Source organism: Sceloporus undulatus, chromosome 1 (assembly GCF_019175285.1).
Source record: "Sceloporus undulatus isolate JIND9_A2432 ecotype Alabama chromosome 1, SceUnd_v1.1, whole genome shotgun sequence".
Classification (NCBI taxonomy): domain Eukaryota; kingdom Metazoa; phylum Chordata; class Lepidosauria; order Squamata; family Phrynosomatidae; genus Sceloporus; species Sceloporus undulatus.
This window is the reverse complement of record NC_056522.1, coordinates 254916981-254978184: the sequence shown is the minus strand read 5'-3', so window position 1 is coordinate 254978184 and position 61204 is coordinate 254916981. Positions and strand designations below refer to the sequence as shown.

General features: G+C 42.4%; 2 protein-coding genes across 4 annotated transcripts; both read left to right on the top strand.

Annotated features, from left to right (window-relative positions):
• Positions 1-818: 818 nt before the first annotated feature.
• On the top strand, positions 819-34717 carry TNKS1BP1 (tankyrase 1 binding protein 1). 3 transcript variants are annotated; one of them, XM_042447801.1, is made up of 12 exons: positions 819-987; positions 10010-10151; positions 11602-12373; positions 12985-13054; positions 14376-15824; positions 18314-20055; positions 28172-28598; positions 29059-29200; positions 29803-29936; positions 30175-30326; positions 32654-32727; positions 34234-34717. In XM_042447801.1, the coding sequence occupies exons 2-11, from the start codon at positions 10022-10024 to the stop codon at positions 32709-32711; spliced, it is 5076 nt and encodes a 1691-aa protein (XP_042303735.1). In that variant the 5' UTR covers positions 819-987; positions 10010-10021; the 3' UTR covers positions 32712-32727; positions 34234-34717. The 3 variants fall into 3 exon arrangements, with proteins under 3 accessions (XP_042303735.1, XP_042303719.1, XP_042303725.1); XM_042447785.1 differs by having other exon boundaries at positions 12982-13054; XM_042447791.1 differs by lacking the exon at positions 819-987 and adding an exon at positions 9005-9418 and having other exon boundaries at positions 12982-13054.
• A 15662-nt stretch (positions 34718-50379) lies between these two features.
• On the top strand, positions 50380-54559 carry APLNR (apelin receptor). Its single transcript, XM_042446857.1, has one exon. It carries the CDS (start codon positions 50631-50633, stop codon positions 51750-51752), a length of 1122 nt encoding a protein of 373 aa, XP_042302791.1. The 5' UTR covers positions 50380-50630; the 3' UTR covers positions 51753-54559.
• Positions 54560-61204: the final 6645 nt, after the last annotated feature.

Here is a 61204-nt window from a genome sequence, read left to right as displayed (position 1 = left end):
TTCCATATTCATGGGGTTCCTGTACCCCTAACCCCAGCGAATGTTGAGGGACAGGTGTATATCCAAGAAAAATGGAGGACATGGCCAAATAACAGTCAAAATAATCATTCAAAGGTAAGGGTGCTTCTTAGCCGTGCTCAAAATGAAAGATACATTGAAATGTAGGACATGTCCTGGAAGAGGAACGCCTCAGGGAGACCATGGGCCCGCTGTATTTAAAACATATAGAGGGGGGAAAAAGAAGATAAGGCCACTCTTTCTTTCCAGAGGGGAGAAATAAGGGCTAAAACGGAGAAAGGCCTCCCTGAGGTTCACGCCCTCCTGAGAGAAAGAGATAAACCACATTATCACACTAGTACACTCTTACAGTGCTGCTGTTCCACTTTAACCATTCCAGCTGCCCTCCTGTTGCATTCTGAGGCTTGTAGTTCAGTGAGGCCGAGGATAATTCTAAACGCCTCCTTAAACTACAATTCCCAGAATGCAACAGGAAGGAGGCAGCCAGAGCGTTTAAAGTGGATCAGCAGCACTGTAAAAAGGTAGTGCAGTTAATCTTACGGCAGTGTAGTTAATCTTAATCAACGTTTGGTTCTCCCTTTGTTTTGGACCTCACATCCCAGAAGCCTCAGCCAACATGACCAAAAGCCAGGAATTTTGGGAGTTGAAGTCCATAATACCTGGAGGACCAAAGATGTAGCGGGAAAGGGGAGGAGCCGGTTGGCCCCGCCGCTTCCTGCGCCGCCGCTTGCCCACGTGACAGAGGGGGAGGGGCGGGGATCCTCCCTTCGGGCGCCTCCGGGGCGCTGCTGAATATGCAAATCGGTGGGCGTGGCGAGCCGGGCCCCGTAATCGAACGTATTGAATATTCTTAGCTTGGGAAGCGCCTGGGCCGCGTCTCCCTCTGGGGCCCGAGCTGCTTCTCTTCCGGAGCGTGGAGCCTCCTCCTCCTCCTCCCCCCTCTTCCCGAATGCTGGAGCCGCCGCCGCGGTGAGAGAGCGAGGGCAAGGAAGGCTGGAGTCCCCGGGCCCAGCGCGGGCCCACTTCGGGGGGGGAGAGGGGGAGGGGAAGGTGGCTTGCATGGCCTTGGGTCCCCCATTCCAGCCTCCTGCCCAGGAGGAGGGATTCCGGAATGGCCCTCCATTTTGAGCATGGCTCAGATTGACTCCCCCCCCCCTTCTAGCAGGGTGTTGTCGAGCTTTTGTTTGGTCCTGTCCTCCTCCCATCATTATGTAGGACGTTATTATATAAGTGGCGGTATATAAGTCAGGGGTGACCGGGCGTCCTCCTTTTCCAGGACGTGGCCTCCATTTCTTTCAGCCTTTTCTGTCCAGCAGGGATTCCCATTTGGAGCCTGACAAAGAAGCGTGGGTCTACATTCCTAGGAGTGTTTTCAGGCTTTCCATATACATATATATCTATATATTTCAGATGGAAGGCCCTGCATTTTTCAGGGCCTGGTCCTCCTTTGGGGGACTGTGAAGACGCATCTGGTCCCTCTGGTTGTAAGAGGGCCTGGGCTGGAGGGCCTTGGGCCCCGTGTGGAGGGTGCAAGGGGTGGCAACTGGACTCCAGTTAGTGCCATATGGCAGGGACGAGGGTGTGTGGGTGTGTGTGTGTGTCGCATGTGCTCAGGGATGTGGGCTGCTCTGATTTGTTTCCCTGAAAGGTGGGACTGCTGAGGAGGATGTTCACAAGGCCTCCCTGCTTTCTCCTCTGTGTCTCCTCTGTCACCTCTCCTCAGGGTGACCAGACGTCCTCCTTTTCCAGGCATATCCTCCATTTCAACCTTCTGTCCAGGAGGAATTAAAAATGGCCCTGTTTTGAGCATGACTAAGAATCATAAAGTTGGAAGAGACCTCAAAGGCCATCCAGTCCAACCCCATTCTGCCATGCAGGAACTCATAATAAAAGCAGCCCCATTGACAGATGGCCATCCAGCCTCTGTTTAAAGGCCTCCAAAGAGGGAGACTCCACTACTCACCAAGGGAGTGTGTTCCACTGTCAAACAGCTCTTACTGTGAGGAGGTTCCTCCCAATGTTGAGGTGAAATCTCAGCATGGATTTACATTTGTTTTGAGCTTTTCTTTGGTCATGTCCTATGTTTTTCTTGAATGTCCTACATTTTGGGGTGCCTTGCCCTCCTTTGCGGTGAGGACACCTGGTCAATCTGCCTGTCCCCTTGCTGCCTTGTGGATCACCCTTCACCCCCTTCTTACTCTTTACAACATTGCCTCCTAGTACCGCTCCATCTTTCTGGCTTGTAATGTCATATACATGCCGCTTAATGAGAATGGCCTCCCTTACTAAGGCTTACTTGGTGGTTGTTGTGTGCCTTCAAGTCATTTTTGACTTATGGAGACCCTAAGGTGACCCTATCATGTGGTTTTCTGGGCAAGATTTGTTCATAGGAGGTGTGCCATTGACTTGCTCTGAGGCTGAGAGTAAGTGATTCATCCAAGGCCACCCAGTGGGTTTCATGGCTGAGCAGGAATCAAAACCTGATCTCCCGAGTCATAGTCCAGCACACAAACTACACCCCTTACTAAATGCCAGGAAACAAATCCAGGGGTAGCCGTATTGGTTGTGTGCCTTCAAGGCATTTCCAATTTATAGCAACTCTAAAGCAAACCTATCATGGAGTTTTCTAGGCAAGCTTCTTCAGAGAGGGTTTGCCATTGCCACCTTCTAAGGGTGTGTGAGAGAGTATGATGTGCCCAGTGGGTTTTCATGGCCCAACAGGGATTCAAGCCATTGTCTCAAGAGTCACAATGAAATGCTTAAACCACTACACCATCCTCCTGGCCATGTAGCAAAGTACAGTAACATCCAAAATGCATACCTTTATTGGGACAACTAAAATGCACAAAATACATTGGAGCTTTGAAAGCTTACAACATGTATTTTGTGCATTTTCGTTGTTCCAGTAAAGGTATCACTGTTCTGTGGATTTTGGATGTTATTGTACTTTACTAAATCCCAATTAGTCTGTAGGATGGTCTCTGTCCCTACAAAATACCTTCTCAGACTTATGCTTGTGTCCACCTTCTTCTGTACAAAAGAGCCTATCTTTTCTAATGGCCACCCACCTCATTTCACAATCTACAATACTTACGAGCATTGACCTATGTTGGACTACTAGATGGCTTAATCTTTTCATCTGCTGTTTGTAAAGGGTCGCTGGTTGTTCTTTACTCATGACTGTTCTCTGCTCAGAAAAAAAGTGACTTTTTTGCTTTCTGGGGTTATATGCTAGCATTTTCTTGTGTATCTTCTTCATTTTCATCTGTGAAGTTCTCCACCTGATAAAAATGTCTTTTTTAAAACTTCTGAAAGCCTTTGACTGTCACCCTTTCAGATTTCTGTGATGATCCTTCCTTTTCTTTCTTATACCTCTTCTTGGAAATTTGTTTGAAACAGAAGCAGGGGTAGGCAACAGTCTTTAGGAATTTATACCTCTTTTGGAACTTCTACTTTATATAAGCTAGTGTTATTTCACTTGGGCAGTGACCCCACTGTTGCAAGCTTTTCTGTGTATGGCAGCCCTAAAGCGACCCTATGGCCTGTTACAGACTGCCAAAATAAAGCTGCTTTGGGTCTCTTTGGAGGTATGCTATTTAAATGATGCATGGTTCCTAAGAGTCTGGAGGTTGCACCAAAGCCACACTCCATTCCTAAGCACTGGAGTGCAGCTTTGGTGCGGCTTCCGGATTCTTAGGATGCATGCATCATTTAAATAGCATACCTCCAAAGAGGCCCGAAGCAGCTTTATTTTGGCAGTCTGTAACAGGCCTATAAATCCTTTCCAAGATTTATTCAGAGAGGCTTTGCCTTTGAGGATGAGACAGTGTGACTTGCCCAGGGTCACCCAGTGTGGGGATTCAAACTCTGGTTTCCAGAGTTGTAGACTAACACTCAAACCACTACACCATGCTCTCTCTCTCTCTTTTTTTCTCTGAGGATGCCCATCCTTTTTCTCATTCCATGAGTGGTTTTAAATCTGTTTTATCACAACAGTGTGTATGGTTGTGGATGACTCAGGTCCAGGCTTTTTGATGGATTATCTTCCTTTATGAGACTACTTGAATTCTTAAGATTTTTGCAGGAGCCATTTCTCTCAATCCTACTGTATTCAAAGGCATGTTTGATGGGAAAACCTTCTCTGTGGCTATTCTGAGACTGAAATTTCCTTTCCAGAGAGACCTTTGAGAATATTTTTTATGGTTTTAATTTTGCAGAAAGCTTAATCATGTTTTTAGCTATGTGTGTTTTTATAGTTTTTTCTGGTTTTTCGGGCTATGAGGCCATGTTCTTCAGAGAATACTGGCATGGAAGAGAGTGGGGTATATATACTGTTGTTTGAGAGGAGGTGCTTTGCATGTTAATCTGTGTATTGTTCTCTTGTTGAATGGCAAGGCCTCCAGAGTGTCCATTTACTTAATGATCCATTGTCTGCTAGGAATCCCCTTCACTCTGGGTGGTTTTTATTTGCATTTGCTGAGTCTTGATTTTGCTGGTTTTCAGGGTTAATAGCCAAACTTTGTTTACTTTAAGAGTTTCTTCTTTCCTGTTGAAATTGTCCAGGTGTTTATGGATTTCAGTGCTTTTGTTGTTGTGTGCCTTCAAGTCATTTCCAGTTTATGGCAACCTTAAGGCGAACCTGTCTTGGGGTTTTCTTGGCAAGATTTATTCAGAGGAGGTTTGCCATTGCCTTCCCCTGAAACTGAGAGCATGTGACTTACCCAAGGTCACCCAGTGGGTTTTATGGTCAAGTGGGGAATAGAACCCTGATCTCTAGAGTAACAGTCCAACACTCAAACCACTAAGACTCTACTTGTATTTCATTTTATTCTGCAAGTCACCTTGAGTCCCATTTTTGGAGAAAAGGCTCCCTGTGTGTGTGTACGTACATAGACACACACACACACACACACACACACACCACACTGTAAAGTGGTGGACAGTTTGTGCTAAGGTTAAGATCCTTTTTATGCATGGTGGATAATTTTGGAGGGCTCAGGGGGTTGTTGACTCCCCAGAGGAGCCCTCTGGGGGCTGCACAGGTTGTCAAAAATGTAGAAACAAAAGTGTCAGTGACCCAAATTCCACTTACGGTTTTGAAGAATGAGAGTCTGTTTTTTAAAACACATGTTAGTTCAAGGAATTGCTGCAGCCTTTTAAAAACTGGATTCGAAACAAAAATTGCTACTCTTCAAGGCTTCCAGGAGTAGCAGTTTAACCCCTCCCCACTTTTTTTGGCTAGAGAAACAATCAGAGGGAGTTAGGGAGTGAGGTGCGGCTGCAAAAACAGTCTTGGGGACTGCATGCGACTCCAGGTCCTTTACAGATATATAGGAAGAGATGATAACTGTTGCACTAGTAGAAGGGAAGCAGGAAACAGCCCAAAGATAGCAAGGTGTTTGCCTTGATTTATGTAGCACCTCAGACAGTCTCACAGTTGTGTTCCTTGAATTGCATTCTTGTACCGTGTTCCTGATGTCTTTCTAAGTTCCTTGATCTTTATTTAGCTCACTTCCCACTGGACTTGCTGACATATCCCTTTAACTTTAGATGTTAAAAGGCCACAGATCCTGATTCAGTACTGATTGCACAATACAGTATGTAGTCCCCACATAATAGAGCAGCTTCTTTGGAAGAGATACTTGTGCTTTGGGAAACTTCACCCACCCTCCCCTCTTGACTAGCATGCCTGCCTCTGTTGCTCAGAGGATTCTCACCCTTCCAGCCATTTCCCTGTCATATCTTCTATGCTACAATGGTTGTTGATGTTCTCTCTTGGTAGAGAAATGAAGTTCACCTAACTTTAAGGGATTTACCAGATTTTCCTTTAAATGCTAGTATTTTTTGAAATAGCAGATCATTGGGGGAAGCTTTGTTAATTTGCCCATTGCATGCTTTGGGGTGGTGGTGGTTATGGATAAAAAATTTTGGAGGAAAAAAAATGCTGGAAAGCTTTAGCCCCATCATGTCTGCATGTCCTGCTATGGTTTCAGGGCAAATGTGTCAATTCTGATAAGGTGCTGGTTCATTTCACCTGGTTCACTCATCTCCTCATGACTGCTATCTCTGCTAGTTGCAAGCATAGCATAGGAACTAAATTGAGTGAAGCGGGGCCTTCAGTGGAAATGGTCAGATATACATTATATGCTACATTTCCAGCCTGCGTGAGGCTGTAGTGTTACCTCAGTCCAAACTTGAGAAGACTGAGATAAAATAGCCACAGTTTTAGGAAATGCTCCAAACTTGCACATTTTGTAAACCAAAAAACAACCTGGTATGACTCTTAAGTGGTGGTGATGGTGAGGAGACTGAGAAGGTAGTACTTCAAGACAACTCTCAAAGAGCTGGGTAGAAACACCTTGTCGTGTTGTGTTGGTAGCCTCTTCAGTGTGCATATCGCAAGAACAGGAAATCTTGTCTATCCAGATGATGTTGGACTGTAATTCTTGTTCATCCAAAACATCTGGAGGCTAAGATTTAGCAGCTGTATCCTAATTTGGTTTTGAATTTGTAGGTGGTATGTTGAATACAGGTTGACAGTGTGCAAGATGGACAGTGGGGGGGGGGGGGAAACTGGCAAGAGAATATTTTCTCACTTGAAATATGTTAGAGGAGAGTTCTGCAGATACTTTGAATAGCCCAAAATACACAAAAATGGGTCCTAGAGCAAATCAAGCCTGAACTGTCCTCAGAGGCCAAGATGACTAAGCTGAGACTGTCATACTTTGGACATACCACAAGAAGACATCTCACTAGAAAAGACAATAATGCTTGGTAAAGCAGAAGGCAGTAGTAGGGCAGGAGAAAGACTGCTATTTTTAAGTTTGAAAACAGAGTCTCTTTTCAGGTTGTGGGGGCAAAAAGATGAACACTTCTATAGAAAGTTCTGCTTTAGATGCTGTTCTACTTTGCATGCCCCTTTCTGTCCTTCATGGTTTGAACCTGCATATTCTCTCTAGTCTCCATTGCTTTGTTCTGTATATTTCAGATGTGCTTTTCTGCATACCTCTGTTTCATCACATTAGCCCAAGGCTTACATAAGGGAGATATTAAGAACTTCACCATACTTTACTTTCACTAATTCTGTTCTGAGGTTACTTATTTCCATGCAACTATCATTGATCTTCAGTACATTATTGTTCAGCTTTATATAGAATATATGCTGTTTCCTGTTGGGGCAGCAAAACATTATAGAAAACACTGATTACATTTAACAGGAATGTAACTTGTGTGAAGAATGCAATCATAAAGGGAATGCAGGTTGACTGTATGAGCCTTGTAAATTAAAGTTTTGATGAAGATGTGAAAGAATGCTCCCTTCAGGTATCTTTCACAATGTGAGGGAAATCTTTACCAAGATTGAAGTTATGCTGTACCACAGAGTTTCTTTTCAATTTAAAATAATTTCTAGCTGTGGGACAATTTTTTGCCATCATATGGTCCAATCTTTGTTCCTCCTTATGTTGTACAGAAATGAAGTATGGTGTATGGTTCCCTCTCCAATCTTAAGTATTTAGTTTCCCATGTGTTTTTCTCTAGGCATAGCCTTTGGGGAAGAAATATATTTCATACTTGACAAAAATGTTTGCATGGGTATTTTTTTTTAGTGCAGGAAGAAGGATGTAGCATCCAATGTAATGAATGAATTTACAGATGGCAAACTGAACATATAGTTTTTGCATTTTCTCCTCAGGAAAGAATTATCTCTATAGGGTGGCAAATTGTGTATAGCACCACTTGATGAAGTAGGAGGGTTTGATGTACTGGAACCAAGAGGGCATATCTGCCCCCAAATCTACTCTGCCTGGTGTGTTCATATATTTTGGACAAGAGTTCCGACTATCCCTGGCTATTAGCTGTACTGATGGGAATGATAGAACTTGTGGTCTCAAAAAATCTGAGATGTGTCAGATTGTGGGAGGCTGGTATATTTTATGTCTCTCAAATTCTGCCTCTCACACATTGCTGCTGTTTCTAAATGTGGAGAATGCTTCCTTTGGTATTTTTCATCAGTGGTTTAATAAATCTGAGCAGTGTTCTCCTTCATTTCTTCTCAAGTGCTTCTCAAGGCTGCTGCCACACTGCACAAATAAAGCAGTTTGACACCACTTTAACAGCTGCTGTTCTTGACAAACATTCCTCTTTCATTCTTCCTCTCCTCTACAATGTGAAATGCCTTTCTTGCTACTATAGTAGGGCCTCCAAATTCTGTGTTCTTTTGTGGCAGTTCGCTCAGGGGATTATCTGGGAAATTTATCATACTTTTGCCTATGAAAGCCTTAGTATGGTGAGACATGCAGTTAATACATGTTGTATAAACAGGGTGGTGCCTCAGAGACTATGGGTGTGAAAAGTGTGCTAAGGACAACAAAAGAGCATATGAAGGTGATCGGAAAGGAGAAATCAAATGAGCAATTTGATAGTCTCCTCCCCCCAAAAAACCCCAGTGTATTGGTATATGTACTGGTATTGAGAGTTGGCGTGGTGGTTTGTTTATTGGATTGTGACTCTGCAGACCAGGGGTCGATTCCCATCTTGGCCATGAAATCCATTGGGGAGCCTTGAGTAAGTCACATGCTCTCAGCCTCAGGAGAGAGCAATGGCAAACAACCTCTGAGCAAATCCTGCAAGAAAAGGACTTAGGGTCACTATAAGTTGGAAATGACTTGAAGACACAGAACAATAAATATGTAGTAGAAGCATGGGTAATAGCTTTGGAGAAGTACCAAATACCAAATAGAAGTAAGCTATTCTGTTTCGCTTGTAGAAATAAACCAGAAAAATAAAGCACAGAAGCGTCAGCTCTGACTTTTTTTTTGTTTTTCCTTCAGAGACATTCCGACTGCTTTTAAATTTCCCTTGTATGGACTCAAAAGGCGAGGCTGCTTGATTCCCGCTACTTCAGCCTGGTGTTCAGATGCAGGCTGTGGATCAGGACTGTTTACAGACTTTGGCCTGTGTTTTAATCTTGGGTCTTTTTGTCACACCGAAGGAGAGTTCTCCTCCTTATTTTAGGGGTTCTGTGCTTGTATAGTAGCAGGGTGACAGCCAGTTGGAACTATTCCTGGCACACACCGCTGCTGCCGCCATCACCCTGATGCTGGCCTGTTTCTCCTCTTAGCCAGGGTTTGGCCCTCTCTAGAAATCTAGTGGGAGGCCGTTGCCATAGTGATGGGAGCAGGCCCCAGCTTTACCTCACTGAATTCCAGGGACTGTGCCAAGCAATTGAGAAATCGGGAGGAGGGGGAAGTACTCCAGATGTTTACTCCCTGCTCTGCATATCCGGGTTGGGAGCCTACTACACAGCTGAGGGACGGAGACTGAGCAGAAACTCTTCCTGTTGCTCGAAGGGGTGGGGAAGCCAGAACTTGGAAAGAGAAGGGAGATTCTGACACAAAAGGTAGCCAAATGGGAGTGTGGTGGCAAAGCGACAAAGGAAAAAGAGGCTGCCTAAGAGTTCAAGACACAAATCTGGCATGAGAAGGAAAGAGAGCGAGAGCAAGAGTGTATGTTGACAGGGTGTGACAGAGGTGGAGCAGGAGCAGGAGCAGCCCTATGTAGAGCAAGAGTGCAGGCTAGGAAACTAAAGCTTTATAAGTCTTGGGATTCTCATCCTTCGACATGAGTCACAGCCTGGGTGCTTGTAGTTGCCTCGTTCCCTTCATCCTCGTTCCAGCTTGCCCTGGGAGTGGCGTGAGACTGGCTGTGTGTCTGTGTAAGAGAGGGTACAGGGTCTGTATGGTTAAGTTAGGAAGGATTTTTAAAAATTTATATGCCTCCTTTCTCTCAGAATTGGGACCCAATGGGTGGGGATAAGGAGGGAAAGAAATAAAGAGGCTCTTGTGGGAAAGGAAAAGAAGCCAAATGGAAATGTTATTGCAAAGAGACCAGATGAAAACTTGGATTTTGTGGTCTATCAATGAATAGGAAATCTTGTTTATCTGCTTAAATGATTTTGCAAATTTAAACTCTTTTTTCCCCTGTGTCCTAGGGACTGACGTTTATGTGGACTTGTGAATCCCAGCCTGGTGATGTGATGGATTCTACGCTCCAGTCGTTGTCCTCCCCAGTTCCCTGTACTGCTGCCAATGGGCGTAGGGGACCCAAGCAACCATTGGGTAGCCCTGAGAAAGGTATGTCCTGAGAGGTTAGCCTTTAGCTCGAGGTGCAGTTCATTGTTGTCATTACATGTTGGGTCATTTTGCCATGTTTGTAATGGCTCTGGATTTTTCCTTTAAGAGGTTATGGGTCATCTGAGAACTGAGAACTAATTTTTTTAAAAGAAAAGAAAAAAAGAAAGCTGGATTGTATGATGTAGCTCTTGCTTAATTGGAGTGCTACAGAATGTTAATTTTATATGCACGAGGAGGATGTATTCTTTTCTGTTCTATTTTTTACATGGGAGATGATTTAAACATATATTCATAACTTTTTTGAAGTGGTGCTGGCTTCCAAGAGCTGTGTCATATGATTTTCTTTACCTTAAGGATATAACAACTTATTTGCAATTCCAAGGGACTTCAAAAGCTATGTTAGTAGTAATTTTTGTCATGTGTAATTTAGAGGATCATCCAGTCTAACTTGTGTTCACCATTGCATGTAACCTTTAATGCTTTTACTTTGGTCAACATATTACATTTTGTTACGGTATGGGCTGACAGCTCTCGTGAGGTTTTAGAATGGGTTACATATGAGCAGTGCTACACTAAATGTTTCTGAGATCCACTGCTTTTACACACAGAGAATCATAGAGTTGGAAGAGACCACAATGGCCATCCAATTCACACAAGTGAACTGTCAAGGACTGCTGTTAGTTTCACCACCCATGGGCCCAGATCTACAAAATTTTTGCCCCCGTGTTGCTCCAGTTATACATAACTAACTGGATGCAAAGGGATCTTGTTGTACTTTTGAGACTAACAAAGGTTCTGCAAGATCACTTTGTATACTGATCCAGACTAACATGGCTAGTCTTTGACTGAGTAACTGGAGCGATCATGGATGGTGACATGCATGTAGATGGGCATTTGAATGTGTAAAGGATTTGGATGAATTGAGAAAGGAATGTTGACAACCTTATCTTAGCAATGAGCATCTGTAGCACTGCACCTTTTCCTGTATTAACTGAGAAGCTTAGTAAAAAGAACGAGTTTTATATTGCCCTGGAAAAGAGATGGTAACAAAATAGACCCATCTCTAACCTTCCCCTTCCTCATTTCAGTCCAGTAATGGTTATAACCATCTAATGGAGAGAAGCAACAGATGCTTTTATACTTAGTGGTGCCTAATACAGGCTGGTCTAACCTGAGAACATGCTAAGGCTGTAAAAAGGAATGGCATTGGAGGATTTGGGGAAGAAGATGCAGGGCTTGATCACCTTTCCAGGAATGAGTTACAATCTGTCCCTTGAAACAAGGTTGGAAATTTTGAGCACAGATTACTGTTAATACACAACTGATTTCAGGTGTTTGATGTATGTGTGCATACTAAGGCAGTGATTTCCCATCTTGTATTTTAGTCACTGTGTGTGTGATGGTTGAACTGTACATTAAAAACTTCTTCTCTTCCTCTCTCCAATTTTAGGAGATACCCGCCCGAAGCCACCCGTGAAACCCAAGCCCTCTGTGCTGCCAAAGCCAGCCATGCCAACAAAACCTGCCCTTGGACCGCGGCAGGCTCTTTCTGAGGTGCCCTCAGCTGAAAAGATCAATTTGCTGGCTGGGCCCAAGCCATATAGCAGTGGGGCTGGCAATGCTGTTAAACGTCTTTCTTTTAGTCTCAACAAGTGCCCTTCAAAAGAAACAAGCAATGGGAAAGAGTCTACGTTGCCATTTTCCACTCCAGTCAAACCATCTGGAGATGGAGAAGAAACTGGACCTGCAAAGAAATCCAGTGCAGCAGCTGGAACTTCTGGGGAAGAATGTAAAGTGTCCTCCAGTATATGCAAGGGTAATGTCCCCTTCAAAGTGAAACCAGTGCCAGTAGCAGCCAAACCAGAGCGTTTTCCTGGGACCACAGTAGAGGAGATTTTGGCTAAGATAGAGAAACCTAACAAGGATGGGCTAAACAGTCCTGACAGACCTCGGCTGGTGCGCTCCTACTTCAGCCAGGATGGTGGCACAGCTGTTCACCTGGGACCTAAAGGTTATGCTGCTTTCCGGAGATATTCCAGTGGAGGAGAAGGGAGAGGAACTGAGCCAGAGGATTCTACATGCAGAGTCTCTGGTGAATCTGAAGAGAGCTGCTTGTCAAAAAGCAAGGAGGAAAACACAAGTTCAAATGGCCAGCATGTGCCTGAATCTGAGCAAGCAGCAGGAGCAGTAGAGAGAAACACAGATTTCCTCTCTAGGGACAGGTGAGATATTACATGATCTGTATAATTTGATACTTTCCGGAGGTTATTCTGGATTGTTGGCTTTGCAGTGTATTACCAAGTGAAAAACCTCAGGTGGGATGTGGAGCAGCAGCTGTTCCAGGTCCTTGACTGTTTGGAAAAGTTATAATAATGTGGTAGACGTATCTTCAGGGTGATCTGTTGGATTTTTTTCATGATTCTTTTACACTTGCCTCTAGGAGAGCTAAGTTATCCATGTAAGAATGAGGTTGTCACAGTTTAAAGCTGCAATCCTGAATATGCATACATAGACAAAAATCTCATTCAAATCATTGTGGCTTTTCTGTGTATTATAGTGTGGGTGGAATTTGGTTCGTTTCTCACAACTGTAGTCTTTGCAGAAGTCCAGAAGCAGCTCACTGGGGTTTCAGAGTTCTGGGTCTGGTGGTGTTGATTGTGTACTTAAGAGAAAAAATGATACATTTTAAGTGGTTTTGTCTTGGGAAGCATCTTCTCCTCAGTGTTGTAGATTATACATTAGTCTTCTATGATAGACAGTTCATTTGGGGTATAATTGTTTTCAGTAATAATCAGTCTTGTTTTCTGATGGTGGTGTATTTTTCTTGCAGCAGCTCCAGTCAACCTAGCATGAGCTGTGATGGAGGCCAAGCTGGACATAGCAGTCCACCATCTCCCCCTGGTGTGAGTTATCTGCAGCATGGCAATTCCTCCGCTGGGCTCTCTCCTTCCTGGCTGTCCTCTGTCTCAGGGGTATCTGCCACCTCTCTCCTTCTGGGCTCCCTCTCTGTAGGGTGCGTGTCTCCTTTCTCTACTAATGCTTCTCTTCAGGAAGAGATTGATAACCCAGGCAAAATTTAGCATCATTATGCACTACTCCTAGGTTTCTCAGGGCAATCTTGTGTCCCCATTTCAGTCACAGAGTATATCAGTGAAAATATCCTGTGCACTGCTTTACCCAGTGCCTGATGATTTGGGATTTGAAATATTCAGCCATATTCCTACACATTTTAGTTAGCACCTGACACTAATTGTTAGGCAGGGTAAATACTTGTAGCTTGCATGGCTCAGGGTTGAAGAATTCAAAAGCATGCTGCTTGCCAACTGCTATAGCATATAGGTTCCCCTGACTATCAGAATACTTACTTACTTTCTCACCTGTCCCCATCGCAGTAAGAAAGTGAGAGAAATAGGTTCTTGTCCTTTCAGGCTTTTAAAAAACAAAACCTGACCTAGGGTGTCTGAACCTAGTTTGTGTGAACCTAGGCTTGACTATATTTGAAAGATTAATGCAGAGTCCTGGACCCTTAGCTGAAGGGAAGAAGGCAGCCATGACTCAGTGCATACAGTTCAGTGACTTGTCAGGTATGTATGAAGTTGTTCCCAACTGCTTGGCCTGTGACCAGACCCACCAGCATGTAAGGCATAGCATCTGCTGGCTGCTTGTTTGGGGTGGGTGATAGTAATGATTAACTCTTTGTCTCTCCCAAGAAAGGAGGGGCGAAGAAAGCTTGCAGCTCCATAGGGTGTGGTCTACCTAGCTTGGCTCTTTTTCCTTTTTTGTAGGTCTAGGTGGAGAGGGACAAGGCTTGGGGTGGGGCACACAACCTTGGTGTTACTGCAGCATGTTGACTGGTCTCTTCAGCTCTCTTTTTCCCTTCCTCTTGCACTCTTTGCATTTCATTTCCTTCTGGCTTTAATGATTATGGGTTTGGGGAGGATTTTTACAGGATAAGATCAGGGAATTTATAAGCTGGAAGCAGATCTTCCAGTATATATGTGTGTGTGAGAGAGTTTCTGCAGTACAGAAATGGAGAAATTTTCTTCACAGGTTCATTCATGGGAAGGCGACAGAACTGGATATGAGACCCTTTTATTTTAAATAATAGCTTTGGGACTAGAGGGATGAGAGTGGAAGTCAAGGATTTAACTGGGATGCTTCAGATGGTTTCACAGACTAATGATTTGGTTTTTAACCTACCCTTTCCATCTTTCTCTCCCCCAGGCCTCTCAACCCCTTGCTGTGCTTTCTGCTGGAGTTACACCTGGATCCCCTGATGGCCCTCCTGAAGCTGCCCCAGGTTCCCCATATTTGCCATCAGATGTTCCCAGCATCCAAACCCAGCTTCCACCAGGTTCTCCTGATGTAGCTGAATCCCTCACATTTCCTGTTCAGGTCTCCATTGGCCCTGCCCAGGCTCCAGGTTCCCCCATGGCTCCTCCAGAGCTTTGGTCCCCTGGGTCTCCCAGTATTATAATTAAAACTTATTCAGGATGCTCCTCATCATTGGGTCTCTCAGATCTTTCTGCAGGGCCCCCAGATGTGTCTCCTCTCCCTGGGCAACCTGCCAGTTTGACCTGTACTCCTGTAGATCACAGCAAAGAAACTTCCCATTTTCTCTTGGGAGTCTCTGAGTCCCCTGGTTCTCCAAGCACTGCTCAGTACCATGTTGGCTCTGATCAACCTCCTGGCTCTCCCTCTCGTACGCAGGACTCCTCTTGCCAACTTTTCCAGGACCAAGGGTCCCTTAAGAATCGAGAGCAGAAACTCACTCTTGAGGATGAGGGCATACAGCTTTCTCAGTTGAGTCTACGCCGTGCCTCAGAGGGAGTGCTGCAGCCAAGGGGGAAACAACTGGTCAAGGAGGAGCTGGGAGGGTCCTTGGCTGTTCTGCCAAGTAAAGGCGGCCCTCCCATGGAGCGGGCTGCAGGAGGAGAGTCCAGTTGGAGCCTGTCCCAATCCTTTGAATGGTCATTCCCTAGCCGGCCTCCAGAGTTTGGTGGGAAGAGACCAGGGTCCCCTCCTCAGTCTCCCATTCAGGAGGCTGATGACACTAGCCTCTTGGAGGTAGAATTGGGAGGAAAGAGCCCTAGCCTGGAAGAGACACATGATGAATCATACTCAGAAGGACAGAGCAGGAGAGGGAAGGATACTGAGGCTTATAGGAACTCATCCTGCCTCAGTGATGCTAAAGATTCCCTAAAGAAGTCTGAAAGAGAACTGAAGTCCCCTTCAACTCTTGGATTGTCAGCTCCTGGAGGTCCTTGTGCTCGGGAAGAACTTAGCTGCAAATTGATTAACCCTATACTAGCAGCAGAGAGTTGTTTTCAAGAAGAGCAGGAGGGCTTCCTGCCTCTTGACCCTAGTCATGAGGAAGGGGCTTTACAAGCAATGGAGTCACTGCCAAGTGTTGAACAAGCTGCTCCACCTGCAGAGCCTTGCATCTTTTTCTCAGACGATTCCCAGGTGCAAATGGCTGCTTCTTGCCAGGAGGACAGTGGTGCTCTGGCACTGGCACAAGAAGGCAAGGCAGTGGATGCTGACATATTGAGGGTGACTGATCCTGACCCTGGATCTCATTGGCTGGATGAACTTCTGGCATCTCCTCCACCCAGCACTGATGACACAAAGAGAAGAGGCATGTCCAAGTCTGAAGACCCCACAGGACCAGAGGTAAAGGGACTTTGCTTTGTATGGGTCTGGAAAGTGAGGCAATGAGTGAAGAGTATTGTTAGTGTTTTTCTTCCAGGTCTTTAGAAGCTGGCATCTAACTGTCAATGTGCCTTCAAATTGCTGCTGACCTATGGCAACCCCATGAATTTCATAGTGTTTTCTTAGGTAAGGAGTTCTCAGAGGTGGTTTACCATTGCCTTCCTTTGAAATTTAGCCTGTAATACCTGGTATTTCTTGGCAGCCCCCAATCCAAGTGGATCTGATACCTTCAGGGTATTCAGGCCCTAGTAGAACCTGGAGTGCAAGGTGTTAAATGGGACCAAATGTGGCTTGGTGGGCATACATTTCTGCCTAGTAGGATAACTGATACAGGGCTTGTCTTTCTTTGTGAAGGGCAGGTCTTGGTTTTTGAGTAAGCTGCAAAGTGGTTGAACAGGTTAGGTAGCTGCAGACAGTGCAAGAACAGAAAGAGAGCCAAAATGTGCTGCCACATGTGATAATCCTTCAATCGTCCTGGGAGGAGTAGCTCCTTTTCCTCTCCAAATCCCACCTTCTTTATGTGTCAGAGTTGTTGTCAGCTGGATGGTTTTACATCCTTGCCAGCAAGTAGTTGTTGCTTGAGCACCATTACATTCTACCAAAAATTGTTAGTTATTGAACTACCCTGTATGTAGTACTGAAGTGTGTAATTAGGAAGTCATGGTTTCTCTAGACCCTGTAAAGTAACCATTCATGAAGATATTGTAATAGGTAGTGTTTTAAAAGTTCAAAACAAACAACAAACAAAAACCCCAAATGGGCCATTTAGAGTTTCAGGCGCCTGGTTTTGGGATTCCTATGCTGTACACAAATAATTCCCGTTTCCAGTGACTCTTATTTCCTTTCCCTGTTGGGGCACATAAATAACATTTTTACAACTTTTGCATCTTCCTTGCTAAAATTTCCTTGCCAGAATTTCTATATCATTCCTGTGAGCTGGTATTTTTTGCAGACACATCTCACAAAATCATCTTATGCATTTGGGGAAAAAATGACAGAATAGAACAACCCCATATCTGTTAATTCAGTATCTGCAGTTTCACTTACCCATGTCTGAAAAAATATGTTCTCTTTAGGCTTTCGAGGCTCTCCAGTGTGATTCTGTGATCAACTTCCAGCCCAAGCATACCATATAATTGCACTGAAGGACCTAAAAATTCTTAGAGAAGTGTTCCCTCTAGGCATTTCTAGGTCCTCTAGTGTGATTCTATGGTATGCTTGGGCTAGAAGTCATTTGTCTCATTGAAACTAACAGGATTCCCTGTTATCCATGGTTTCAGATGCCCACTGGGGAGTTTGGAACATAACCCTTGTGGATGGGGTTGGGTGGGTCATACAGTATAGAAATACTATAGGTGGCATAAACATATGATTGGCTACAGCTTTCAAAGATGTAGGGTCATTATGCAAGGTAGTCTATAAGTGGGGTTGACATACAATTTTTATACCTGGAAATCTTTGTTTTGGAAAATGACATGTAAGAGGTAGAAGCTATGTTACTCTGGTCCATCAGATTCAGTACTGTTTACACCAGTAGCATGCAGTCTTTCCAGAACCGTGTCACACTTTTAGTTCAAATATGTATTGGGGCTCTTAATTTTTAAATTATACATTTGTATAGGTATAGTGTTAGAACCAGTGACTGTGACTCTTGGAGACCAGGGGTTGATTTTTCAGCTTGTTCATGAAACTAATTGGGTGACCTTGAGCAAACTACATGCTCTCAGCCTTAGGGGAAGACAATGGAAAACCTCCTCTGAATAAATCTTGCTAAGAAAACCCCATGTTAGGGTCACCATAAATCAAAAACTACTTGAAGGAACACAGCAACAACAAAAGTTGTTAGGTCAGGATGACCAAGTGAGAGAATCCTGAACCATTCTATGAAGACCAGTGGAATATATTCAGTCTGTGAATCTGGTACCCTCCAGCTGTCTTGAATGACACAAACTACAGTTTGCACAGTCAGTGGTCAGAGATTATGGAAACTATACTCCAAAATATCTGGACAGAAGCAGGTTACTCTGTGCTGACCAGAAGCAGCTCCCTAGGCTTTCAGAGTTGTGGGTCTGGTGGTGTTGGTGATTAAGCCTGGGGCATCTCAATGCAGTTACTAGTCTCAAATAAAGTAGACCTATTGAGTCAATTGCTAAATGGCAAGTCAACACTTTTGCAAATGCCATTGATTCGTTGTCTTCTCTAATTCTCTAGTTGGATTTAGGATAGGATCTTTTGCATGCAAAACAACTAGTAACGCCAGAATTAAAAGTTAAGTGAATACAAGCATAGTGATGGGATGAATTTGGTAAATCATATTTCAGCTTGTCTCTTTAATGTCTTTTCTCATATTGGGTATTACTAGAAGGAGCATCTTTATTCAGTCCAGTCCCTTCTAAATGTTTGTGCGTTTCCCAATGTGTTTTCCTCTTTGTCTTGTTTTTCTTGATCAGGATCTCCTTGGATGGTCACGGAAGGACCTTTGTAGTGAGTTTGGCATTGTAGGAACAAATCGGTCTACCACCTTTGGTATGGGATGGGCTACTGGTGTCAGCAAGGTGGATTGGCCTAGTGAGACAGAACAGGATCGAGAGTTTGGCACTGGTGTACAGGACTGGCCGAGCTCATATAGTATTGGTGATACCAAAAGGCAGGATATGGAATTTGGTGCCATTCAGCAAGACTGGACCACAGGAACACCATTGCTGGGCAGTTCCAACCCAAGGCAAGAGGACTGGCTTACTGCTTATAGCAACAGTTGTACTGAGCAGCAGATTAAAGAGTCTGATTGGAGCAGCTCGTATAGCATCAGCACTGCTGAGTGTCAGGACAGAGAACCATATGTGAGGAAGCCAGGCTGGCCCAAACTCTGCAGTACTGAGGATGACCAGGGGGAGAGTGAGTTTGCAGCCAAGAAGACAGACTGGAGCAGCCAGTATCATTCTGGTGCTTCAGGAGAGATCACTTGGCCAAAGAAATGCAGTGTAGAAACTACCAGCTGTCCAGAACTGGAGATCAACATTAAATCATCTGCTGACAGCCATCAGGCGACTGAACTGAGGACTGATGATCACGGAGCTGTGGCTGCTATCTCTCACAGTGCCACATTCAGTGCCACCGAATTATTCTGGCCTGGTGAATCCAGTGCTAGTAGTGTTGACCAAATGCAAAAAGAGTTCAGTGCCCACCAGTTAAAACCACCCAATGAATATGATGCCAGGCAACTGGATTCTCAGATTAGCATCCAGCAGCACTCACAACCTAATACATATGGCTTTGATGGTAGCAGAGAACAGGATTCAGAATTGAATGCAAAAGTCAATTCTGACTGGTCCAACAGATGTGATGTGGGGGTTTCCCAAAGTCATGGTGGTGACTTCAGTGCTGAGAAGGCAGGTGGAGCTAGTGAATATGGTGACTGCCAAACAGCTTGGGAAAAAGAAGTAGATAATGGAAATAGAGACAATACCACTAAATCTGTAACTGGCAATCTGGAATTCTGTGTCCAGAACCCAGTCTGGGCTGATGATTACAAGCTGAAAGAAACTGATGCACAAGATAGTGATTTTTCTCCAAGCACAAGAGACTGTGACAAAGATGCTGATCTTTCAGGAACTGAACAGAAAAACCAGTTTGGTGCCATAGAGAAGGACCAAGCTTGCAGCTTTGGACAGTTAGATTTACCAGGTGAAAGGGTGATGATGGATGTGGAGGAGATGCGGGATAGTGTGATAGATGGGGGTGAAAACTTGAGAACTATGGCCAGGGTTGAGTTCAGAGGAATTGGAGAGGGACAGCATAAGCAGACTCAAGATCTTGGCCTCACAGATATGGATCTGTCCAGTGACTTGAAAACTGAAAACCCAGATGTCTCTAAAAAACCTACAGAGAAGGAGCCACATTGGTTCCCAGCCCTGGGCTTGGAAACCTTGTCTGTCTCATCAGAGGCAGTGGATACCAGAGAGCCAGGTGTGGGACACACAGATTTTCCCTACAGATCTGGTGCTGAAAAAACAGAGGCATCTGATACGAGGCCAAAGACTTTAGATGGGGCTGAGGAAGTGGGTCTAATACAGATGGATTGGACGGGTGCACCTAAGGAGGAACGTAAAGACTCCGGTTATCACTTTGGAGCCATTGGTTTAGAGCGCGATGTGATGCAGCACCACGGAGGAACTGGGGATTCTGCAGAGAGGTAAAGGTTTGCAATTAATATTTACTAAAGTTGGGGTGGGAGAAGACAGGTTGAATAAATGCAAGTTGATAAAGGAAATGAAATACTAATTGATTTTGTTCTTGTATTCATTTGTAAATCAACATTTTAAATAATTAGTGTATTAATTTGCTTCCTAATCAATTCCTTTCCACCCTCTCTTTCATCTTTGGTAGTTACTTCTTGTTGCCATAGGGAGCACCATATGGTATTCTTTCTGTTGTGCAGAACTGATGAATTCTTGCAGCTTCCTCTTAGGCTGCATCCACACTGCAGAAATAATATGACACCGCTTTAACTGCCACGGCTCTGGACTATGGTAATCTGGGAATGGTAGCCATTTCCATTGGTAGCCATTCCCAGAATGCCATAGCCCAGAGTCGTGGCAGGTAAAGCAGTGTCAAATTGGATTATTTCTGCAGTGTGGATGCAGCCTCAAAATTAGAAAACATTGAAGATGTGTAAATAAGCAGCAGTTGTGATGTAATAGTTGCTCTTCTTGCTTTAAAGCCATGAAGCCTCAAGATACTGTATAGAGATTTTTTTCCTTTGTTACGAAGCAAGAGACTGAAGATATGGATGCTGTAGTCCTAGTAAGCCATTGGTTTTCCCTAGTGGAGACATCCTGTGGTGTTTCCTGGCTGCCTTCCATCTGATCAGAAGAAAGCGTACAAACCTAGTAGCCACTGTGTTCACTACCATGTTTTACTGGCTTGGGAAGCACAGATTGACTACTGTGGCTGCTCTAGAATAAACTTGCATGCAGTTGCCATCACCTAAAGGCATATTTTGGTTCACCCTAGGTGAATAGACAAGGTCCTAATGACAGTTATTCTTTGTTCTGCCAGAATTACCCTCTTTGCTCTTGTGTGGTCAGTTACCCATCCATTCCAGTGTTTTGTCTTGGATGACTGCCATGTTCAGTACGATGGAAGACAAGGAGTCCAATTCTTTCTGAATTGCATTTAGTGTTTGGCTTTCAATTAGCTGTCTTGATTTGCAACATTCTGTACCAGTAGACCCCATGTCCTTTATATATAGCGTCAGAAACTCATTCAGTATGCTGTGAAGCTGCTGCCTCCTGTCATGCTCTTTTCCCATTTTTGTGGTGAATGCCAGATGAATGGTAGTATCTGTCATTCTTTTTATCATATTCTGTAAGGTTTTCTTCTTCACTCCTCCCCAAACACCTGTTATTGAATATGTTTAGGTGTTCTCATTTTAATCTTCCCTTTGCTGACTAATATTGCTTTTTGTCTTACTTTACATTTGAGAAAAAAGGTCAGCAATGACTGTTGGTGTCTTTCCCATTTCCTTACTTATTTCACTGGCAAGTACTTAAAGCCTTCCCCAGTACAGTTGGCCCTTCGTATCCCTGGGGGTTCCATTCTGCCCCCCCCCCCCCGGTGGATGCAAAATACCATGGGAGTTCAGGTCCTATTATAGTTGATTAAATGTGATGGGCACACAATTGTGTGCATACACTACCATTGTTGAGAACAGCTCAGGGCCATCCGTAGATGCTCCAGTCTGTGGATGGCAAACCCGCTGATACGGAAGACCCACTGTATTTATGATGCCAACTAGAATATTTAGGTCCTCAATTGAGCAGCATGTTAAGAGACGGACAACTGGCAGGGACTGGAGGTCATGTTGCCCCCCATGGCTTCACAACCACCCGTATTCTCCCCTTTGATGCCATCCACCTCCTCATGGGGCAGTTACAGTGGATCCTTGTTATACGCTGGGGTTTGGTTCCAAGATCCCTCGTGTATAACAAAATCCATGTATGCTCAAGTCCCATTAAGTATAATGACATAGCAAAATGGTGTCCCTAATAAAAAATGGAACATCAAGATAAATTTATACTTTTTTGGAACATTTTCAAACCGTGTATGCTTGAATCCGTGTATAAAAAATCCGTGTTTAAGAAGGGCCGACTGTACTTATTTTGCCTCCAAATAGCCAATCCTCCCTCTCAGCCACATTTTCAGGAAATTTTTGGTGCCCCTCTCATTTTTTTGAGACTAGAGAGACTTTTTTTCAAACCAGGAAGTGATCAGACTACCTGTTCTGAAGAAAAGTGTGTATAGGCAGGAAAGCTTCTCCAGGCCTAAAAAAAGGTGTGTACGTGGGGTAGGTGAGTGCCCCCCCCAAAATAGTGAAATGAGGCTGGTGGGAACACTAACTGGCCGTTTGGGAGGAAAGGTTTCAACCCCCCCACCCCTTTTCAGTATGGGATGCCAACCCCAGCTGTTTTTGACCTGCATATTTTCTTGACTCCTACCTTTGCCCCTGCTGCTTGAATCTCTCTCTTCATTCTGTGATCACCAAGCACTGTTTACATATCGCTTCCAGTAGGAGATATTAAGACTCACACTAGAACAAGCAAGGCAGAGCATTTACAATACTCCTGTACTGAAACAGTTTCAATGGCTACCGGTTTGTTTCTGAGCACAATTCAAAGTGCTGGTCATGACCTATAAAGCCCTACACAGCTTAGGTCAGACTATTTGAGAGACCATATCTCCCCATATGAACCACCTAGAGCCCTGAGATCCTCAGGAGAAGGCTTTCTCTTGGTCCCACCACTACCCCAGGTTTGCCTGATGAGAACACGAGAGAGAGCCTTCTCAGTGGCTGCTCCCACCCTGTGGAACTCCCTTCCATGGCAGACTAGGCTGGCCCTCTTGCTGTTGGCCTTTCACAGGCAGGCAAAGACATTTTTGTTTAAACAGGCCTTTTGAGATCTGGCAGACATGGTTTTACTGGGGGATGAGAGGGATGGTCTTGGATTGTTAATTTTAACTTTGTATGTTTTAAATTTTATATTTGTAATTTTTATATTTTTACGATTTTAATTGTACAATTTTAACTATTGTGTTTTATGTATGTTAGCCGCCTTGGGTCCCACTTTGGGAGAAAGGCGGGATAAAAATAAATAAATAAATAAATTTGTTGGGAGCCATGGCTAATGCAGGACCTTGCAACGCTTCATCCAGACATTGTCTCTAATCTACCTTCTCTGTGGATCTCCTGAACTTTTCTGGTAATGCATGGCTATGCCACTTGAAATGCTCTGATTGGAGAATGGGTTCTTTGCCACAATGCATTGCAGCAGACCCTTCCCTTGAGAGAGTGTTCTTCAGCCCTCTAGTGACAATATATTATCCAGCTTCCCAGCTGCTGTTTAGCTGCTTGGAAGAAAAGCTGGGAGGGTGGGCGGAAGGCTGTGCAGATGTGGAAGGGGCACCATTTTACAGACACTAAAACAGCGTGGTCAGGAAGAGTTGGATAAGCCCTACTAGCTTTTTGCTTCATGCAGTAGCCTTCAACCCCATAACAAGAGTGCACTCAAATCTGGAATGTTGCCATTACAGAATGGAGGGGATGATGGAATATGGGATGTAACGTAGAAATGTTGTGTTTTAGTAGGCTTTTATATTCTTGAAATTTTCTCATATATATATATATATATATATATATATATATATATATATTGGACTCAGAGGAAGAATTAGTTCAGTTTTATCTTGAAATAGTTGAGACTGCCATCATGTAACTCTTGCCTCCAAAAAAGCTGAGCTGGGAGTAGTGGTGATTTTGGAGTTACTCCTTGTCCTACTCAGGGTAAGATTTTTTTTTCTTAATGTTACTCCTATACCTGTAAAAAACCTCTTACTCCTTTATTCCTTACTCCTACTCCCCAGTTTGGGGAAAAGCCCCGGTTGCTTTGCAAGGCTGGTCTCTGTGTGGGTGTAAGTGTCTCTCTTTGCCTCCTAGTCCTTTTCCCAGTGCAATATAATAAAATTGTTTTTTGGTGTTTGCATGTACAATATAATAACAGGAATAAGGAGTAAAAATATACTGTATTTTGTTACTCTCTATTCCTACTCCTTTAGTCCTTACTCCTATTCCCCAGCCCTCCCAAAAAGTATGTATGGCCATAAAGATTGGTTTAGCTGCTCTGGAAGGAGGACAGGGTATGCAGCCTATGGCCTGTTACAGACTGCCAAAATAAACCTGCTTCGGGTCTCTTTGGAGGTATGTTGTTTAAATGATGCATGCATCCTAAGAATCCAGAAGCTGCACCAAAGCTGCACTCCAGTGCTTAGGAATGGAGTGTGGCTTTGGCGCGATCTCCGGACTCTTAGGACCCATGCATCATTTAAACAGCATACCTTCAAAGAGACCCGAAGCAGCTTTATTTTGGCAGTCTGTAACAGGCCATGATTAACTGAGGCCAAATCCTCCCCCATATGCCGGGTTCTGAGTTGATGAAAACTCTGGAAGGAGAGCAAAAAGGAACTCATCCCATCCCTAAAAATCTGATATTCAGAGGGGTACTTGAAGGGTATATGTGGGATATTTTGAGAATCTGTTAAGTTCTTTTCCACTGTTCTGACTAATTGTTGATAGATCTAGGACTTATGAATTTGTCTATGCTTTCAAATTAGGATATACAGTGGTGCCTCGGGTTACGAAATTAATTCGTAACGCGGCCGCTTTCGTAACCCGAAAAGCCTTCGTAAGCCGAATTGCCATAGGCGCTAATGGGGAAAAGCCGCGATTCCGTGCGAAAAAGCCGAAAAAAGCACCAAAAGTTTTTTCGTAACCCGAAAAAACATTCGTAACCCGAAACAATAATTCCCTATGGGATTTTTTCGTATCCCGAAAATTTCGTAACCTGGGTATTTCGTATCCCGAGGTACCACTGTAACTACATGTTATAGATAAATGTATAGACCATCAGCTCAAAAATCAACTTCAGAGAGAAGAAAGGCAACCTTAAGTAGCCAACTTACCTAAAGCATTTTTCTCTTGCATGCAGATGATATCATTGCCATTGAGGATAGGAATCTGCTCTTTTTTGTGGTTGGTGGTGACTGTATTTAGTTTGAGCTCCTTAGCTGGCAAATGTACCTTATTTTTTGGGCATACTGATACATACTCCTCTAAGGCAGTGATTCTCAGTCACCTTTCTGCGTGCCAGTGGTGGGAAACAGAAGTAAGGGGATGTAGATGCTTTGGTCATAGCAATAAAAATTATTCCAGTAATACTACTGCAATTTATATTCTTTGTGTTTTACAGCTACCATAGTAGTAAACATATTCTGAACATCTGCATTATAATTTAAAACATCAATTTTATTATAACTCTCTGCTACTAACAGATTTGCAGTGTTTACTTGTGCTTGCTTCTAAAATACTACTGCAATTCTTATGTCTTTAAAATTTATTGTAATTGAAAAAATGTAGTAACAAAATATTTATAAACTTACATATTCTCTTTTAGGAAAAAAAGGTGATGTTTTTATTTCTATCATGGAGGAACTTGGGTTCTTTGATACAGTGACTGGTCAGTGTTAACATACAAAAGGCTGAGTCACTGCTTTAAGGTTATCATATTCTTTGGGTAAGGAGCAAAGTTGACATTTGGTTATAGAACTGAGTTGTCTTCAGTCTACATCAAATACTATGCAAAAGAAAATGTGGGTACGTTGAATGCTTTCCTATCTACCTACCTATCTCCCTCCCTCCCTCCCTCCCTTCTGTACATTAATAGTTGGAAAAACCTGTGAATGCTTGATGGAAATTTCTGCATTAAAAAAAGAGTACTTTTGATTTCTTTGGATGTAAAGCTATCCATCAAGTCTGCAGTTCATATACTTTGGTTTATAAGAATCTCATTATTCTGTTTGCCTTATGGCCATGGGAAGAATACCTCAGTATGTGTAATTGCCATAGAAAATAATTAGACGTAGAGGGCAGTAAATACAAGGGTATTATCCTATGTCATGCTTGGAACAGCCTTGTGAGTTTGGCTAGGTAGAAAGATGCTGGCTGGTACAACTTAGTTTTGGTTAAATAGGGATTTGAACCTGGGATTCTGCAGGTTCTGTTATGGAATCCTAACCATTTGGCCACCACTGCTTTCAGATTTGAGATCTTGTCTACACTTCTTGGTTGGTGTGTAACAGGCTACTTCTGAACAGGTAATTTCTTACATAAGAAGCCTACTGAACCTATGCACCTGGTACCATAAACTGTTTATCTCTGTACTGATCCCTGGAAATCCAAATGAGAAACTGGGAACTGTCAAAATCACCTCAAGTGACAGTCCCTGAGATTGTCCACTGATTGACATTCCCATACATGTTCATGCCTCTTCTGATAGTCCTGTTCTGGATATTTAAAACACTTCTGGCCATAGGGACTGTCTTTTGAGAAGAATTTGAGAATCATCAGAAGCATGGTAGAGTTTTCCAGTAGATGGAGCACACTATACATTCATCATATATTCTTTCCTGTCCTCCCTATCCTTGTCTTTCGTTCATACCCCTTTTAACCTTCAGTATTTCCACCCCCTTACCCTTGGTTGCCCCATTTGTGATAACAAGAATCTGAACATAACAATGACAATAAAAACTATATATTCAAGCAACATTAAGTGTGGCAGTGTATCTCAGGTACATGATTCTCAACACAGAGTCAGGATTTACTTATGTCTGCCTTTGTTCCGCGCACTGTTCTAGAATCTCTGACTATGTTCCCATTCTCTTGTCTTCTCATAAAGAACGTGTCTGAGACTAGTTTCCTATTATGACCTCAGCTGAGCCTGTGTATCTTGTAATCCACAGAAATGGATCTAGTGTGGTTTTGCAGCCCACTAATTAAGGCTATGCAAGGTTGATTAAGGGTAAGCATTGTTAAATGAGAGAGTCACATTGAATAGAGTTAGGATTTCCTTCTGAGTAAACATGCCTAGGGTCATATTCCTGGTTGGTGCCCTGCTGATACTGTAAAAAAGGGAGGTTGTCAGATTATTGCATTACAGCTGATGAGTCATAAACTGTAAAGATTTGCCACAGAGGCAGTTAATACAGTTGCATACAACACGCTGTCCATTATCATGTGCTAGCTCTTTGAGATAATCACATAGCTTTGCTTGTATTTCTCTTGGCACTAAGAAATTTCTTTTTCCTGTCTGCTTTGATGCAGCCAGTTCTCCTGGCTCGTTATACCCTTTTGTTTCTTAACACCCACTTGCCACTCTTTCAAAGAACCAGTTCCACCATGAAAGAAACAAAAACCTTGTTTTTTCTTTTTTAAAAAAGGAAATATATAAGTTTATAAATATTGTTATTACAGTTATCAATTACAGTAAACTTTAAAGACACAAAATTTGCAGTATTTCAGAAACAAACACAGGTTAATACTGTAGAGCTGCCTTGGCTCATGTGAACTCACCTGTATCATGCATCATGTTATACCATATGATTCTTAAATATCATGATCTGTAGGATGAGTCCAACTGGAGACATTTTATTGCTTCTGTAATAATAGAAGGTATGAATCCTCCTATCTAATGTTGTGGATTTTATATTAGCTTTTCATTGTACAGTCGGCCCTTCTTATACACAGATTTTTTTATACACGGTTTGAAAATGTTAAAAAAAGGTATAAATTTCAAATATCAAATCTTGATTTTCCATTTTTTATATTTAATGGGACAAAATCCACGGATTTTGTTATCCACGGGGGATCTTGGAACCAAACCCCAGCGTATAACAAGGGTCCAGTGTATTTGGAAAGCATCTGATAGCCCTTTCATAGTTCACTTCCGCTTTCATACTTTTTCATTGTGCTTATGCAACTGAAAAAAAATATTTTAGAAGGAGAATATCCAATATGGAAAAACACTGAAGAATGGAACTGTTAACATGATGTGTGTATATAGAGAGATCTTGTAGCACCTTTGAGACTAACTGAAAGAAAGATGTTGGCAGCATGAGTTTTCGTAGACTTCAGTCTATTTCCTCAGATGCTTTTGGTGGAGGAAGTAGACTGAAGTCTATGAAAGCTCATGCTGCCAACTTCTTTCTTTCAGTTACCCTTACAGGTGTTACAAGATCTCTCTACATACTGATTCTACAGACTAACATGGCTATATCTTTGAATTCTACCAAGATGGTGGATGTATCTTGAGAGGAGACTAGCAGATATGGGGAAATCCTATGGGGGAGAAAACTAGCAAGATGGTGGGAAGAAAGGGTTTTGAGGAACCACTGATATTCTTTATCTCAATCCTGAACAGAAGATGCCATAGTCAACGACTTTCCAGTCCTAGCTGCCTGCTGGAAGAGATGATTTCTAACAGTGCTATCAAAGAAATAGTACAGCAGAAGAGACCCACCTCTTTCCCTAGTTACCATTCAGAAGAAGGAAAGAGACAGAGCAGCTTGCCTGTTAACATTCATAAGAAGGAAGGAGACAGAGCAGCTGAAGAGGCTGGGTTAAAGGCATCTCCTCTCCCAGCTGAGCATGATGAAAATATTTTGTCAGTTGTGGATGGCGGGGATGGCAAGTTACAAAGTGGAAATGAGAGTCTGCCACATCTGGAAGCAAGGTCACTGAGCCATCCCGAGCAAAATGGAAGCCAGGCTGTGCTACCTCTGTCCCAGGAAGGCCAGGCTTTAGAGGAAACAGAAGCAGTGACAAGGGAAGACTTTATCTTCTTGGAGGTAAATACTACCCTGGATATTTATGAGATGCCTTCTTGACTCTTGTGAAACCTCTGCTTCTTTCACTGGCCATGCTTATAGAGCTTGGAAAAGTTCCTTTTTGAACTCTAGCTCCCAAAATCCCACAGCCAGCATAGCCACTGGCTAAGCCTTGGCTATGCCCTTACCCTATACAGCTATGCTGAAATTTGAAAGCTTTCTGTTATTCTTAAATTTGTTGCTGTTTCCTTTGAGAGAAAGTGTTATAGTTCATATTAGTTTGACAACAACCTTTTGCTATATACAGAGATGCCTCTGCACTTGCTTATCTGTCCTAGTGGTGCTGAGTTTTGGGCATTGATTGATCCAGATGATTTCTGGGTGCAGTAGAAGTGCTGGAGTTGTGTGGCATTGCTCTTCATTCCTGAGGGAGAGAATATGTCACTCTGATCTTTCCTTCCCCTGTTCTGTATGCATTCAGGATACAGAGGTTCTTGACAGCACTGCGTACCGTGACCGTGCTAATTTGGGCCGTAAGCGGGGTCATCGGGCACCAGCCACCCGGTCTGGAGGTGCTCTTTCAGATAGTGACAGAAGCAGCTGGATGTTTAAAGATTCCACAGGTAAGAAGAATGTTGAAAGCTGGGCTTGGCTGTGGTTTGCATGCAACTTTTTTCAGTGTATTATTGACCCTTGTATTGCAGGGTATGTGTGTGTGTGTTTCAGTACGCCCTACCTGGTTATATCAGTTGTGTGTGCTATGTTTCTGTGAATCTGTCCCCTTTGTTAGGTTATTTGACTTACACCCCAAAAAGCCCTGAGTAACTTAGATTCCATTCCCGGCCAGGCAGCTGTAATAATACATACATACTATAATAATGTATGCAAAGGGATCTAGTAGCATCTTTGAGACTAAGTGAAGGAAAGAAGCTGGTAGCATGAGCTTTCTTAGACTTGAGCTTATTTCCTCACATGCATAGGGTGGAGTGTGCTTAGGCTTAGCTCCAAATTTCAGCAGATGAGCCAAATACTGTGTGGCAAACTATAATGAAGATAGCTGGCAAGATTTTCCCAGGTTGCTTGTCTTTACTGTGCTCTAGGCACTGTGCTTTAGAATGTATTTTGGATTCTGTCACTCAGAAATAACAGAAATGAATTGGAATGTGTCACACAGCATTAGCCTAGGTTCACCTATGTTGTTTACACTACCATTTGTCTTTTTTAGAGCCTCAAACAGCTTCTGCAGCCTCAGATGAAGACGTCCATGAAGAGCCAAGAAGCAGGAAGACACGTAATTCTCCATTGTCCAAGGGAGTAAAAGTGCCCCTCTTCCCAGGCCTCAGCCCTTCTGCATTGAAGGTAGAATCTTGTGTGGGTGGATCAGCATAAAGAATCATACAATGAGAATAAATATTAGGGTGGGTTTCAAGATTGGTTATTGGAAATCAGAATGTTCAAAGTCAAATTGCCAACTTGAAATCAAAGTAGTGAACAGGGAAGAAGAAAGGTGAGGATCTTATTCTCTAGACCTTGTCAAGACAGCTGTGATAAGTGTTTTGCTAAGTCCTGCTTCTAATCCTGTTGTGCTTGACCCTAGGCTAAGTTGAGAGGGCGAAAACTTTCTGCTGAGGAAGGTGATCCACAAAGTGAGGTCAAGGAGGCCCCTGTACAGCGCTCTAAATCATGCAAGATGGCTAACATCAGTGGGAAGCCTTTGGTGCTTCCACCCAAGCCAGAGAAATCTTCAGGGTAGGTGTATGGTGCTTGTGGTGGAAGAGAGATTGTAAAATGGGCTGTGGTGTTATATCCATGATTGCCAGAACTGGTACAAAAAAAGGTGTGATGTGATTATTTAGCAGTTGTAGCAAGAAAAAGGGAGCACCCAACACTAATATACAAATAAATGAGAAAAAAATAATAATTTATACTTATAGTGATCTATGTTTTCTTGGTGTCATTGCTTCTGCAGCCAACATGGCAGCACCTGTTCACAAGAGGAGAGTATTATACTTCAGAGGAACACCATTTGTAGAAGTTCTCTCTCTCCCCTTCTCCCATATATATGGTTGAAACTTTCGGGAGGATAATCTCTCAGAGCAGCCCAATGAGAGTGTGTTTAATGGACATAGAATGCTGTCTAATTGGTTTTGGGTGGGGAAATAAAAAAAAAAGGAGGAGGGAAGAATGGAATGGAGTGGTTGGAATCCTGAGCATTTTGTTGTCCATCCCACTGGTCTAATCCTAAAGGTGTAGCAGCGCTCTTGTTGGTTCCTTTTGGACATCAACACCATTTTTCCTTTTTAGCTAGGGAGGACAGCCTATGGTCCTCCAGATGTTTTGGACTGCAGTTATCACATGGGAAGAATGTTTCTCAATTTCGAAAGAAAAGAAAGTAGGGCCAATTCGGAAATGAACACAAGTATGTGGATGGTTATCCATAGAAGAACACAGCCCCCATCCCAAAGCCAAAGTAGTGCGAATGCAAAAGAAATTATCATATGAGTATGTACCTTTCGTAGTCTAGAATTCAAATTAGCATCCCTCCACATGCGCAGTGAGAACAGAATTGGATCGTGACCTTTTTACACTTCCAGCGGGGCACCCCCTCAACAGTGGAATGACTTGTCTTTTTAATGCTGACATTGAGTTAGACTGTGATATGACATTTAGCTATGTTACATGAGTGAATGGTAAGTATCCAACCTGTTGGAGCTGGGATGGAAAGCTTGTAGTACTCAGCCTGATTTCATGTAGATAGTAGCAGAGATAGTGAGTGCTATGCAATGCTACAAAATCTGCTGATTTTTGGATCTGGCTGTGTCTGAAATGACTTTTTATTAGAGTCAAAAGAACTTCCTTAAAGAAGGTCTTGCATTCTTGTATTAAAAGAACAACTGGCATTCAGTGGTGTTAGCAGTGAATCTAAATCTGAAATCTCTCCTTTTTAAATACAGTATGTATCAACTTTTAACTACCTGACTCCACTTTTGACATCCCAAAATTATGTTAAGACCACAGTTGGTAAAAATTTCCTTTCTGGATCACAACTTCCAGTATCCCTCAGTGGCCATGCAGGGGAATCTGGGAGTTGCAGTCAAAAACAGTAACTTTTCCAAAGTGGTGAAATGGTGAAACTCTTAACGTTGTACTTTTAACTTTGAGAATTGTTTCTTCCCATGTGAACTTGTTCAGCAGCTCTTCCACCGCAAGGGTGTTCTTCTGAATTCCCTTGCTGTTAAAGGTACAGCAGGCAGGCATGCTGGGGGAGGGGGGAGGGAGGTGTTCTCTGTTTTGGTGCTCTGATAACGGGAGATCCTGCTTAGGGAATGAGGGTGCACTTGGCTTCCTCACTGCCTGCCTTTCAGTGAGTGACGAAGACTGCTTTAATCTGGAAAGCTTTCACTTAAGCCCACCTTTCACTGTGTTTGAACTATTGCTTTAACTGTTTTATTACTGGGATTATATTTGTGACTTGTATGTTATAACTGTAGCTGTGGTTTTACTAAAGCCATTTTGATATGTTTAAGCCAGCAACGGAGAGATAGTAATAACTGAAATAAATAAATAAATAAAATAATAATAATGAATACCTGTTTGGGGCAATGCTTGTTACTGATGTGTGGTGACTTATAGCTTCCACATAGGCCACTGACCTGTGTTGATTCCCTGCCTGCCACCCAAGGGAGGTATCAGACTTAGAGAATGCAGTTAGCAATGTAGCACCCTAAGGTCTTGTTTCTTGTGTTTTGTCTTTTTGCGTGTATAGGGGTAATAGGGGAGGAGGTTGGAATAATGTGTGATGGCATGTCAATGTGAATAGCATGTGAACTATTTATATTAGAACCACTTCTTGTCTGCCTGCGCCAGTGTTTAAAAAGTTCCTTTTTTTCCGAAGGGAATTTGATGTATAATGCGTGTATCTACACGTGTGTGCATGCATGTATAGTAAATGGGATATCAGTGCAAACACAATTGGTTCTGGGTTTATACCAGTTTCCCCTGGAATGTGGGTCACTCTTATTGCTGTACATTACAGTACTAGCTTACTGCTTTTTAATCATTTCCTGAATCCCTAGGTCAGAAACATCCTCACCTAATTGGCTGCAAGTTCTGAAGCTGAAAAAGAAGAAATAATAAAACAAACATTCAGGCAAGTGACTCATCTGTGGGGCTTGATACTAGCTTCCCAAACAGGTATCTGATTCCTGATACCTGTGCATGTGGAATCACTATTGCTTGCTAAGTACGCTACATACAGCAAACATGGCCTTTTTATTCAGAAGGTACAGGAAACTGGGGCCAGTATTCCCATAGGAACAAAAACTTATTTGTTATGTGTCAAGCAAGAAGGCCACTGTATTTATTAACAGTTGGAGAATCTTTATCCCCTCTGACATTTGTCAGTGGTAATTGCACTGTGTATGGGGTTCGTCCCTGTGCTAGTTTATCTGATCTCTGTATGTCAGATGTGTATTTCTAGTCTAATAGCTGAATTTCATGTCCTTGTCAAATTGGACACTGGCTAAAATACAGCTGCTAGATTAGGGTTGTGAAATGAACCTTTTTACTTCCCCTTCCTAATAAGGATGCATTTCTCTCAGTATCAATCTAGTGTTGCCACAGGAGGCTGTGATCTTCTTTAGGACAAGACTGTCGCTCAGGTGGCAGTGGTGGTGGGGGTGGGGGGGGGGGGCTTTTGGCTTTCTCCTTGCTGCTGAGCTTCAGCTCCCATGACCCCTCATCAGTGGCTGTGCTGGCTAGGGCTGTTGGGAAGTGCTGGGAGTCCAACATCAGGAGGGCCACAGGTTGCACTCTTGCTACAGAAAGAAGAGCAGCATGAATGTGCAGAGGCTGCACTGGTAAATTCTTATACATTACCCACATTGGAAAATAATGCACAGGTTGGGCTACCTACCAAAAGGAGATATCCTCCAGGATCATGAGGAATGCTCTCGTCTGGTACTTTGAATCTCCATTATAACTCACAGTAAAGGGAGTCTAGAGCTTTTGTCAACAGTCATAGGGTAACTCACATGGCATAAGATTACAGATACAAGACCCAAAGGCAATTCATGTATATGGATTTTTTTGTGAATAGGTAAGGGAACTGTAATCTCACCAGTGAGATGCAAGGCTGAAGAGGAGTGCTCATTACAGAACTGTTGCCAGGAAGCACTTCACTGGATTGAAGTATGACTTGGGTACTGCAAAAGCATGTGGAAAGAAATGACCCTTAGTCTCCTGTTGGTTGGTCCTTGCCCTCTAGTGGGCACTGCTGGGCATCATTTGCAGTATCATTGAAAGAAGTACATACATTTCATTAAATCAGTTTGATTTGATGCTGATTTTGTAAACCATCTAATAAAATTATGTAGTAGGAGAAAGAGGGAGACTTTTCTTCTTAGGCATCCTAATTAAAAGAGATCAAGATGGTGGTAGGGTTTGTCACAATGCTCAACTTCGCAGTTGAGAAAGGTCACATCCATTCAAATGTGCTTCTCCTTAGGGTTTGGAGGTTTATGTGGGGAACTAAACTGTAAAACATTGTGTCAGAGTTTGACAGCAGTACACAAGTGTATAGATAGGGCCCTCCCACACACTACAAAGAACAACCCTGCCAGTCTTTGTAATTCCTGTCATATTCTTTTTGTTTCAGATGTTGCTATCCTGCTATTGGGGCCTTGACAGCAGATGTTCCAGTGAGCTGTTCATGGGTGTGAGGCAGGATGGTGGGTTTAGAAACAGAGTCCCCATGTAACAACTTTGAGGGATCATGGGGGGGGGGGGGGGGGGGGGGTGGGGGGGGGAGAGGGAGAGGATGAGGCACATTTATGCACTTTGTATTACATTCACTCACTCATGCATATGGCGGTCAGATTCTCTCTGCTGCTATCTTGGCTGTTTCCTCCTCCTTTGTTTTTCCTTCTTATACCACATACAGTTATATAAAGTCTCTATTTTTTGTAATCAGTCAAGGAGCTTCATTCTGGCCCCTTTTCTTTCACCCCAAGGTAGGGAGGGAAGACAAAGAGGTGAGGCTTCTGCTTATCTCTGCTGCAATATAATGCATTTCAGACAAAAGAGGAATGAATTTTCCCCCTCAATCACTTGAAACAAATAAAGGTTTTATGGTTATGGAAGCACCGTGTTTGTAGTGTGCTTGTGTGTGATCCTCTGATCTGTATCCTGAGCCAAGCCTTGTTACTTGGCAACAGACTCCTGATATGGGCAGACAGCAGCAGGGGTTATAATGAAATGCTGGCAAAGAATGATCATGTTTTGCTTTTAAGAGAGAAAAAACAGCAGTCTTTCATACAGATTTTCTGTTCTTCAGAATTATTTTCATTTCTTTCTACTTTCTGGTTTTAGAATGAACATAACTATTGGAATACTTGATCTGATTTGTTAGCTGCTTTCATGAGTCAAGAGAGAGAATTTTAGATTGTGAGGAGGGAACCATGCCCCTCGGCAAATATGTTAAGGATGAAAGCATAGCTGCAGCACTCCATGTACATACATTCACCATATTTTCCTTATATCCAATATCACATTAGCAAAGGCATTATCAGGATATGGACCTCAGTGTAGCCAAATGGCATAATCTACATGCAGGGTTGCAGTACCAGCAGGCTTTGAGGGACTCAGAGGTTTGCAGAAGTTCAAAAGTTTATAAAATAAAAATGGTTTAAAAGGGGTCATGGAGGAACTGAAATGGGAGATGATGAACTGCTGACTGTTGGGGGATTGGAATGGAATTTACTAAGTGGGTATGACTGGCAATAGGAAGATGCAGCACAGTAACGCTCTGTAGTACATTCTGCTGTACATATCTACTGTAATCCTCGCCAGGACTAAAAATGGAGAAGACTGTTATTGTTCATTTGAAGCAGAATCTGGTTGTGCATGGTGCTGGCCAGCTCTGATGATTCTTAATTGCTTGCTGCTTTATATTATCAAGGATTTTACCCTCCTCATAGGAGTCCTGAAGAGTTTAAAGCAGAGGGCAGGCAACCCTTTCTGGCCCAAGGACTATATGCAGAGCGAGGTGGGACATCAGGGCTGCACATGTATGTGTGTGTACGTTCCAGCATCCCATCCCATTTAACCAGTATGGCCTGTGCCCTACCAGCCTATTGAAATTAGTAAATGGGATTCCTAGAAGGGTAAAGTTGAACCTCTACCCCTCCCTTCAGTAATACCCGTTCAGATGTTTTTCCTTTGCTATTAGCAGCAGGGGAAGAATTGATTGAAGATTGTTTGGACGGGAGTGATGTTAAAATCCCCTCATCCCATTTATGATTACCGACCTATGCTGCCACTAATGCTGAAACAGTAGCCTTCCCACCTCAACCCCTGCTTGCTTACTGATCAGTTGGACTGTGGAGAAAAAGTGAATGAAAGCACAACAGGACTCTCTTTTTTTTCTTTTAAAAATGTATCATTGCATACACCCTCACTCCTCTCTAGCTTTTCCAGGCATTTTACTGGATGTGTATAATGCAAATACAAGTTATCCCACAGCTCAAGATTTGATGCACCATAAGGAAACCCATCCTTAGAGAAGAAAAGTAGGACCAGCTGACCAAACTCCTATTCCTGAATTGCAGTCATGGCTGCATATTGCTACTCTTGAGTTCCCTTTTTCAAAGTTGTTGTGCTTTATGGGCTCTTGGTGGGTTCTGCAAGGATTGAGATGAGAAGGTCAGAACAGAAGCCATACTTGTCTGCATGATAGATACAAGCAGTTTTTTTTGGTCACAAAGTCACAGGTTAGCAACGTAAGTGACTTCTGCTAGGTATTGGATTTAGTCATTCCCTGATGTGTTAATGCACAATTTGTTCCTTTGTTTAACCTGAATTGAACCTAACAATTTATTGTTTTCAAAAACTGCCATTTCACATCCCTTTGATTGAGGGTTTGCCCGAAGCAATGTCTTTCAGCCACCAGAGGCCACTGTGGCACTTGCTAAATTAGTAGCCAACAGATCTTGTTCAGCTGAATTTAGATGTTGCAGAAAACAAGAAAATCAAAGTTAGGAAATGGAGAGAATAAAAACATCTCTGCCATGGAAATAAGAAAAACCTGACACTCCTGGTTTTACATTTAAAGCTTCCACCAACCACGATTTTCCTGAAAATAAGGTCGCATAAGTCTACCATAGGATCTGTGGAAGTTTCCTCATTCTGTGAAGTCGAAGGCTTCCATAGTTTTTTGTGGGTTTCTCAGGCTATGTGGCCATGTTCTTTAAGAGTTTATTCCTGATGTTTCACCAGCATCTTCTCTGAAGATGCCAGCCACAGATGCTGGTGAAACATCAGGAATAAACTCTTCTAGAACATGGCCACATAGCCCGAAAAACCCACAAAAAACTTTCCTCATTCTAATTCAAGTTACTGATCTAGCCCAGTATTAACACAGACTAGAAGGGTTCAGACAAGAAAGTCTTCTATCTGGAGATAGAAGGAACCGATGGGACCTTCAGTAAGCAAAGCATATGCTGTGCCACTAAACTATTGTGTATCCATGCTCATATTTGAAACTTCATGATGAAAACAATATACTTGGATTTCTAATGTAAAATGGTAACCCGTGTTATACTAAAATGCTGGCCATGTAGAGGTGGGGAACTTGTAACCGTCTAGACAATTACTATAATCTCAGTCAGCATGGCTACTGAGGATCATGGGAGTTGTAATCCAACCTGCAGAGCAGTAAGTTTCCCACCTTGCTGTAGCAAATGATTAGTGCTGAAGACAATATGAGTTGTTTCAGAACTGATGACATTTAAAAATTGATCTAAAACTTAATTTTGTTTTAAACAGCTGTGCCTAATTTAATTTTTTATGGCTGTAATTTGAATCTATATATTCTATATAAAAAGAAAAAGGGCCAGGAGGGTTCTTTTCTAATATTCTTACAAGGATTTTAGGCAAACCAGGATGTTAATGCTTTGATTTATCAAATATGAATAACCATTATGCCTCAGTGTTCTAGTACGACCTCAAAAATATTCTAACCAACCTAAAAAGAACAAAAATACTGGTTTTCAAAATCTCCATGGGTTAGAGCAGTGGTCTCCAAACTGTGTTCTTCAAGCGATTTTGGACTGAAGTCCAAAATCTCTCAAAGAGCACATTTTGGGGACCACTGGGTTAGTGTGTCTTACCTTTTCAACAAATTTGGGTAAATCAAACTAGGACTGCATTTTGCAAACTGCTTAAATGTCCAATTCTTATTTAAGATCTAATACAGGCAGCTGTTTTTCATTACATCTATAGCAGAAACTGACACTTTCATTTGCTGAAATATTTGCATGATGCTACTTGGAAAGGCATTTTTAAAAGTAAGTTAAACCCTGATGGAGAAATGTCTTTAAAACTGCATGTTCGGATGAATTGTCCTTTGTCCACAAAATGCTACTCTCTGCTGTCAAGTATGGCTGGCAAACTGTAATTCCAGCTACAGAAATAACTAGGTAAACTCCCTTCCCCAATCTGGTACACCCCAAATGTTTTGGCCTCCAGTTCTGTGCAGCCTAATCATCATGGGATCATGTGCCAGTGCAGCAGGTCTGGCATTCCTGAATGGATGCAGTGATCAAGCTAGCAAAGATTGGGGTGGGGGTGAGGTACTTTGGGGGGAGTGCTAGTAGCAACTGAGGGCCTGATCTGTGGCTTAATTTACAATAGCTGATTAATTTTCTCTTGAAATTCTGAAATGATGTGAAGGATGTGGGAGAGGCTCAAAAAGTGTACACACTGTGCTAGCAAGGATATTACTAAGACATTTCTTCACAGGATTTGAAACTGAACCAAGGGCCTGGAAACCCTCAGTAGCTGCAACCTGTTGTAGAATCCACACAAGGTTTTGCAGTTGTGCCAGTTTTTCTAGATGTTACTAACTGCTTTAAAAGTATCTCTAGTTACTACCTCCTGCCCTCATGGGGTTTAGGACAGTCACATATTCCGTATTAGAGAATATAGATTTCTACTACGTCTTCTGATTGAAGGGCTGTCCAATCCCAATATAGCTTCAAGGCAAAGAACTACCAGAAAGGAGAGTGGGGCCTTGAAGTTACCCAACACAAGTTACATCTGAACAGCACAAGGTTGTCTGCTATGTTGGGACAGTATGACTTCAGTGTCATGGCTTTATTTCATTTAACTTACAGTGCTACATTTCATTCAGGATTTCTTGAGTGAGTACTGCTTTCACACAGTAAAGGTAAAGGTAGTCCCTTGACATGAATGTCTGGTCATAACAGACTGTAGGGATGGTGCTCATCTCCATTGCTAAGCTGAAGAGTCAACGTCCGAGGACTGCTCTAGTGTTCATGTGGGCAGCGTGACTGCACTGGACACTGTTAACTTCCTACTGAGAAGCGTTACCTGTTTATCTACTTACATTTTCATGCTTTTAAACTGCTAGGTTGGCAGAAGCTGGGACTAGTAACAGGAGCTCACTAAATCATGCAGCACTTGGGCCTTGAACTGCCAGACTTCTCTTTTGAGCCTCAGAATTGGCTTCTTAACCACTAAGCCACCTCATCCCTTTTTTCACATTAGATTGTGGTAACAGAGGTAATGTATGTAAAGGACATACTTGTCCCCATGAACACCTGATGTACTGAGGTCAGGGGGTGGGCAAAATGTGCCCCTCTAGGAGTTGAGCTGCAACTCTCAGTTTTCTTCACCATTGGCTTGATGGCTAGGGCTGACAGGAGCTGCAGTTGAGGTTACTTGCAGTGCAAGTGTTATCACTGGAAAATATGAGTGAACTGACAATTTTTCTGTAAAGATGGCCATAGATTAATTTTATATTTATATCCTGTTCTTATGCTTCCCATAGGGCAAGTATAGCACCTTCAGAGCATAAGAAATACATATGCACACACATTGGTTTAAAAAGATTACAATAAATAAACTAAAAGCTACAGAAGTTACATAGCCATAGTTTGTGATTGCGTGGCATCTTATGTGCAGAAGCTATGCATTTCATCATATGTGCATTATGTGTAGAAATGGCCACCCTTGAGAGCCAGTGTGGTGTAGTGCTTTGAATGTTGAACTGAGACTCCAAAAAACCAGGGTTTGAATCCCTGGTGGACCATGGAAGCCCACTGTCTGATCTTGGGCAAGTCATACTCTCTCAGCCTCAGCAAAAACAAACCTCTGAAAAAATCTTCCCCCCCCCCAAAAAAAAAAAAACTTGTGATAGGGTTACCATAAATTGGAAATGACTTGAAGATAAACAACAGCATCTCATCTCTGTCATTAAGCATGGCTGGATCTGGGTAGTACCTGGATGGGAGACCATCAGGGAATAATGGGGATCTTCAGGTAGGGGCAGAAAGGAATCCTGCCTGAAGTTCTGCAGCGGCACTACTGTAGTCAGAGTTGACTGTACTGGCTAAATGGACCAGTGGTTTGACTCTGTATAAGAGGCTTTCCATCTTCTTTACTTAGCTGGGCTACCAGATGACAACTAGTTATTTATAGGTCTGATCAATCTAAATGAAATTTAGCAGCTTCAGGCATGTGATACTTTTTCATGATGGAGACCATTTTACATAAGTCATAGGAAAATGCAGTGACTAGTCCGCACACTCATTTCTACTATAATTATTGTATAGAATGATGGGTGTGTGGTGGCATGTCACAAATCATTAATAGTTATTGTGCACAAGATAGCTGGTGACAAGCAGCTGATTTTTGCCTGCCCCTGCCCTATGTCAGATTGAGCCCTTTGTCTTTTAGCTTTTAAAATGATTTAGTGGCTGCATGGCAGGAACCTGGGGAGGAGGGTGAGCTAAAATTTGCAATGAAGGAAAGGTTTAAAAAACAAACAAAAATAATAATAACTGAGTTGACTTTCCCTTCTTGGTGGCTGCACACACACATGCTTACCTATGCTGGGATGGGTGTAGTGTCCAATGTACCATCTCCAACGCCAACAGAAAGAAAAGGCATTTCACTACTGATTCTGTCCATTGTGCCAAAAAGGTTTTATGCTGCAATAACCTGTGGAAAATCTTGCAAAGAATAAAATGTCATTGGGGCATAATCCCCTAGCTTGTACTGAAATGCTTTAGTGTACCACCACCGAAGAGCTAAATACCCCAAAAGCGCTAGAGACATCTGAACTTAGAAGCTAAGTAGGGTCAGTCCTAGTTAGTACTTGGATGGCAGACTGCCAAGGGAATATCGGGCTGTAGGCTATATTTTCAAGGAACGAACTGGCAAAGCCACTTCTGAGTATTTCTTGCCTGAGAAAACTATGAGATTCATGGTGTTGCCATATGTTGAGAGGCAATATGAAGGTACACACACACACATCACCACGGACCTCTGGGTGAAAGGGGATGCAAGATACTCCAGTGTTCCTCTCTTATGAGTTATCTTACATCCAAGCAGGGATTCTCTGCTGTTAACATCCTCTCATTGTTACAGGGACACAGGCTATAAATATTTTTCTACTGTATGCTGGACACACGTTTTCCTTTCCTGCCTTCCCTTCCTGTCTCCATTCCATTTCCTCTCCCCCCAACCTCTCCTCTCTTGTGAAGGATTTCCCCTTCCACTTAAATCAAGCAACATTTGTAGCACTGATTTAAAAGTGACAGAAATCAGAAATAGGCAAATGACTTTTTAAAATAATCAATTACAGTTATAATGTCAAGTCTCCAAAGTAGTTAAATTACCATTATAGTTTCTAGTAACTTTTCTTCTTGGTTTTTCATTTTAACAAAATTAACTATTTCAGTTACAGAGGCTGGATGGCCATCTGTCAGGGATGTTTTGATTTAGATTTCCTGCATGGCAGGGGGTTGGACTGGATGGCCCTAGTGGTCTCTTCCAACTCTATGATTCTATGATTCTATTATAGTTACCTTGTTGTTCTGTGCCTTCAAGCCATTTCTTGGAGACCTTTTCTACCACCAACTTGCTGTTTCTAACAGTACTAACAGCAGTTACCTTTAGTTACTTAAAAAAACCAAAACAGATTGCGACAGTATACTGGCCTGTGATACAAAACCTATTCTTTTCCATGTCACCACAATAAAGCATAAAGCAGCATTAGGAGCCAGAATTTGACCAAAATGGGCTTCCAGTTAGTGAGGTCACACTCCCATAAGTATAAAGTTAACTTATCATAATGGACTTCACAAAAGAAGTAATTTAGTTATACCATAGTTATCAGGAAAAAGAAATGAATTACATGTACATGGATGAAAGAACAGGGGACATGCTTGTCAAATTTTCAGATGACACTGAATTTGGAGGAGTAGGTAATACCTCAGAGGAGAGGATCAAAATTCAAAATGACCGTAATAGATTAGAAAGCTGGGCCAAAGCTAATAAAATGAATTTCAACATGGAAAAATGTAAGGTACTGCACTTAGGGCAGAAAAATGAAATGCACAAATATAGGATCGGTGACACCTGGCTGAATGAAACTACATATGAAAGGAATCTGGGAGTCCAAGTAGACCACAAATTGAACATGAGTCAACAGTGCGATGCAGCAGCTAACAAGGCCAATGCGATTTTAGGCTGCATTAATAGAAGCATAGTGTCCAGATCAAGGTAAGTAATAGTGCCACTCTATTCTGCTTTGGTGAGGCCCCACCTGGAATAGTGTGCCCAGTTCTGGGCACAACAGTTCAGAAAGGATGTTGACAAGCTGGAGTGTGTCCAAAGATGGGTGACTAAAACCTTTCCCCCTCCCAAAAAAGAACAGCCAGTCATACTGCAACACCATAAGGCCTAGTCAAAGGTGCCAAACACCTTAATGAAGGTTAGAGACAGGGGAAGATATGGGAATATTGCAGGATTGTCATAAAAAAATTTCAACTCCTATGTTGAAGCTGCTTTGTACATTCAGAAACTCTACACTAGAAACCAAACACTGTGATTTTGGAGGATGAACCAAAAGCTAAACAGGCGAAGAAGGGACTCCTGGAACATACATAGACTATACATTTGTTATGATTCAGTGAATAGCTCTAATTTTGGAGGTTTACAAACCTTTGAAAAAATGATGTCTGCTGATCAAACTGCTGTTCTACTTAGTGGCAGGGGGCTTGTCCATCACAAGCTTGAATGAGCAACTTAGAGGTGAAAGACACTCTGTGAGAATCTCATTAAAACAATTTGTTTCTGATGAAAAGATTGTAGTCAGATCCCATCAGTAGCTCAAGTGTCAGACATATTTACTGACACATTTTAAAACTCTTTAAAAATAGGATGGCATTGTTTCTTTCCTCCTCCTCCTCCTCCTTCTCTCCCTCCATCTGCCTACCTGGTGGACTGGTGGTTTTGCAGGAGGCGGCGGCGGCAGCGGTGGCTGTCAGGGCTCGGTGCCCTCTGGTCCTCCTCCTCCTCCACCACAAAGGACGCCATCTCCTTGGTCTCGCTTTGGCTGCACATGGTGGCGGCAGCGGCTGTTGGGGCTTGGAGGACGAAGGCATGCACGGCGGGTGGTGGAGAAGGCGTCCTCCATCCTCCCGGCCTGCCTCTTTCCTTATGCCCTGGCCTCCTTCTAATGTAGGCCTACCAGGGTGGAGAACAGGGAAAGAGGCTGGCCGGCAGAGAAGAATCTGGCCATTTTTCCTCTCCTCCCCTTATGTGTGAATGACAAAGAGGAGTAAAAGTGGAATAAACGGAGAGAATCAATTTAAAAATAATCCAGTTTTGACATGGATTATTTTTGTCAGTGGGAATGACCCCTAGGACAGATGGTCTGAACCTTCAGGACCTAAGCAGAGCAGTTGAGGATGAGGGTCTTGGAGATGTCTTATTCACAGATTCGCAGTGAGTTGAGGTCAACCTAAAGGCATTTAACAACAAAATGACTTCACATTTGAGCTCTTTGGAGAGAAATTAGAATATAAATGTAACAGACAAATTAATAGTGTTATCAGTTGCCAGTTTAACACATTATGGGTTAAAAGTGAGTGAAGATCTGGTTTAAATGCCACTTTGACCATGCTCTTGCTTGATGCCCTTAGGTGAGCCAAAAACCTTTAGCCTGTTGCTTATTTCTAATATAGGCCTAACAATGCTGACTTACATTGCAGACTTGTTGAAAGGATTAATGGTGTGAATTGTTTTGAACTTCCAGAAGCATTGTAACATATTGTAGCTACATACATTCATAATGTATAACTGGGCACATGGATCTTGCTCCCATCATTATTCACAACATCACTCTTCTTCTTTGAAACAAGAAAATGAAAAGGAGATGGGTTACCTTTTATGATTGATTGAATCACGTAAAATCAATCTCCAGTTTTTCTAATATGAAAACTGCGGTGATTCTCTGTACTTCTGTTTTCTACCAAACAAAGAATTTGTTCATTTTGATCAAGGTTGGAAACAGGGCCAGGTAAGTGCTCAAGTTCTGATTTTCAAAAATGGAATCAAGCCTTCTCCCCAGCATCCCTATGCATTACTTCAAATCTGCATAGTATTTTGGAGTACCAAATCCACTGATAATCTGCCAACACATTTTATAACCTTATAGCTCCATTTTAAGACGTGGAGCAAGACATACTATGGCTCTGATATTAAGCCAACATTTTCCCCTTCCTACAACGTCATTAACAGTCTTGGAGAACTTGAAAGGTAACTCATTTGTGTTAACTAATTTGTGATTTTTGTTTGGTTATCATCTGAGTGTGGCTGCAGGTGAAAGGATCCAATTTGGTGTTCAGCAGTCCACCAAATTAGATGTTTACTGGCATTCCTCCTAAGGAGACACTGTGAATGGGAAATAAGCAAGATGAACTCAAACTCCTAGTACAACAAAGCAAATATGATATAATAGGCATCACTGAAACCTGGTGAGATGAGTCTCAGAACTGGAATGTAGAAATAGAGGGGTATAACCTTTTTAAGAGAAATACTGTAGGTCAAACAGGAAAGGAGGAGGAATAGCACTATATGTCAGAGATATTTACACCAGTGAAGAGATCCAGGACATCAATACTGGCAGCCAGGTGGAGAGCATCTGGATAAAAATTAAAGGCAAGGGAAACAACAAGGATGTTATGGTGGGAGTCTACTACAGACCCCCAAGTCAGATGGAGGAATTTGATGACGCCTTTCTAGAACAGATGACCACACACTCAGAAAGGAGAGATGTAGTAGTGATGGGTGACTTCAACTATCCTCATATTTGCTGGAAGTCAAATCCTCTAGGTCTAGCAAATTCTTCACTTGCCTCAAAGACAATTTCATTTTCCAAAAGGTGGAAGAGGCAACAATGGGGTCAGCTATTTTAGATCTGATCCTAACCAACAAGGATGACTTAGTTAATGGGGCAAACTTCTCCTGGAGTTTGTTATACAGTGGAAAGGAGAAGCCAGGCATAGTCAGACACGCGTTCTAGACTTTAGGAGAGCAGATTTCAGTAAACGTAGAGAAATACTGGGGGTGATCTTATGGTCAGGAATACTAAAAGAGAAGGGAGTTCAGGATGGATGGGGGTTTTTCAAAAGGGAGATACAGTACTGAAGGCACACTTTCAAACAGTTCCAGTGAGGAAGAAAAATGGGAGATGTCTCAAGAAACCAGGATGGATGACTAACTGAACTTTCAGCTGAGCTAAATTTTAAACGGAACACATATAAGAAATGGAAAAATGGGGAAATCAACAAAGGGGAATTCAAACAAATAGCAAGCAAATATAGGGGTAAAGTCAGAAAAGCTAAAGTGCAGAATGAACTCAAGCGTGCTAGAGAGGTTAAGAACAGTAAAAAGGGCTTTTTTGGATATGTCCACAGCAAAAGGAAGAAAAAGGAAATGGTAGGGCCACTGCATGGAGAAGATGGCAAATTGCTAACAGGGGACAGAGAAAAGGCAGAATTACTCAACACCTTCTTTGCCTCAGTCTTCTCAGAAAAGGCAAAGGGTGCTCAATCTGAGGATAATGGAGCAGAGGACAGAATAGGGGAATTTCAGCACAGAATAAGTAAAAAGATATTACAGGCATACCTTGTTAATCTAAATGAATTTAAGCCTCCAGGACCAGATGAACTACATCCAAGGGTACTAAAAGAACTGGCAAATGTAATATTGGAGCCATTTGCAATCATATTTGAAAACTCCTGGAAAACAGGAGAAATCCCAGCAGACTGGCGGAGGGCAAACGTTGTCCCCATCTTCAAAAAGGGGAAAAAAGAGGATCCCAACAATTATCGTCCAGTTAGTCTGACATGAATACCAGGAAAGATACTGGAGCAGATCATTAAACAGAGAGTCTGTGAGCATTTAGAAGGCAATGCCATAATCACAAAGAATCAACATAGGGCTCAGAGAAACAAGTCATGCCAGACAGATCTTATCTCTTTCTTTGATAAAATTACCAGCTTGGTAGATGAAGGGAATGCTTTGGATATAGTATATCTTGATTTCAGTAAGGCCTTTGACAAGGTTTCCCATGACATTCTTGCAAACAATCTTGTAAATTGTGGGCTAGACAAGGCAACTGTTACATGGATTTGTAATTGGTTAACCGGCTGAACCCAAAGGGTGCTCAACAATGGCTCTTTTTCATCCTGGAGAGAAGTGACCAGTGGGGTCCCACAGGGGTCTGTCCTGGGGCCAGTACTGTTCAACAACTTTATCAATGACTTAGATGACTGAATTGGGGGTATACTTATCAAATTTGCAGATGACAACAAATTAGGAGGAATAGCTAATACAGAAGACAGGATCAAAATTCAAAACAACCTGAATAGACTAGAAAGCTGGGACAAAGCTAACAAAATGAAATTCAACATGGAGAAATGTAATTGAAATGAAATGCACTTAGGACAGAAAAATGAAATGCACAGATATAGGATGGGGGACACCTGGCTGAATGAAACTATGTGTGAAAGGGATCTAGGAGTCCAAGGAGACCACAAGTTGAACATGAGTCAACAGTGCTATGCAGCAGCTAACAAGGCCAATGCAATTTTAGGCTGCATCAATAAAAGTATAGTGTCTAGATCAAGGGAGGTATTAGTTCCACTCTATTCTGCTTTGGTCAGGCCCCACCTGGAATATTGTGTCCAGTTCTGGGCACCACAATTCAAAAAGGATGTTGAGAAACTGGAGTGTGTTCAAAGGAGGACGACTAAAATGGTGAAGGGTCTGGAAACCATGTCCTATGAGGAATGACTCAGGGAGCTGGGGATGTTTAGCCTGGAGAAGAGAAGGTTAAGAGGTGATATGATAGCCCTGTTGAAATATTTGAAGGGATGTCATATTGAGGAGGGAACAAGCTTGTTTTCTGCTGCTCCAGAGACTAGGATCCGGAACAATGGATGCAAGCTACAGGAAAAAATATTCCACCTCAACATTAGGAGGAACTTCCTGACAGTAAGGGCTGTTTGACAGTGGAACACATTCCCTCGGAGTGTAGTGGAGTATCCTTCCCTGGAGGTCTTTAAACAGAGGTTGGATGGCCATCTATTGGGTATGCTTTGATTGAGAGTTCCTGCATGGCAGGGGTTGGACTGGATGTCCCTTGTGGTCTCTTCCAACTTTACAATTCTATGATTCTATGAAAGCCAGTGTGTTCTAGTGATTAAAGTGGCTGGACTGGGGACACCTAGATTTCATGCTCCCTCTTCTAGGACACAAGATTTGGGGCCAGCAATTCTGTTAGCTTAAACCAGCCTTACTGGGTACTTACAAAGATAAATGAGTCAGTGTCTCCCCCTCCCCCCAAATAATCTTTGAAAGAAGGCAAATCAAGACAATGAGGACCTTCTAGGCATGCCTTAACCAATGGAGAAATCCAACATTTCAGAGAGTAAGGCTCATGTTTGAATGACCTAGTGACTGATCTTTGATACTGATGGTATCACAGTGCACAGAGCCATGAGTTATAAACAAAGGAGCAGAGATGATGGCCAGAACCCAGAACAACTATCAGCATTGATCAGGCAGAACAGCAAAGCACAAACAAGAGATAAGTAGAGAGTCAGATCAAACACCAAAAGCATATGTGGACAGCCAACACCACAGAAGCCAGTTTCTAGTCCAGTAAGCCAGATATTCTTGGGAAAACAGATAAAACTTCAACAACAGATAGGTGACCAGTAGTGCTGGTACAACAGGCACTTCAAAGAAACTCTTTGGCTAGCTAGGAGGGTCTGCTGGTCCTCTCCAGGAGATTTAAGGAAACCTGCTACGGCCTGGATTCATGTACAACAAATTCTTCAGTATATTGTGTGCCTTCAAGTTGTTTCTGACTTACAGCACACTAAAGGCAACCCTATCATGAAGTTTTCTTGGAGTGAGAGTGTGTGACTCACACAGTGGATTTCCATGTCTGAGCAGAGAATCAAACCCTAGTCTCCAGAGATGTAGTCCAATGCTTAGACCACTACACACTGACTCTGACATCATGCTGGATCAGTATATTCTTCATTCTACTTTAAAGCAATTCAAATAATGAGTATAATATTTCACACAATAAGAATTCTGGAGGTTACAACTGATGCTCTCTCCATGTGTTTTTGTGTGTATAAATCTCATTCTAAGATTACTGTTTACAAATAGACAAAAATAAAACAATTATTATTATTAAACAGAAAATTTATTTTGAATTTTGACCTTTATGAATATTCTGCAGTTCTTGGAGGATTAAACGGTAGCTCTAACTCCTGTCCCGAAACTGGGTTCATATTAGCAAGGGAGATAAAATGGGAACAGTTATGTTTCTTATGCTGGAACCCTGACACAGCACATGAATATATGATCTTTGTTGACAAATTTCACATATAATTTACAAGCTGTATTTTGGATTTTTTAAGTATAACTTGACAAAATAAGTGCATTGTGTATATGCTGTTGTCCACACACTGTGTTTACTGTACCAAAGACAAGTGTACATGCAAATGGCACGTTTGCTGTAGAAAGTGACTAACATTAAATTGATATTGAGGACCTTTGGATGGTAGAAAGTGCTACCAAAGGCAAGAACAGGGGTAGGCAACCCTTTTGAGCCGGGGCCCGGGTTGCTGTCCCTCAGACAACTGGGGGGCCGAAGACAAAAAAATAAATAATTAAATAATTTTAAAAAAATTAATTAAATAAATAAACTGGGTCAAATGTAGGACAAAATTTTCAAATGGAGGGCACTTTTTAAAATAAAAAATGGAGGACATGTGAAAAAAATTGCTGATTTTTTAAAAAAATGTTAAGATAAATGCATGTTTCTGAGGCTTCTATAGACAATTGCCCCACCATGCCCCTCGCGTGAAACGCCAAAGGCCCCGGAGGCAATCGGCGGCAGGACCGGGCTGGGGCCGGTCCCAAGGCCTCATCGGGCCGCATCCGGCCCGCGGGCTGCAGGTTGCCTATCCCTGGGCAAGAAGAACCACGTTTTGATGGATCAAATATTCAAGTTGTGGAGGTGAATGTTAAAGAATAATTTGTGTTGCAGAATTCTGTGGGTGTAGCTACAGGGCTGGACAGAAGGGAAATGACATTGCCTCTATAAATAAGAATTCTGCCACCCTCATAAAATTTTCCTCCAGCCCCCAAATTTTTAGCGTTGCAGTAATTTAAAACATTGGTTGAGCATTTAGAATTACACTTTAGGTGTCTAAAGAAAAAGTGCAGGCAAAGGTACCCTTGGAAATGCCACAAATATATGAGTTGCAGATGGAGTTATTTTCAGCATGTCACTTTCTCTAATGCTAGAAGTTTGAGGTCTGAAGAAACATCTCATTGCCTCCACCCTCTAGCTATACCCCAACAGGATTCTCATTCAGGGTTGCTTCAATGTTTGTTTGTTTTGAAGAGCCATTTTAGTACAGCAGCACAACATCATTATTAATCTTACAGTGATAGAAGTAGTAAACTGGTTTGGTCCAGCATGTAGGTGCTTCCAAGGTCTATACCTTTGGTTTCCTTCCAAAGTTTGCACACACATCCCTCCCCACTTCAAATCTCCTAGAGCTCTGAAGCCAATGATTATTTACACTCTGCTCAGCAATCCAGGAATAAGGCAGGTCCCTTTTCACTTTCTTTCCAAGGCACTGGGAAGGAGTCTAAGCAGCATACACAGTTCCTCTCAACTTGCCCTCAATTTTCAACTTGACCCCAAAGCTTTGGTAACCTTTCCCAAAAAAACTGAGCAGGGAATACTGAAAATCCAGATCACCCTTATATTTGCAAAACACCTCTTAAGTGTAGCTAAGTCATTATCAGCCCCCTTTTTTGGCATGAACAAACACTATTCAGAATTTCTCTGAAGATGCCAGCCACAGCTGCTGGTGAATCGTCTGGAATAAACTCTTCTAGAACATGGCCTCATAGCCTGAAAAAACCCATAAAAAACTACTGTTCAGAAAGAACACACTGTATTACAAGAGGGTGTCTCAGCAGGATGGATTTAAAGCTGGTGCTTTTTGCTTTGAGAAATATTTTGCTCAGGTCACAATGATCCTGCAAGGGAGAGGAACTTGTGATGAATCCTAACAGAGTAACTAGATAAGACTGATCAGGTTAGCAAGGCATCTGGAACTACACTCTGATTATCTCCCTGTCCCGCCACAAGCTGCTGGTTGATCTTAAGCTGCATTCCTTTTCTGGTCTGGGGAGGCTTAGGGTGAGAAAGATGTGTGGGGGTGTTTGTAAGTAGGTGGATACCAGTAACAGATGGAGCTGCCCAGCACCACAGGGGGTAATTTATCCAATTCACATAAGGATGTTGAGTGAAAGCAAGGGGAGGGCTGGGAAAGGGGGTGGGAGGAACGGTACACATTTTAAAGACCACTCAAAAGGAAGGAACTGTTACAGATTGTATGCAGGGTGTGTGTGAATGAGAGATGACACAGAAGGAGCAAGGCACTGCTAGATCTTCCTAAAGCTTTGAAGAGAAAGGCCAAGAGGAGAGAGACAAATGAGCTGAGAGGCTGGGAGAGTTTTCCTCCCTGCAACAAGGAAGGAACGTTTAACAAGGAAGCTTCAGATCAGTGAAGGATTATACCAGATCAGAAGATCATCTTATCCCAGACACATTCTTCTCTTCTTCCTCCTTGAGCAGGCATGGAGTTCAGCAGTGATGCTGACAACCACTCAGCCATTGAGCAGTGTGATTATGCTGAATGGAGTTTCTCAAAGGTCCTGATTCCCTCCATCTACTTGCTAGTTTTCTTTCTAGGCACCACTGGCAATGGCCTGGTGCTATGGACCATTTGCTGGAGAAGCCAGGAGAAACGACGATCTGCAGATACATTCATTGCCAATTTGGCAGTGGCTGACCTGACTTTTGTGGTTACCTTGCCACTCTGGGCTACCTATGCCATCCTGGACTATCACTGGGCCTTTGGCTCTTTTGCCTGCAAGCTCAGCAGCTACCTGGTCTTTGTCAACATGTATGCCAGTGTCTTCTGCCTTACGGGACTCAGCTTTGACCGCTACTTGGCCATTGTTCGCCCCATTGCAAATGCCAAACTGAGGTCAAAGGCTAGTGGACTTTTAGTGACTGTTATACTCTGGGCTATGGCTGCCCTTCTGGCTTTGCCAGCCATGATCTTCCGGAGTGCAGGAATACTCGATGACGAGTATGACAAAGTGACCTGTTTCATGGATTTCTCCAGCGTGGCCACCAATGAGACAGAGGCAGCCTGGGAAGCAGGGCTAGGTTTGTCCTCTACTCTTATGGGCTTTGTGTTTCCCTTTGCCATCATGCTGACCTGCTACTTTTTCATTGCCCGTACCATTGCTGGCCACTTCCGAAAGGAGCACAGTGAAGGACTGAGGAAGCGGAAGCGCCTGCTGACCATTATCATTGTCCTGGTGGCCACTTTTGCTCTATGTTGGCTGCCCTTCCATCTGGTGAAAACTGTCTATATGCTGATGGACTGGGAGGTGATGCCTTTGTCTTGCGATGTCCATGTCTTTCTTAGCAATCTTCACCCCTACTGCAGCTGCTTGGCCTATGTCAACAGTTGCCTCAACCCTTTTCTCTATGCCTTCTTTGATCCCCGCTTCCGACAGGCCTGTGTTGCTGTCCTCTCTTGCACATCAAGGCATTTGGCAGGTGCTGCAGGGGACAAGTCAGCCAGTTATTCCTCTGGGCATAGCCAGAACCAACCAGGGAAAGGACAGGAACCTCAGCGGGAGAAATCATGTCCCAAAACTCAGGAGTCTCTGCTTCGTGGGTAACAAGTAGATAACATCAAGCAGCAATTAAGGACTTTGGATATAATGAGAAACACCTCTGGTGTTTCAGCCAACCTCCCAGTTCTTCTATAGCCTTCCTTTTCTAACACTTTCCCCCTTAAAAACAAAACAAAACACCTATACCTTATTTTGTCTTTCTTCCCTTCCCTTCCTTTCAAAGGTGTAGGTCTTAGGGGTAGGATTGTGGCAAAATGAGAATGTTGTCCCCCCTCCCCATATGAGGATTCTGTGTGAGAAATGAAATTTACCTTCAGTCTTCAAATTTCTAGCATTGCTGAAAGTGAGACATTGTAAACTATTCACATCTAGACATGTCAGATTTCCTGTGTTTGGATTCCCTTAATAACTCTGCCTGCCTCTTTCCTCTGGATGTCTAAACTCTGTTTTTAAATGCTCAATTGAAGCTTTAAGTTACAGCAATACTGGAAATTTGATGTTTGAAAGAAAAATGTGTGGGGGTGTTAGAAATCATATGGGGGGCAATGTCCTCATTTGACCTCCATTGTAGCTGCACCCTGTGTGTATCCTGCTGAGCTGTCCATTAGTCACTTGACCTCTTTTAATAACAAATATCCTACAATGATATAAAATAAGCTTCTTTAGAACAGTTAGAGTCATGCCTTTTTCTTTGTAGCTAAAAGCTCAAGTGTGTTCTGTACCTCAAAGTATCTTCTATGTTTACTTTTATCAGTTTGCTCACTCAGGTTTAAGATTATAAGCCAAATCCTGAAATGTTCAGTTAAGCAGTATGTAGCACATCTCATGAAATGGAAGAATTCTAAATCAGGACTGGGGAACCTGTGCCTTTATAGAGGATCAGGTCTATTCAGTCTGACCAGAACGGCAAATGGCTATGGATTCTGGGAGGTGTAGTTGAATAACAACTAGAAAGCTACAAATACCTAACTCTTAAATCAGTATGAGCACAATCAAATCAGACAGAATTTGTCAAATCAGACAGAAATAATCTCTACTCTGTATAGATGACTGATGGTGTTTCAAACCAGACCCTGTGAGATGTCAGGACATTTACTAACCAGAACACTTGGCTTCATCTTTTGGTCAGCAGATCTGGAGATGCTGTGACTTGGCAGCTCTCAATTGTTTTGTTCTTTCTATGGGCAGAAATTACATCTAAGTTTCAGAAATGTGTACTTTTAATACCTAGTACCAGAACAGGCACCATGGACAGAGGACATTGCCCTGACAGAGGTTTATCCCTGCAGATATGATATGGCCCACGGAACACACTGGGAACAAATATAAAATTGTATATCCCTTGGTCCCTCTTCTGTCCCCCTTCCCTGTTTCTTTTTTAAAAAACCCATCTTGCTTGTTTTCTACAAGGAAAAGTAGTCTGAGATCCTGAATGGATGGTTTAGCAGTGGTCCCTTTTTGTTTGTTGTTATGATATACCCCTTTTCCCATTGGGAGCTGGTTTCTCCCAGAATGTAAAGAAATGTGTACAGTACCTCCATTTTGCAGGTATCAGAAAGAGAAGCAGGAAAAACATAATTACATTTTAATCGGCAGTAAGGATTTCCTCATAAAGGTTGGGAGGATCCAAATTGCCACTTGGCTGCAATTTCTTCTTGTCTTTACATAAGTTTAAAGTATTAAGCCAGGTAGCTAATTACTCTGAGCATTCCTGATAGTGATGTTATGGATTCTCTTTATTGGATAAAGACTTAAATATGGAAATGTTTCTCTGTAAATGTGTATTCTCTGATCTTGTTCATCAACACACCTAATACAATGTTAGACAACAAGTTTTAATTTCTTTCCTTCTATATTTTTATAGTCAAATGATTTTTTTAAACTGCATTTTTAAAAAAAAACCTGGAACATTTCTAAATAAAACTAATGCTGAAATTTTAATTGTCTGGCAAATTGTGCAAACTGGGAAATCCTTTTAACAATCAAATATTCTTTATTAAGTCAGATGAATAACAAGCTTATTCTATAATATTTTCTTTTTTTCCCCTTCTGTGTCTTGTTGTGTTCCTCAAAGTCATTTTTAACTTATGGCAACCCTAAAGCAAACCTGTTACAGGGCTTTCTTGACAATCTGTATCTACACAATGTGAAATAGATTTCATTTAAGCAAGGAAAAATAATGCATAATTTTGTTTCAAGTATTCAGTTTTTCACATGGCCTAACTTAAAACTGTTTCCTATTGAGGAATATTCTAGATCCTGGTATTCACCTTGGCTAATGTGCTCCTGTGGCACTATGGACTCTGCTGTGAAACCTATGTAACTGTTCACCATATTTTAAGATGTGTTCATGTGTGTCAGTCTCATTCACACAAACAGAAAACAAAACAAAATCTGCCCAAAACTCAAGTGGTAAAAATTGCTGTGTACATAGCTCTTGTACTGGATGAAGTATTGCCTGTGCCTCAGCTCCACATTTAACATAATTCAGTGCTAAAGTTCAGCATTATAACATTTTCTGGATTAAATAGATAGTAGGTTCAATGTTTTAATACTTCCTAATGAAAACAACCTCCCTGGACATAAAAATGTTTTTGGGAGGAGGCTACATGGAACACTTTCCCCTGCCATATTAGATTTACATATTAGTTTTGTTCATGTAATGTATGCTTTTGGATGCAATTCACTTATGAAACCCTACCTGCAAACTAGGAAACCTTATGCTCACTATACTCTGCTGAATGTGTACAACTCTATATGGTCTACACCAGGGGTAGGCAACCTGTGGCCTGCGGGCCGGATGCAGCCCGGCGAGGCCTTGGGACCGGCCCCAGCTCAGTCCTGCTGCCGATTGCCACCGGGGCCTTTGGCGTCTCACACGAGGGGCATGGTGGGGGAATTGTCTATAGAAGCCTCAGAAACATGCATTTATCTTAACATTTTTTAAAAATCAGCAATTTTTTTCACGTGCCCCCCATTTTTTATTTAAAAAGTGCCCTCCATTTGAAAATGTTGTCCTACATTTGTCCCGGTTTAGTTATTTATTTAATTAATTAAAATTATTTAATTATTTATTTTTTGGCTTCGGCCCCCCAGTTGTCTGAGGGACAGCAAACTGGCCCCCGGCTCAAAAGGGTTGCCTACCCCTGGTCTACACAGTCCATATAGGGTTGTACACAGCACATCATAGATAGGGTAGTGGGGTAGAATTCAGGACCTATTATTGCAATTGTTTAGTAATTTTTTTATGAGCTCAGAAATGGATGTGGGCTCCGCCTAGATAAACTTAAGACAATGAAATGAAACAGTTCTATGAGAGAAAAATGATCTCCAACCAGTTCCAAGAACTGGGTGGGGAGGAAAAAGCTTAAAGAGATTTCCATACACAGCAGTGTTGTGAACCCCTTCCCTGTGTTGTATGTGCAAGACCAACTGTACCCAAAAGTAGGAGAGCCACTGCTGAAAAACTCAAATGTGTGCTGTAGGTGGTTTATAGTGTAGCTATGGGTAGGAGCAAATGAGCACATGGCCCTCCCAATAAGAATTTGGTCTCCCAAATGAAATTTTCCTTCAATCGCTAAATGTCTAATGTTCCAAAGAGTGAGACATTGAAATTCATTCACATCTCAAACTCATATTTGCTGTGTTTTCATTGGTCACTTTGCTTGCCCCTTTTCTTTGGATGCCTAAACTGTATTTCTAAATGGTCAATGTTTTAAATTAATGCAGTCTTAGAAATCTGAGGGCTGATGGAAAATTTGATTGGGGAGGCAGGATTCTTCTTCTTGTTTTGTGTGGAAGGGAGTGACAATGGCCTCATTTTACCACCTTGGTGCGATCTGAATAATTTGAACTAATTGTTATGTGAAAGACAGGAAACTGCCTTACATCTTTTTTCCATTTAGCTTAGTAGTGTCAACACAGGCTGTCAGTCATTGTCCCAGGTTTTTCACAGGAATCTTTCCAAACCCTAACTAGAGTTACTAGGGACTGAACCAGAGAATTCTTGCATTTGAAGCATGTGATTTGCCACTGGGACACTTCCCTAACTTCTGAAGATGGACAAATGGGAACTGAGTGTTTTGAGTGATCAAGAGATAGAAGGACAGTGAATTTTTGACTCAGATGGAAAAGGTTGTGGACCCCAAATTTTGCTTGCTGCTGGAAGTAGAAAAGAACGCTCTATGTGAGAAAGAGGAGAAGGAGCCCGGCTAACACTGGCAAATTGTCATTGACATAATTTCTGGACCCATCTCAGAATTCTCAACCTGTTGGTGAACAGAAAATTGGGGTCACAATTCATCACAGTAGGACAATTCATCACAGTAGAACAATGGCTGCTATTTTGGTGGGATCAATTACTTTTCTATGTAACAAATAAAACTTTAGTTTTTTGTGGGGTTTTGAGGCTATGCGGACCAAAAAACACACAAAAAAAACTATGGATGCTGGCCATGAAAGCCTTCTACCTCACAAATAAAACTTTGTTAATAATGTTCTGTTGAATAATGAAGTGGGCTGTGGTTTACCAAAGCTTATGGCACCCCCCCCCCCCAGTGTTTCAGGTGTTTCAGAACATGATTAACAAAGTCCAAGACTTGTTGTTGTTGTTCCTGATTCAGCTGAGTAATACAGCTCTTCCCCACCAACCCCATCCAGATTATCTTGGATAAACTTTCAATAACTAACCCAAGAAAATGTTAATTTAATACTGAAAACCCTTGGTTCCATATGTGCATCTGAGCAGGAGCCAAATCTTAAGGAGGTACATAAAAGATGCAGATCTGAGTCTGAAGGGAGAAGCAAACTGGGAAGAAAGAATGAGTAAGGAATGCAGAGCAATGCATATATAAACAGCAGAAGTAAATCTAAGGATGTGATTTATGCTAAGGTGTTCACTTCCCTTTTGGGGACTCCTAGGAGATTATTCAGCCAAAGCAGTTTCTTTTCTTTTTACAAGAAATGCAGTTGATAAATTTTCCAATATTTGCAATGAGGATGTGTCACTTCAATGTCTGTGTCTAACTCCCTAGAAATTGCAGTTTGTGCTTTGTCTCTGAGGGCCCTTGGCTTTTTTGGAAAACTGCATAATTTCAGGGGGAAATCTTCTGATTTTTCAGAGCTTTGCTAAAATGCTTTGAATATTTTAACATATTTGGGGAATGAGGGATGTGCTCATTAACATGTTAATTTAAAATATTTTTATCAATTTAAAATATGTTTAATATATTTACAGTATGGGTGTACTATAAAGTGGACCTCAGAAGTCCTCAGCTGCTCCATCAGTTTGTTCTCATCCTACAAAACCACCTGCTATTGGCTCCCTCAGCTAAGCCTGACAATGGGGCAGTTTGGGGTAGCTTGGCGGTGGGGCAGGTGTTTGGCACAAAGGAAAAGAAGGAACATTGGAATGGTCAATAATGGAGCCCAGGGGGCTATATAAGCCCCCTTTGCCTCAGCACCACCAAACTCTTGTTTTTCCAGGGCCTGCCCTACTACTTTCACTGTACAGTTTGGGCTACACTGGTCGCATTAAGGTATAATAAGATTTATTTTTCCTTGTCTGTCAAATGAGTTGCTTTTCTTTTCCTTTCACTGTATATATTGGGCAAGTTGCAGTTCTGGCAGCAACTAAATATAGTATGGCTGAAATCAAATCAAAGATCTAGAAAACAACCTGGGGGCACTTTTAAAAGTAAATGGTAGTTCTTGCCATTGTGGGACCCTGGTACCAGTGTCACATAATAGTGACCTCATTATTTGGGAGGGAAACCCAGATTGGTGGGATCTCTGGAGGAAGGAAATCATAGAATCATAGAGTTGGAAGAGACTGCAAGGGCCATCCAGTCCAACCCCCTGCCATGCAGAAACTCTCAATCAAAGCATACCCGACAGATGGCCATCCAGCTTCCGTTTAAAGACCTCCAATGAAGGAGACTCCACCATACTCTGAGGGAGTGTGTTCCACTGTCAAACAGTCCTTATTATCAAGAAGTTCCTCCTAATGTTGAGGTGGAATCTCTTTTCCTGGAGCTTGCATCCATTGCTCCAGGTCCTGTTCTCTGGAGCAGCAGAAAACAAGCTTGCTCCCTCATCAATATGACATCCCTTCAAGTATTTAAACAGGGCTATCGTATTGCCTCTTAACCTTCCCTTCTCCAGGCTAAACATCCCCAGCTCCCTAAGTCGTTCCTCATAGGGCATAGTTTCAAGACCCTTCACCATTTTAGTTGCCCTCCTTTGGACACGCTCCAGTTTCTCAATGCCCTTTTTGAATTGTGGTGCCCAGTACTGGACACAATATTCCAGGTGAGGCCTGGCCAAAGCAGAATAGAGTGGCACTATTATTTCCCTTGATCAAAACACTATACTTCTATTGATGCAGCCTAAAATTGCATTGGCCTTTTTAGCTGCTACATCGCACTGGAAGGGTTCTCTCAACAACAGATGGGCCCTTTCACACTACATAATTATAGAGATATGATTCCATTTTATCTGCCATGAATTCATCCTATGGAATCCTGGGATGTGTAGTTTGATCAGAGGTGTCAGAGGAGTCCTGGTAGAGATTTCTAAATGACCCTCCCTCCACTTTCAGTCCCAGAATTCCATAGGATATTGCCATGGGAGTTAAAGTGGAATCATAGCCCTGTAATTGAGGGCAAGTGTGGAGTAGTGGTTTGATCACTGGTCTACCATTCTGGGAGACCAGAGTTTTATCCCAGACTGAGTATAAAAACCCATGGACCTTGGGCAAGTCACCCTTTCTCAGCCTTAGAAGATGGCAATGGCAATTCCTCTCTGAAGAAACTTGCCAAGAAAACCCTATGATAGGTTCACCTTAGGGTTGCCATAAATCAAAAATGACTTGGAGGCACACAATAACAGTAACAACTGTGTTGTGAGAAAGGGTACCAGGTGTAGGCAAGAAAGGGAAGGTTGAAAGAAAACTATCACCAGTGTTAGGCTAGGCCGACGTATTGAATCAGTTGCCAGGCTGATTTTATATTTAGCTATATCTTCACATTGATGGGATGGGGGATGGAAGATTATTACAGATGGTGTTTGTTTCAAGTTAATAAAGCTGCTCACTCAGTGTACCATGTCTTGTCTCTTTATTTTTCCTACATTTGCTGGTGTGAACCCTTTCAAACTAACTCCCAATTGGAGAAAATACCTTGTTTTTCTGAAGTGGTGCTGGAAAAAGAAAACCTCTTTGCCAGTTCATTACATTTAAAGATGTGACTAAAAACACTTCTAATCTGCATTTTCTAGCCTTGCTTTCTTCCCCTGAGGTCTTTTTGGTCCTGCTTCTCCCAAAGTTCTCTTGGGAAGCCAAACACTTAACACATCCCAAGAAAGACCACCATCAGACCTTGTTGTAAGAACCAATAAGACATCCAAATAGAGGCCATTCATTTGACACCTTTCATTGTTGGAAAATTACTTGACTGTATTTGATCTCAGTTACACTTAAGTGCAAATCACATATTTTTTCTTTCAAGTTAGAGGTGTCACACTGGCAACATAAAGCTGGGTGAGAGGAGGGGATAGACTCATGAACATCACATGCTTTTTGGCAAGGCAAGGAAAAGTGTGGCATCTGTGAGTGACTTTGGTACTCCATTAAGAAACATGGACTATTCATCAAACCAATCTGCCAAACTGGCCAAGGTAGTCTACTGCTGGACTACCATGTTTGACCCTCTGGAAAGTATGCCTACAGTGCCTTTAAAATAAGGACATGGATTTGCATTTTTGCATTTGCTATCAAAATTCAATTTAGGCCTAGCTGAATTAGTTGAAAGAGAATTCTTTGGGGGAAAAGCAGGTCAACAATCCAAGAATTAACCAATGAATAAATGCTAGTTCATTCATCCACTGAAGTTTCAAAAAGAATTCAGCAAGTAGAATTAACAAGGAAATAACCATTTATTTGACCCTGTCGGTCTATGATTTTGAGCATTCTAAAGCTTAGTATGGGATTTATATCCTCAATTATTTATTTAGTTATACACATTTTGACAATTATTGGTATGTGAATGTCAAATGTGTCGAGAAGGACTGTCAGTGGCTACTTGACTAAGCAGAAAGCTTTCTTAGTGTGCACAGAGGAAACTGTTGTGGCACACACTTTTCTGCTCCACTACCTTGCCACAGCTCTGTGCCCATCAACAACGGATACCTAAGGCAGCTGCCTCACTCTACCTAATGCCTGCCCAGTGTCCCAACCCCTATCACATCCCAACCCCTATCACATCCCTTCAACATTTCACACATTTGTCCAAGTATCATCACCATGTGGCCAAGATAACAAAAGTTATGGAAACATGGAAATTGTAAACGCAAATGAGAATATAGGCCATTAGAAGGTTAAACAGTACTGTTGCTGCCAAATTCAGACAGTTGGTGGGTATGCAGCCATAGATAGATAGATAGATAGATAGATAGATAGATAGAGTTATATTTCAGTGAAGGCACATGCAAATATCCATTGCTTATTCAGTCAACTGAATTCACACTGTCATAGTGAGTACAAAGTGGATTTATAGTAAAAAATTCACCTCCTTGAATGGCAGGACAATACAAATGATTATAAATGTAATTTTACCACACACCTATAGCTAGAGCTAAACTTTTCCTTGCCTCTTGACTCAGTGTAAATTTTCTCAGAAGATTTATGGGGCAAATGTGATCCTGAGGGCTCTGTTGCTGTCCCAACAGGAATGCATATGTTTGTGGGATTTTGGTGAGCCATGTGGCATGGTGACCTTGGAGGGAGAGAAGGCAAGGTAGGCACAGCTCCACCATGCCTAGGCTCAGAGGAAGATTGCTATCACCCTGGCTTTGGAGGGAGAGAACGGCAGTATCTGTTGGACCTGATCCCCTTCCCCACTGCCATTCCCTTCTCCTTTTGTGTCATGTCTTTTTAGATTGTAAGCCCTGAGGGCAGGGAGCTGTCAAATTAACAATATGTAAGCCACTCTAAGATCCTTTGTGGCTGAAGAGCAAGGTATAAATACTCTAAATAAATACATAACGTAGTAGTCATTACTACGAATGGGCAGGGAGGTGCTGTTGCTTTGACATGTCCCAGGACAAATTGCCCTTAGATCCCCTCTTTTCTGAGGAGCCCAGACATGTTGCTTTAGATGACCAACCTAGCCCTGGTTGATGGAGCTAACTTGGAAGCTTTTTAGTCTGTTCTGCATTGCTTTCTTGCTCTATGCAGACTGTGCTATTACCACTTGATAAAAGTATCTACTGGTTGTTCATCTGAGGAAGAAGCCTCAAGTCTATGAAAGCTCATGCTACCAACTTCTATCTTTCAGTTAGTCTCAAAGGTACTGCAAGATCCCTTACCATACTGGTTGTTCTCTGTTTCTCATTTGAGAATTGAGGACTAATGATTAGAAAAGCATCTGCCAGTAAAATCATTTTTTTGTTTTGTGGCAAACAATTTTGACTGAGTGAGCTGCCATAGAAAACTGGCTCTC

Bases quoted from the DNA above. Each gene is read 5' to 3' on its own strand.
- TNKS1BP1 (XM_042447785.1), top strand. From the start codon at position 10,022: ATGTGGACTTGTGAATCCCAGCCTGGTGATGTGATGGATTCTACGCTC. The intron at 12,374-12,981 runs GTGAGATATTAC...TTTTTCTTGCAG, and splicing joins GATTTCCTCTCTAGGGACAG to CAGCTCCAGTCAACCTAGCA. The intron at 15,825-18,313 runs GTAAAGGGACTT...TTTCTTGATCAG, and splicing joins AAGACCCCACAGGACCAGAG to GATCTCCTTGGATGGTCACG.
- APLNR (XM_042446857.1), top strand. From the start codon at position 50,631: ATGGAGTTCAGCAGTGATGCTGACAACCACTCAGCCATTGAGCAGTGT.